This window comes from Bidens hawaiensis, unplaced genomic scaffold, assembly GCF_021521415.1.
Source record: "Bidens hawaiensis isolate Kalapana, Puna unplaced genomic scaffold, B.hawaiensis_p1.1 tig00032363_1, whole genome shotgun sequence".
NCBI classification, from domain to species: Eukaryota; Viridiplantae; Streptophyta; class Magnoliopsida; order Asterales; family Asteraceae; genus Bidens; species Bidens hawaiensis.
This window is the reverse complement of record NW_027495496.1, coordinates 156,268-227,652: the sequence shown is the minus strand read 5'-3', so window position 1 is coordinate 227,652 and position 71,385 is coordinate 156,268. Positions and strand designations below refer to the sequence as shown.

The following is a 71,385-nucleotide window of genomic DNA, read 5'->3' as shown; positions in this document are numbered from 1 at the left end:
CTTGACTTTTTTCTTCCAAAAACAGTGTTGTATAAATCGTGACTAGGTGTCGATTAATCCACTAACTGGAATTGGAGGGCTACCTATTCGATCTCAACTGAAAGGCCCCTATCATCGGTAGTCAGTACCAGTCAAAATTGGACAAACATTGGTCAAATTTCGGTCAAAAATGTTCAAAATCGATCAAAATCCTTGAAGTTTATGAAAATTTATATATAAAATTTTGTGTATATATATAATTTTAAAAAGTTACATATAATGAAATTCCGATCCGATTAATTTCGATTAATTGGTCAGTGGTACCTCCACCACCTCCACCGCCTGAGTAGCACCTAGGAAGTTCTACAACACTACACAAAAACGTCCACCCAAATACGAGCTGATCGGACAATATTGTCGGACGACGGTGTTCTAAACCACTTAAAGACCACCACGTGTCCAAATTTTAGTAATACCGTCGGAAGGGCGCAAACACAAGTGGAATTTAAACACATAAGCGGATCAGGATCCGCTCATGTGCACGTGGCAGCTTGTGACGTTTTTGGAAAGTAGTAAATGCATTAAAATTTCATTTAATTCCCCATAATTTTTCAGTTATAAACTTATAAAATCATTACTGAAATTTAACACAAATTTTCAGTTATGAATTTATAAAATCATTAGGGTTCCAGAAGTTCATACATTTGGATATAGCAGCAGCCGATTTCGTATCGAAACCGACGATTAAAGTAAGCATCGGAACAAATATCCCGCCACCACCAACGCCGCCCACCGTTCCAAACGCAGAGCCCAGAAATCCGATCAAAGTAGCCAACAATATCCTCCAATTAAACTCCAACTCCTGTATTATTAAACACAAATTCAACATAAAAAAAATTACTCAAAATGTGAAATTGAACTCCAATTGCTGAAATTAAGCACAAACCCATCATTAAAATTTACTAAAAATGAGAAATTGAACTTCAGTTACTGATATTAAACACATAACCACATCAAAAAATTACTAAAAAAACAGAAATTGAACTCTAATTAGTGAAACTAAACACAAACCCATCATCAAAATTTAGTAAAAACAAGAAATTGAACACCAATTACTGAAATTAAACACAACCCCATCACCAACTGAGCTTCAATTTCTAAAATCAAGATACAATTGAGCACCTTACCGGCCAGATTTTGTCATCGGAATTGAGTGTGACGGAATTGAGAGAATGAGAGTGAACAAGGAGATTGTTTTTGTGACGGTTGTGATTGGAGATAACGAAGGCCGATAAAACAGCGGCGGAGAAAGCTGTAATTAAGTATAGTATGAAGCTTCTGGTAGCCATTGATGGATGCTCTGTTTTGGGTGCTCTGTTTTTTATTATTAAAAGAAGGAGGAAGAAGAAGAAGATGACAAATGGGAGTGCAGGCTTAGAGACAAATAGTAGGCATGTTAGGCCTCACATGCACATGAATATATAGGATGGATGGTGGGAGTACTAGGCTACTAGCAGGTGTGTTTTCAGTTTTGAATTATTATTATTATTATTATTTTATTTAAAAAAATGAATATTTTTATTAAGCTATGGATCTATACTCTTTAATAAAAGCCTATAAGTTTTGTCATTTGTCACTCTTACATTAAACCTCACCCTTGGGAGGGACGGGGCACCACGTGATGGATCACCCATCACGCGTGGTGACTTTCTCCACACCGCCGCCGCCCCTTGTCACGCGAATTTGGGCATATTTGCGTGATGGGTGTCACGCTTGATGAGGGTTGCATTCCAATAAAAGGGTCATTATGGGGGGGGGGGGAATGTAGCCGTTGGAAGCCTTGGAAAAAAAAACATTATTTACCTATATAAATATATCTTCAAAACATACACAAATCCAACTCAAAATCTTCTATTACATACACCATTTTTAACATATCAAATGGAGGGTTCTAAGAAACGTGGGTCGGGTTCAAAGAAAACCCAAACCCGACCAAAGGTTCGACAAAATCTAGGCAAACCGACGAGATTTCGCTTACAAGACGAACCCGACACAAACCAACCTTCCCAACAACAACCTTTTATCCCCAACCTTTTCAACCGTCCCAAAACCAACAACAACGTTATTATCAACCGTCCCAAAACCAATCGTATCAAACCAACCTTTTATTCCTCTTTTTTCTACCCAAAATTACCCAAATAATGTTTTTCAAATGTTTGGATCTCAACCGTCTCAAATGTCCATCGATCCCTAGACAATAACGATGTTATATATCAATTTGCAAGTGCTTTTCGTCACGAAGTGCAAACTTTGGATGAAGATGAATCCGCGGATGAGGAACCGCATCAAAGAGGTGCTCGGCGTTGGTTGGCCGATGAGGAGGTCGCCTTGACCAAGGCTTATTTACATTGTCCGAATCAAAAAAACACTCAAACCAACAAAGAAAAGAAGCGTTTTGGAAACGTATTAAAGAACATTTCTGAAACTTCCTGGCGCAACCGAACGAAACAAGGATCAAATGATTGGCAAGTGGGGAGATTTGAATAAAAATGTCAAAATTTAATGTTTGTTACGTCCAAAAGGAACTATTTTAGTTTATTTATTTTATAATATATTAATTTAATTTTATAATTGATATATATATTTTTTTCTAAATGTTTTGTAGTCCGGAACTCCACAAAGCGGAGCGAGCGAGGCGACTATCATAAAGAACGCTTTGGTCCGAATATGTCCAGGCTTACAAATGTAGGGATTTTCCCCACTTGGAAGCGTGGGGAGATTGCGAGCATTACGCGAAGTGGGAACCGATTTCGTTGGTCGATTTGAACGACCAACGGCTCCAAGGAAGAAATGATCTTCTTCAAAAAGATCAAAAACTTCCGAGTCCGGGGACTACACAACGTCTACCGGCAGCTTGTCATGCAACATGCCAAGCATGAACTTGAACGAGGAACCCGAAGGCAATCCCGATGAAGACATACCCACACCCGCACAGCCGAATCGCAAGAAAAGACTTGGAAAGGAAGCGGTGGCCGAAAACTTCATCGAATACATGTCGGCTAAGATGGCGGAAATGGCCGAGACGAAAGAGCGAATGAAGAGGCTCATATTTTAAAAATGAAACGTGAGGAGACGTATATCAACCATTTGAATGAAAAACAAAAAACGCTGATCTAACTTTCATCCTACAACCGCACGAACATCTTGAGGAACCCTTTAAATCGCTCCTACTTCAACACAAACGCGCGATATGCGACAAGTGGGGTTGGGAAGGGCCGTAGGTTTTTTTTTGTCGGTTTTTTTAATTTAGTTGTCTTTATTTAATGTAATCTTGTTTTATTTTTTAGTTAATGTAATTTTTTTTTTATTTATTTTAGTATTTATTAAAAAAAACCATAACACACCCATCACACACCACACCACACCACACCACACCACCCCTGGTAAAAAACCATCACATATGATGGATTTGGGGTTGGTGATGTGGCACCATTTGATTGGGTGAGGTGTGTGATGAGTGATGCCATCACATCCACCACCCCTCCCCCCCCCCCCCTTTCTTATTAACAAATTTTTAATTGTAAAATAATAGTACCATTCTTAAAATTAATGCTTCAAAATTTGTTAATTTAATATTTACTTTTTATATTTTTTTCAAACATTTGATATTTATAATTATCTTTTACTTTAAAATTGTTAAAGACTATTGTACAACAACTATATTAATAGTGTTTAACAGGTTTATTGTAACATCCCGAAATTTCAAGATAATATTAATATATTACTTAATAATTGGGAAAGTTTACTCGGGTTATCAGGAAATAAATAATAGAATAGGAGTTGGTATGGGTCGGGCTAGTGTTGGGTAATGATGTGGGTTGTGGACTTGGATTAATTAGGATGGGTTAAATGAGAATGGGCCTTAGGTCCATGGGATCTCAGGGATATAAATACCCTAACACCTCAAAATATCTTCACTCTATCTTTATCCAAGCACACTCCACACACACATACACACCAAGCACACCCAAAACCGCCGCCGGCCGGGCCGAGAAAGAAGGAAGGATCGAGCGAGGTCCGGGTAAGAGAGAAAGATTAGTGGTGATACCAAGATAAACGAGATCCAAACAAGCTCAAAAGGTATGATTCTTGATCTTGGAAGTTTAAAGATCAAGCTTTTAGTGTTTAAGTGACCGAAAATGGTCGGGAAGCGTAGTGGGTGGTATTGAACCTTAACAAGGTGTTAAAATCGCCCGAAATGTTGATCAGAAACCGAAACAGCGGACATCTGGGCAACTTCGCCTTCATCTGGGCAACTTCGCCTTCATCTGGGCAACTTCGCCTTCAAGCGATGAACTTCGCCTGCAAGCTAAGTTCGCCTGATGACAAGTTCGCCTGAGGTTTAACTTCGCCTAAAGCTAAGTTCGCCTGAGGTTTAACTTCGCCTAAAGCTAAGTTCGCCTGAGGTTTAACTTCGCCTAAAGTTAAGTTCGCTTAGAAAATAAATTAAAAACCTAATGGAAAATGTGTTAAGACAGTTAATGGAAATAAAATTTTTCCAAGCTGACCTGGCAGCTCGACCCCAGCCAGGGGCTCTGCCCCTTGGACCCTGCTAGGGGCTGCCGCCCCTAGACCCCGCTGCCAGTGGCGCTACCCCCCGGACCCCCGTTCGTTGTGGGTAGTAGTTAAGACTGGAAAGATGATATGAGTATGATAGTTGTTTGATACGTGTAACTTGTACAGTCAGCCGAGCTCAGTTAAAGAAGGGATTTACAGCTATCAGAAGAAAGAAGCAGAGTTCAGGTGAGTTTCTAGCCCCATTCCTTGTTATGTTTTCGGGGCTGTGTGCATACTCGATGTGTTGTTAATACATTTATCCTAAGTGATAAGTGTATGTCATATGTGATATGTGTGATAGATATGAATGATTGTTTGTCGGTACGCGAACGATCTTCGGATATTGCGCGTACTGTCAGGTTAAAAATAAAGGTACGAATATTATATATCGTAGATGTATGAATATTTCAAATGAATACTTGTCGGGGCGTGAACGATCTTCGGATATTGCACGTAACGACAAGGGGTATGGTTGTTAAATGAATGAGGTAAAGAATGCCTAGAGTGTTCTTATGTTATAATGTAAGTATGTGTATTTAGGTACACGAATGGCATGTGAGTTCTACGTTCGACATAGTAAGTTAGGATGGCAAATCCTCTAGCTTCTGTCGGGCATAGACTCGGCTGGTGATGGCGTAGTTAAGGACTGCGAGCCTTATACGTGAAGTAGATGATATATGTAACGTAGATAAGGACTGCGAACCTTATACGTAATGTAGATAGGTGTCAGCATAGGAAAGGACTGTGAACCTTATACGTGCTGATTTTGTAGCATAGGGGAGGGAATGCGAACCTCGTACGTGCTACGAATTAGGTTGCAACATAGGGAAGGACTGCGAACCTTGTACGTGTTGTGGATGTATTTCAGTATAGGAAAGGACTGTGAACCTTATACGTGCTGATTTGTAGCATAGGGAGACTGCGAACCTCGTACGTGCTATGAATTAGGTTGCAACATAGGGAAGGACTGCGAACCTTGTACTTGTTGTGGATGTATTTCAGCATAGGAAAAGGACTGTGAACCTTATACGTGCTGATTTTGTAGCATAGGGGAGGACTGCGAACCTCGTACGTGCTACGAATTGGGTTGCAACATAGGGAAGGACTGCGAACCTTGTACGTGTTGTGGACGTATTTCAGCATAGGAAAGGACTGTGAACCTTATACGTGCTGATTTTGTAGCATAGGGGAGGACTGCGAACCTCGTACGTGCTATGAATTAGGTTGCAACATAGGGAAGGACTGCGAACCTTGTACGTGTTGTGGATGTACTATGGTATAGGGAATGACCGCGATCCTTGTACGTACCATAAATGGTGAACATAGGTAAGGACTGCGAACCTTGTACGTGTTCACGACCTTGAGTACAGGTATAGACGGTGAACTATGAACGTACTCTCGGTAGACTGAGGTTAGTGATTGTAGATATGAATGTATGTATGGTAGCAAGTATGTATGTAGAACAGAAGGGTAACTAGTGAAGTATGGATATGTATCTACGGATATGTATGTATGTGTATGTATTGTATGGCGTTCGATTAACTAGAACTCACTCAGCGTAGCTGACTTTTAGTATGCACGCAGGTGAGCTGATTATAGTGTTAGCATGAGGATGACACACGGCATGGATTGAACGGCTGGCATCTGAAGAAAGAAGTAAAGATGTTTTAAATATAAAGTTTTGTGTAATGGTATCAAAGAAAGATTTAATGTTTTGTAACAAATGATTGATGTTTTATATTCCGCGAAAAGTTTTAATAAACTCTGATTTGAAGAACTGTGTTTATGAGTAAATCCGATGCTAAATTAGGGCCACCGGGTTCGGGGCCTTACATTTATTGTTTCTTGTATACTGATTATTTATTAAATATTGTATTTTCAATAACTACTCGTGTAATACACGGGCCTCAAACTAGTATACTCTAATAGACTAACTAATATTAATTTCATATAACTTTCACATTACTTTTTTTCACTATCACTTCATACCATCTAAAGAAAATGATTTAACCCATTTAACTCATATTCACTCCTATTAATTATTAATTTAATATCAAACATTTAATTTAATTACAAAAGTAAATAATCATAATAATAATAATCTTTCATTAATTTCTTATTTATATAATAATAAAAGTGGGAGAAACATGCTTTATTCTTTTGTACATTGTGCATTGAAGTTTGTATAATGTAATATTCATTTTTATATTTCGTTTTTTTACTTTTGGTCCCTACACTTTTCATAGTTTACAAATAAGTCACAATATATATTTTCTCACTTCAACTTTGGTGCCATATACTTTTCAACTTTTACATTTTTTTTGTTTAACGTTTACGTTTGAATTTAACGAGTTAACGCGCTGCAACGCATGCGTATGGTTGAATGTTATGTCTATTTTCCTGTTTAACAGTTCCATCGTAACCCGCAGATGTTAAGTTAACTTAGTTATCTTTTTATATATTTTATGTTTCGGTCTAATTTTTGTGTATTAACACGATGCAATGAGAGTGTGTGGTTTAACGTTTTTACGTCTACTTTTTGTTGCCTTTTCTTAATGGTTAACGTTAGTTACTGACCGTGGGAGATGGTATGGCGAACGAAGACGGTGGTGGTGATAACTTCATGCTTTCGAGTGAAGTGGAAATGTAAATACAATGTTTTACACCTCCGCCGCAACGCGGGGGTGTAAATACTAGTTTAAAATAAATATTGATAAGATAATATAATAAAATAAAATAGAAATATAAGAAAACATAAAAAATAATAATAACTAACAAATCACACATTTGACTGCAGCTTTTCGGGTTCGTGGTAGCGCTTGTGGTTGTTGTAGTAAAGCTTGGCCGCAACTACAACTGTTTGAAAAAAACCTCATCCACGATGTCAGAGTCGTATGATGATGATGTTGATTATAAAAAAGACATCGTTTAAAAATTTTAGAGGGTATTTGATTGTTTGGTTATTTGGTTTGAAACCGTAATAAAATGTCAGTTTATATAGTACAAATTTTTGAATTAAGAAAAAGAAAAAAAATAAGAAGTCAAATGTGGCTCAATGGTATAGCACTCACTTTACTACTGAGATGTAAGAGTTCAAATCTCACTATCACCAATTTATATGAGAGATATGAGGGATGACCCTGGTTTGCCAGGGTTCGAACCCTGATCTCACCCGGTTTTATCGGCCCCTCGCTTGTCGTTTCGTTTGGTGGGCGTGGGGTCGGGTTTTATCCGGGGAATCCCCAATAGGTGGACTGCTAGGGGCTCCGTCCGCCAAAACTCGTGGCTGGCTCGGGCTACCTTTAGCAAATGGGGGCAACGTACAAAATACCCGATGTTACTTAGTTGGTTGTCCCAAAAAATAACGTTAAAGTAACAAATCAATTAGTAAATAATACATAATTAAAATAACAAATCAATTAATAATTAATATATATTATTTCTTTTCCCGTGAAAAACATATTTAAAGTGTTATGTCATTATTTATGTTGAGTAAGTTTAGATTTATGTTATTGTGGTTGGATTGAAATGTTTAAATTTTGTTAAATGATTTGATGGGTGCTTTTTTCTTTGTTATTTAAGGAAAATTCTAAAATTGTTTTGTTAAAATGTTTTGTTTGAATATATATATATATATTATATATATATGAGATCATTAATAGTGGTGGCTTTATTGTGACGTTATGAAGCTATAATGCCTGGGAACACCGCCCCTCAGGCATTATGGGTGGCGTTATGAATGGACATTGTGGGTGGCGTTATGTACATAACTTGCAAGGACCCATGTTTTGAGAAGAGTTGTGTGAGATAGAGAGATAGAGAGAGAGTGAAGGAATAAAATAATGATTGTAGGAGAGTTATGAGTATTTTCCCACTACACTTGTTTTTTGCAAAACTTTGAAATGTTGACTAAGCACCACATGGCGTAAAATGCCTAGGGGTGCCTAGTTTTGACTACGCATGGTCTGAGACGTTCCTCATAAATTACTAGGGATGACATTTTTGTCTCCAAATCAGATGTGAAGGCGTGTTTTCTCCACTCAAATAAGGGGGGGGGGGTTTAATCGCTAAATTAGGCGGGACAATGTATTTTGTTTTTAAATCAGACGGAACGACGTGTTTTGTTCCCAAATCAATTGTCGTTGACGTGTTTTGAGGGGACATAACTGGAATTTTGAGATTTTGAAAATAACGATGGAATCACTCTCGGCTAAAGTGACATTTTGGGGGAAAAAACTTTTAAAGATAAGTCTCTTAATTACATGTATTTGTTAATGATTATATAACTTAGTTTTAGTAAAGAGAATTCATTATCTAACATCTTACCAGCACCCGATCAAGAGGCCTCGGGTAAATGATAGGTATTTATTTTCTTTATATTGTTATATCGATTCTTAATGGAGAAGGTATTAAGGTTTTTTTTTCACAAAATATAAAACTGAAAGGAAAAAAAAAAAACATACACCCCTCCATGACCACCCCTTTCCATCGGTGGGTATATCAAAACCTTCCAACGGCCATTGTCTGTACAGTGTAGCATTCTTATATTTGTAAACTTATGATGATATATTTACTTATTTCGTTATACAATGTTAGTAAGTTTTTATTTTATATTTTGACATTACAATTGCTATCATAATTTAAAACTACTAATACCTTTTACACATCACAAAACCAACTATAGAAGGTAATGATCACACCAAACGTATGTGGAAGTTAACAAGTACGAATTGACGTTATTCATGTGGAAGATGACAACCAAAACAAAAGGTCAAAACATACAAGTAGAGACGGTTACTACTCAGTGTAACTCATAAAGTTGAGTAATCCACATTCCACCCTTTTCATAATTGTCAATATACATATTTTTTCAATAGTATTAATAAAATAATAATAATACCAACCTTTTAATCATCGAACACATACCCTTAAAATCTGTTTTAAAATTCACTTATTGTTTAATTTGTTGAACTCAAACCCACACATTGTCACTAGGCCAAGAGCTCATATACAAATAAATAGTTTATTTCTTATAACATGTATGATGTATAATGAAGCGCAAGTTTTATTGAGATTCTTGTTATTATTAATAAAGTCATTTATTATAATCTCACCATTTGATTAGACCATGTGCAACGATAAACTATAAGTTAACAAAAGAAAATTTGTCATGTCAATGTCATGTAGACATATTCATTAACAAAATCATCAAGCATGTTTTATGGTTTAACTAACACAAGTATTATCTTATCTTTTTTTAAGAGAAAATTACCTAAATAACCCTTTTTATGAGAGAGAAAATGTAAAATAGCCTGTGAGATTTCAATTTCCAAAAATAACCCACCAAATCCAACTTTCACGTGACATTGGGATTTTCCCCGTGAGTTTTCGTGGACCAATCAAGATCTGCCAAATGTTTTCCATTCCCACCTACCACGCTAGTTTGCATCCCAAATCTGTCTTAAACATTAATTTTTACATCAAATCTATCCTGATGAAAACCAATTTTAACGTGATGTTTCAAGCTGTTTTCGTCTCCAACGTGAGTTTTCAAATTTATGGTTTTTAAAGCTATTATGAAATTCATCTCCAAAGATGAATTTCAAATGAATTTCAACTTCGGAGACGAATTTTGATTAGAATTCAACTGCCAAGATTAATATTATTATTAAGAAAGGGTGTGTGTGGGTGTTGAGATTGAATTTTGGGTCGGAAGAGGTCGAGGCGGCGGGTGAAGGGAGCGGTGAACTCTTGAACCATCTGGCGGAAGTTGGTGGTGTTGGTAGTGAGGACGGTAGTGGGTGCACGGCGGGAAGCTTGGGTACGTTTCTTGGGGTTCTTGGTTACTCCAATCTGATGATCGGATCCACGAGTTTTAGTAGTAGGTTTTTGGTGGGTGAAGGTGGTTGGTATGGTTTGGGTCCAGCTAGAGTCTTGGATGGATGATGATGATGATAATAAGGATGTTGGTGTTGGGTGTAGAAGGTGGTGTTATATGATTGGAGGAGGTGGTGGTTAAAGTTGGTGGTGGGATTATTATTAATAAAGGTGATGAAGATAATATGAAGAAGAAGGTGAAGAAGATGATGAAGAAGATTATGAGGATGAATTTGATGAAGAAGATGATGAAGAAGATTATGAGGATGAATATGAAGAAGAAGATGATGAATATGATTGTCTTTTTCAAAAGACGAAATTCATTTGAAATTCATATTTGGAAATGAATTTCAAAAAAACTCAAAAATCATCTTATTTGAAAACTCACGTTGCTGATGAAACAACTTGAAACATCACGTTAAAGTTGGTTTTTGTCAAGATATATTTGATGTCAAAATTAACGTTTCAGACAGATTTGAGATGCAAAATAGCGTGATAGGTGGGAATGGAAAACACTTGGCAGATCTTGATTGGTCCACGAAAACTCACGGGAAAAATCCCAATGTCACGTGGAAGTTGAATTTGATGGGCTATTTTTGGAAACTGAAATCTCACGGGCTATTCTACATTTTCTCTCTCATAAAAAGGGTTATTTAGGTAATTTTCTCTTTTTAATGTAAATTATGAATTGGTTAGAATAAATGGGTTAATTTGATTGGTTAGATTTGTAGTTGGTCTCACACTTTGAGCCCATTAGACCATCCTCTATGGAGGGGCAACATAGCCCCTTCACGTCATCATTATGTAAAAAGAGGCTTCGAAGCCCCTCTCCATAACGTTCCAGTGTGGTTTGTCGCCCAATTACATACATACATACATATGTGAGAGAGAGAGAGAGAGAGAGACAAAGAGAGATAGAGAGAGAGAGAGAGAAGTTGGATGACCCACCTCCATCCCCATGTCGCTCTTCACCCCCCCCCCCCAATCGCCCCTCTACGTTATTCACTTCCCAAATCACTCCCTTTATTGCCCACAATGGACGGTCTTATTAGGCTATGTGTTGTGGGATTCTAACAAAAACTAGTTATCATGTCACGTCATTGTCATATAGGATGAGAATTTTAGCTTAACTATCGTGTTGTGGGTTTAACTAGTATTTATAACAAAAGAAAAAAAAAATAAAAAGTAAATAAATATTTGTGTGTTTAAATATGATTGTGAGTTTGAAGTGAACCTCATCAACTAAGAGGGTATAACACCGCCGCTGAAGGGCAAAGGTGTTGGGCGCTATCATGATAAATAGGTTGTTGTTGTTTGATGGTGCCATTCGTGAGTGACTAGGCCTATAGAGTTTTTTTACTCCCTAATAAAGAGTCTTATGTTACTGCATCTGTGCATAGAGTGACAATTTTTTATTTGACGCCCATTTAAAATTGATAATATGGTTTAACGCCAAAAAAAGGAGGTGAGTTGACCAACTGACCATGTAATTTTAACTTAATCATTTATTACATGATGATCCACTGATTAACATGCATATTCTAAACATACATTCTACATAACATGCATGTGAGATAATATTAATAACATTATGTCAAGAACATCAAGTCATCATTAGCACTAGAGTTACTGTGAACTTCACGACATAAATCATATACCCCATTTCCTATCTCATGTATAACATGTTCCCCAACGACACAAACATTCCATACTAAGTTTGTAATCTATTGGTACCTATCCATACTTTTGCATTGTCTGTGTGTTTAAGGAAATAGATGGAAGCACACGCAAGAAGTCGTTTTCTCAGAAAACCAGATCTATGAAATTCCTTCATTTGGCTCGGTCTTTTTATCAGTATTTCCCGTTCAGGTCGAGTCATATAATGATAGCTTGTTAATTACAAGCCAGTAAGCTTAAGACACAATGAGGTTTTTGAGGTAATCTTTATTTCTGTCTATTAACCGGGAAGTAGAAGGTAATAGTTAAGGAACAAAAAAGCTAAATAATAACGTTTCAAGTTTCATGATTGTTTATTGTTAGTCAAATTGAAAGAAGTAATTACTAAATACTAACTAGGATTTTTTTTTGAAAAGGCGGTATTTTATAAAAATAAATAAAAACAGTCCTAGCAAGTAGCTAGAACAAAAAAACATAAAACATTACAAATACAATAGAGGGTTCTTAAGCCACTCGATCCTAGAAATATTACATTTACGATTTCTGCTACTATACCATAAGAACGAGAAATTTAAAATTTCATCAAATATCGTTTATTTGTTATGCCGATTCTTCTCAAATACCAAGTCATTTCTGAATCTCCAAATAATCCACCAAGTGACAAATATAATCATCCCGATCATATCTTTCTTATGAGTTTGGACTCTTAAAGTGTCCCACCAAGACATCAGCTCAATCGGAGCCAAAGAGGAAGACAACGGTAGGCCAAGCCAAGAAGCAACAAGACCCCAAATCCGATTAGCCACCGAGCACATACCGAAAACATGGTCAATAGACTCCTCATGATCATTACAGATAGGACATAAAGAACTCGGAATGTCTATACCCTTACTCACCAGATTGACTCTCATAGGAAGTCTCTTAAGTAACACCCTCCAAGCACAAATATTAATTTTTCTAGGAAGAAATTTGAACCATATTGTCTTTCGAGCCCACGAAGGAAGAATAAATTCATCAATAACCTTCCTTACACCCTTAACCGTGAAGTCTGTCATATCCCCAAAACTCCAAATCCATCTATCTTGAGAATCCGTTAAACTTACATGTCCTAACTCCACCATCAAATTATCAAATTGTTCACTTTCTCTCCCCCCTCTAATCTCTCTTCTCCAATTCCAAGAACCACCGTCTGCCCTTTGATTAACAAAACATTGCTTGTCCATTTCCAACGCATAAAGGCGAGGATATTTGACCGCCAACGTACTACTTGTCCCCCAACAGTCTAACCAAAATCTAGTTTCTTGACCATTTCCTATCTTTTTTTGAACAGCCAAAAGAGGAATTACTTCTAAATCGTGTAGTTTATTAAATGAGTTACACATAGACGACCACACACCCGACCCTAACCCACTATTTTCACGATAGTTAGGATTCATTTCAACTCCATATATGGCTTTGATCAACTTAACCCACACACAATTGCTATCTGAAACAAACCTCCAACGCCACTTTTGTAAAAGAACCTCTAACTAGGATTTATATAGGTCATTTGTGATTTTGTGAAACTTGGTTACTAATTTCCGTTTGTTAATAATTAACATATAGTTTGTCGGCTAGTATTCTTTGCATTTGGTAAATGTCATATTCAACAATCCAAATGCATTGAAATTCCACTTTACCTACCATACACTAACGTTGAAAGTTCCTATTTATGGTGAGATCGTTAATTAACACCTAGGTTTAGATCTTCATGTTTCTTTGTTTGTCAACTTATCATGATAGCTGCTTAAACTGGTGATCAATTACTTCATGTATGGTTGATATTTTTGCACGTAAACGAGCTTTAGCAATCCGTGAGCAACTCGAGATCAACTTATGTGTTAAAAAGGTAAATAGCCCCGAGTTTAAAAAAGCATGGCCCCAAGCTTGAGCTAATACAAACTGTGTCTAGTTTGGTAAGCAGTTTTTCTAACTCATGTTCTATCATCATACAATTAGAATGTCAAATACTTTAAGAGATAAATTTTAATATTCTATGCCACCCATAATGCCACCTCCTTCGCCCTTCCAGCGTTAACCAAAACATCATGTTAACTCATCCAACATGGTGTTTGAAGAAACACTAGTTCGACCTGTAATGCCTCTTAGCATGCAAAATTGATGCCACGTCGATAATGAGGTGGGTTTAACACTCACAACGTTCATCCTAACCTTTAAAATTTATTATCATTACTGTAGGGGTATGGTACTAAACCCGGCTTACGACCTTAATTTATTATGTTTGGCTTATTTTATTTTATGGACTAATACAATGTTACTGGGCTGAGGGGGTTTTGTGGAGGTAACCCTAACTGGGCTAGGCCCATTAGGGTACCATGATGGTGGCCATGAGGCTCCCTATATAAGGAGGTCTCCACCTCCTTATTAAGGGTTGTTGTTCTTAATAAGAGCCACCACCATAACCATTTTTGTGTCTGTAAACAAGAGATCCTCGAGATTTCTTAGCAGTCACCTCCACACCCCCCAAAAGCCTTTGCAGATCTGAGCGGAGAAGACGATCCGAGATTTGGTTAGATCTCAAGCTACCGGAGAAGAAGATCGAGTCGTGGTTCGTTCATCTCGAAGACCGGGGAACATCGTCATGGATCAGGTCAGATTCATTTAATGTTTCTACATTGGCGCCATCCGTGGGACGGCAACGAGCTACCCTTCGATTTTCGTCTCGATTCTCAGATCTGTTCATCCAAGAAAAATCCAGATCTTGAAGTTTATAGAAAAATGCTTCAAGATTTGTTCTATTAAAGCTCAAAAATATCCATAGATCTAAAAGATGCTTCCAGATCTGTGCAAAAATGAAGCTGAAAAAGATTTGTAGATCCAAAAAAGAAACTACCTGATTCGGACGGTCAAGCCTCCGGATCTGTGATGGTTTATATTCTCTCCACTCCGAGCTTCAGATCTATCTAAATCTGGTTTACAGATCTAGATCTAGGTTATAGATCTAGCGAACAAGACTCCCGACGCCGTGCATGCGCGCCCGCGAGTCATTACTCCGCCGCCATGCATGCGCTCCCGCGGAAACCAACATGTGAGTTGGAAGACGACTCCATGCCTTTGGCGCAGAAGACTCCACCGCTATACATGCGCGTCCGCAAAAAGGTGGCCAATCAAGATTGGCTTATTCATGTGCAACGACTCACGAAGCTTCCTTATGTGGTGTCTTGTGACCTTGACCCTTTTGTACTTGTACAATGTTGTCTTTGTTTTTGGTTTTTTTTTAACCGAACACATAGCATGTGTTTACTGAAAACTTATGAAACCTGTCAATATCTAGCTGACCAACGATATCGATTATAATATGTCGCAACTTATGCAATGTATGTAGGCTTCAAATGGTTACGTGTGTTTACTCACATGTTGTCTGTTATAAAATAGAGATTTTTTCTTATCTAATCAAACGTGAATGTAATGTCGTATGCTAGAGACAAAGTAACTCTAACATTTAACCTATCTAAAGCCTTTTATTTTGTAATTTGTGTCATGTTTCAGTTGATAAGTCTTTTTTTTTTCAAAAACCATCAGTGAGCGTCGTTCGTTAATTTAAACTATAGGTTTGTTTTTATGTCTGAAAATTGTTTATTATGGTTGTTAATTCGATTTTGTTAGTCATTTTTACATAAAACATAGCGAATGGTTTATTATCATAAAAGTACTTTTAAAAAGATTACAAAGAGTCATCTTTTAAACCGAGTATGGATAATCCACATGTATTAATAATGTCAACAAGCTTTTTTTATTCTCCTTACTTTGTGCACGATTATGTTGATATCATCAGACAAATGTAACTTAACAAAATCTAAAACCATGTCTACCCGAAACAGCTGCATAAGACTACAACTCCACAAGCCAAAAACAAGAGTCCCAGCTTCATATACTCTATGGTCTTGGTTCATCATACAACCATCATAATTTGACACCATTATGAAATACTTGTTTGTGACATAATGTTAGAAAATTAAGTATAATTGATCAAACATAACCGACCTTAGCTCAGTTGGTAGAGCGGAGGACTGTAGTTGTTAACTTGCTGATATCCTTAGGTCGCTGGTTCGAATCCGGCAGGTCGGATATTTTTTATAAATTGTTTTATCATGAAGTATAAAAATTAAAATATATGGCTTCGCCCGGGTTCGAACCGGAGACCTTCAGTGTGTTAGACTGACGTGATAACCAACTACACCACGAAACCAATTAACGTTTACGTTTGAACACGTAATTATTTCATAGCTGAGAGAAAGTATCATGTAAAAATCTTGTGAAGGCTACAAATTGTTAGGACTATTTTTTGAATTAGAAATATCATGGTTTGCTTACTTATGAATTGTTTATTTTGAGGTTCAACTTAATATAAGCTCAGCCAAATCATCTGTCTAACATGTCATCTTTTTTAATCATTTTTTCCATTGACAACTTCAATGCAAGGGGCGGGTTTGTTTGTCGAATGGGAATAAGATCTAAAACATTTTCGGGTCGTGTAGTAACCGGTTTTGACTGGTTAGAGAAACGGTTTTGACCAGATTGACCAGACCGGTAAACCGGTTAAAAACCGGGAAAAACCCGATTTTTAATAAAATAATAATAATAAAAATCGGTTAACCGATTTATAAATGGTTTTGAAATCAATAATATAAACCGGTTACTAACCGGTGGTTAGGATCAGTTAGTAACCGGTTAGGATTGTACCGGTTACGAAATTGGGTACAAACATGTTAGAAACCGGTTAACCAGTTTCTGTGTGCACCTCTACTACCAATGGGTTGAACATGATAAACACTAAACTTTGTCCTACACTCCTACAATGTGTTTATCTTGTTAGTTGTCATTAACAATAAGCATTAGTTGATGAAAAAAATGTGAAAAGCTCTGCCATTATCCATCCAAATCTAAACATGCAACCTAGCTGACAATTTTTGGGTCATTTGGAACCCACTAAAGAACTGATAAGCTTAATAACAAAAATACAAAGTTACAAACAACTCCATTGCTTCGGCCCATAAGAAAAAGAAACCGCGAAGTTGCAATTTGTCAAACTAGCCGAGCTGCTCATGAGTTACTCGAGATCTGATTTATAAAATGTACGTAACGAGTTGAACTTTATTGAGGCCGTGTCTCAAATAAAGTTCGTTTAGTTATCGAGTTTGAACCTCACATGGGAAGATCTTTTAGGTTTGTTTGGCCGTAACGAGCCTTGTGTATTTTTACGTTTCAACTCTTTTGGGCTTATATGTAACGTAGTAGTTTCACATTTCATAGCCAAGCACGAGCCAAGCTTTGGCTTGTTTAAGGTATTGCATACGAGCTCAAGGCGAGGCTCGCTAATGTTCTTTTCGCAACATATGAATTAGTTAAAATTTCATATAACTTAATTAATTAATAAATAAATAATAACCAAGTCAGCCTAATCAGAGTTCGAGCTTGAAAACATAACTCATGAACCGCGCTCAAGCTTTAGATTAAAAATCTCGAAACGAGCCGAACTTGAACTCTCGTAAATCAAAACGAGTCGAGCTTTGGCTCGTTTAAGACACTACATACTACCTCGAGCCTAGATTAGGCTCGTTAATGTTTTTTCTCAACATACAAAGTGACAAAACCATTAAATATACATACAAATCAACTAATAAATAACAAACAAGTCGAAGCTTAAAAAAACAACTCACGTATAGAGCTCGAGGTTTCGAAACGTCCCCAATATCATAAGCCCGAACCCAATCCCATTAAAGCCCAAAGTCTCACACACACACACCACATACATAATTGTTTATTTTTTCCCGCCCTTTCTTACCCTAAACTCTAGGGTTTACAAAACTCAACACCAATCACTTCTTATTCTTGTAACTAATAATCAAAATTGAAGTGGATTCAGTGCACTACGTCACTCATACAATCGTGAATTGAGCATATTAGTTAGTAATTACATCTCGTAATCAATCAATCAACATGACGGAGGCTAGGGTTTCCAACGGATCAGCTTTGCGAGCAGGCATCGTGACCAAAATTAGAGTCGAAAACTTCATGTGTCATAGCCATATGGAGATTGACATGGGCGATCGGGTTAATTTCATCACCGGACAGAACGGAAGTAAGTCGGTTTCGAAATAATAACTAATGTAATTATGCTAACACTCGAGTAATTATTAATTATTGTCACTCGAACAGAACAGTTTTTGAACTAGAGTTTTATTAATATTATTATTAGAGTAGTTATGCTAATAGTTGGCATTGTTTTTTTGCTACACTTCCAATATAATGCATTGGTTGCTTTAGTATTTTGTAAAGCAAAAACTTTCTCGAACTTTAATCTTACTTGTCAAATCAAAATCAATTTTTATATATAGGTCGAAAATACAAAAATCTAAAATGCATTCCCATGTCGCCGAAACATTATCTTGAAATCTAGTTTCGATGAACACATTTTTTGTAAAGTTAGATCAAGGTTTACATGAGTCAACGAAAGGTGATGTACTTGTTGGCTGTGAGTTTGCACTTTAGAAAGTCATGAGTTTGATGGGATATCGGTCATTTTAATATCATACAGAATTTTTAAGTATAGCAATTTATTACTAACAATTCTATATACTCTTTTACCATTAACAAATTAACCTTTTGCAACTTACAAATCACTAACAATTGTAGCAAGTTGGAACCGATTAAGACTTAAAAGTTAAAACACTAACATTAAACACTAAAAATTGACAATTAAGACCATAAAATTTGATATCTGGAAAATCAGTGATATGTGGTCAATATCGCCGATATTATCGAGACCGATATTCTACTAGAGGTCCGATAATCACTATAGCATCGATATCGACTGCATAGCTGAGTAATCATTACTACTCTAGTTCATTTCTGTAGTCTATTAGTGTATAGTGATAATAGTTACTCTAATTATTTGTATGTTTAGTAGGTCAGTTTTATTTGTACCGGATTCCACCACATAATCTAATTGTGTTCAAAGTTTCATCTTATTTGTTTATGTTTTGTAGGTGGAAAGAGTGCAATACTTACGGCGTTGTGTATAGGGTTTGGATGTCGAGCAAAAAATACAGATAGGGCAACCACAATGAAGGAGTTTATAAAGACAGGTTGCAGGTCTGTATGATCTCTTGCGAAATATTGGTATTTAAGTTTTTAAAGTCGTGTAGTTTTGGTTATAAGTTGGGTTTGGTACTTCGATTTGGTTTTGTCATTTTGTTTAGAAATTTTTGGGCTGAAAAAAAGTTGCCAAAGAATAATTAATTTTGTCAGTTTATAGTTATGGGAGATGTTCAAATGAGATCTAAATAAATGTTGAGAACTGAAAGATCTGCTTAATACATTTCGACATGATGCTTTGATTGTGATACATAAGATGGTTACGCAAACGCCACATTTTATCAACCTGGATTTATTCTAATGCACTATGTACAGGTGCATTGTGCGGTTCTCACATTTTATCTCCATTATTATCATGATTTATTTTAATGCACTATGTACAACTGCATTATGCGATTCACACACATTTTATCACTAATATTATTATCTTGATTTATTTTAATGCATCATGTACACGTGAATTTTGCGGTTCTCGCAGTTCTCAACATTTTTTTGGTTCTGAAAGAATACATCCCTATAAGTTATTTGATTATTATACATTTGTCTAACCTATATGGGTCAAACTATATATTATATAAATTGCTCAAAATTTTTTTAAAAAATGAAAAATTTTAAGTTCTGTTTGGTTTTGTTACAAATTTACAGTTACACGCAAAACCGAAACTGAACCGAAAGTTTGTTTTTTACAAAAACATGAAACCAAACTGTTGGTTTTTGTTTTACTTCGGCTATATCTATTTGGATTTTTCAGTTTCTGGTTTGTTTATTTAGGTTTCATGCGCTCCCCTATTTATTTGTATTTGAAACGAGCGGTGATAGTTTTGTAATGGTTGATCATGTCGAATTGATTTATTTTGTTTTTTTTTTGCTGTTATCTATAGCATCTGTTATTAACTCTAGACACGGGGATAGTATTTTTTTCTGAATGATCTATGTTTTGATACTCTGTACTTGTTTGCAGCTACGCCCTTGTTCACCTGGAAATAAAAAATCAGGGGGAGGATGCTTTTAAGCATGATTTATATGGAGATCTCATAATTTTAGAGCGTAGAATCACCGAATCATCAAGCACTAGTGTTCTTAAAGATTATCAAGGTTCTTGATTTATTTTCTTTTTCTGTCATTGCATTTTATGTTTTTTGATTGGGACAACAAGTCTAGGATGAAGAGCTTGCCATTCTATTTATTATGTGCACCTTGTTAATTGTTATATGATCAATTGGGTAGGTATTTATTTGATTACAATTTTGAGATTAACTATAGGGTTTGGGGTAGTTTAGTCTAGTTAGATGGTTTATTAGTTTTTTTAGTGCACTTTGCTATTTCATACGTTTGCTATTAGTTGTCATCATCGCATTATTAATATAACATGTGTAACAGGAAAGAAGGTGGCAGGGCGAAGAGAAGACATCCGTGAGCTTGTGGAACATTTTAATGTGTGTATCTGACTAAATCTGACATTTACTGTAATCTTATATTGAACTTGCATAAACTATGTAACACATCATACACGTTCTAGACATTTGTGTAGTAATGGCGTTTTTATGTGCAGATTGATGTTGAGAATCCTTGTGTAGTAATGACTCAAGACAAGAGCAGAGAGTTTTTGCATTCAGGAAATGACAAAGATAAGTTCAAGGTCTGATGAAGTTTGAATTAAGTAGCTGCTTTTTATGTATAATTTTGAGTATAATGTTTGATAATGTACTTTTCTTTTCTGTTGTGATATTGCTTAGTTTTTTTTCAAGGCCACACTTCTAAGTCAAGTGGATGATTTACTAAAAAGTGTGAAGGACAATCTCGACAAGGCAAATGGTGAGGTTGTTGAGTTGGAAAGATCTATAGCACCTACAGAGAGAGAATTAAATGAGCTGCAAGGGAAAATTAGAAGCATGGAGCATATTGAAGAAATTTCTCAGCAGGTGCAATTATTAACCAAGAAATGTGCGTGGGCAGTTGTCTATGGTACAGACAAAAAAATCCAGGAAGAGTTTGCAAAGATTAAAAAACTGGAAGAACGAATACCTCGTTGTCAAGCCCGAATCGATCAGAAAATTGTAAGCGATGGTTTACATTTACTTTCAGTGTGATTTTTGATTTATTTATTACATTATTAAGCGATGCACTCTAGAATCTAGTATGCTAGCTAGTATGACTGAATCCATACGAGTTTGACTGGTTTGGCATTAGAATGTAAGCATGTTTATATTGATGAAAGTGCTATCAGAAAGACACAAGTAGAAAATACTTGCTATTTCTGTACTTCATTGAGGTTGTATCATGTATGCAGCTGTTCATAGATGTTTTACTTCATTTTGGTTGTTAGTGAAGGGGTACAAGTTTATTGCAAGAAGAATTACTATTAGTGACAAATGTTTCTTCATATCATGCTGATTTGCTGGTCTGGTATTTCTAAGTTGGTAATTTAGGTTGATTTATTGTTACTCTTGATTTATTTGGCAGGAAGAAGTGGCAGAATTGCAGGATTGTCTTGATAAGAAAAAAGCTCAAAGTGCTGTTTTGATGGAAAATACCTCAAAAGCAAGGCAAAGAAAGAATGAATTGGAGCAGAAACTTTCAAAGGCACGTTTTAAAGAATGACAATATCTGTAGAGTGCTCGCTTTATTTGGATTAGTCTTGTCTAAATGAAAAGCAATATCAACTGAATTTTGATTTTTGGTTGATGTGTTGGAAATTAGAAGCAACACATTCAAACAATGGATTGATGTTGAATAAGATTTGACACACTAAATACTGTATTTATTGATAACTGTATATACATACATACAAGAATCGATTGCTTTGCAAACTGTTCGACACCATACTTATAACATGAAGCGTTGTGTATGAGGGATGCGGTGCTTCAGATTAGCGGTGTTAAGATAACAGCTCAACAGTGTTAACCTAGTTGACAGATTCTAAGCACATTTACACTTCCAGAAACTATTTAATACATAATAATGACAGCTATACTTGATAAATACTAAACCAAAGTTCTTTTACGATTAAATTTCAACATTATGTACTTTGCTGTTTGTTTTGAATCCATAAGTTTGTTTTAATCTAACGCATTCAGTTGAAAACATTTTAGCTCTTTTACTGATAGAATTATTGATTTTAGGCTACAAAGGAGAGGCTCGAGCTGGAGCAAGAGTATGGTCGTAGAAGTAACAACATTGGTAAGATGGTCAAGAGGATCAAGTTACTTGAGCAACAAATCAGTGAAGTCAATGAGCAACGAATTAAGGACACACAGGTTTTACTTCTATCTAATCTTCTTGTATGAGTGCTTACTTGCTTTCTGTTTATATATAAATGTTCATTTGCCAGATATAATTTCTTTAATTGACTTGTTAACTTAAGAGATACATAGTTTTGGCCTATGCACGCTACCGTAGTTGATAGTTGTTGGTAAAGAATAAAGCTACTGCACAATATCTCTATTTTATGGTCATTTGCTTCAGCCAAATCATATTATTGGGCCTTTGATTTATTTAAGACACCCTATAAAGTTATCTGCTGTAACTTGATTAAATCACTGATTTATGTAGTTAATATTGTATGCGTGCTAGAAAATGTGGTTGCATGATTGATGGGTCAATTTGGGAGATTAAGTCTTGTTGCATACAAATGATCTTATATATATATGTATATGTATATGTATGTATAGGGGAAGTTAACGTACAAATTAAATTAGCGTGCTAACTGTGAAAATCAAGTAGTGTAATTATATATATAAGCAGTGTAATTATGTAATTATATCGTAGTGTAATTACAATAGGCTGTAATTACACTACACTATAATTACACTATGTTGTATATATAATTACACTACTTGATTCTCACAATTAGCACGTTAATTTAATTTGTATTTGATCCAAACCATATATATATATATATTAAACTTATGTGTTTGCCCTTTATGATCTTAGCCTGCAAACATAAAATAAGGTAAGCCTAATAGTCTAATAGAACTTGCACCTTGCATAGCACCATACTTGTTTTTATGCAGTGTTTGTTATTAATATGTGACTCTTACCTTTATATTAAATTTTGGTTACTACGTTGTGGTTGTTGGGGATTAGCAAAAGTTATAAGAATATGCACAAAGCCAATAACATGATGATTTTATGGTTTTGTTTAAGAATAGCACGTATGTATATATAGTTTCACTTTGGGTTTTTGTAGGCAGAAGAATCTGAGATGGAGAGAAAACTGAAGGCGCTTCAAGATGAGATAAATGCTGCTGAATCAGAGTTTGAAAGGTATCTTGTTTGTTTAATGGATCTTTTTTTCGTTAGGAGTGATTCACTCTTAACAAAATCTGCTTGTGCTAAAAAGCTTATTCTTTTTTGAACTTTGTTCTTTGTCAATCTTCAGGTTGAGTAGCATTGAGGACCAGGTATCTGAAAGTTTAAATATTGCAAGGGATGAACTTAGAACAATCAATTCTGAGGTATGGAATCCATTTTCTACTATAACAAACTTGATGGATGCGGTATCTTTTACTACATTGTTTTATTCAGTTGGTTCGATTTTTCGTACATAATGCTTGTCTGCTAGATATTTATTTTGATTGGAACTATGTTTGACAAATGAGCATAGTTATAGTAAAAACATATAATTTGATGTAAATCTAATTCTTCCTGATGTAAATAGTGTGCCAACCGGAGCTAATTTGGTGAAAACTTCTTCTTGAATTGTTAATGACACAAAAGAATTGGAGGATGCTTATGCATGCATTATGATTAGTTTTTCAACTGTTAATGACTACTGAAGCGTGCTAGATTTGAGCTTGGCTTTTTTATTTTAATTATAATATTAAACTGCTCTGATAAACTTGCAAGTATTATCAATGTATTATAAGCTGCATGAGTTTTTTTGTTATCTTACTTTGTATACTGGTAGACTTTGGCATAGAAATCTTTATAGTTCTTTTGAGTTTAATTGTTGAGATATATTATGTCTAGAACTGATTATTTCTATGCTGCTTTAGTTGCAATTCTGTGTTGATTTAGTTGCAAAGACGTTATACATCATTGCATATTTTTTTACTGAACCTTTTTTATTCCAGATTGGAGATTATGAGAAGAAGTTCAATGAGAGTCAGAATCGCATTCGTGAACTGCGACTTAATCAGACAAACAAGGTTTGACATATTTTTAGCATATATGAATATGATCATCACCTTGTTTATGTTTATCACAAATAAGATTGCAACTTGTAACCCAACCTGACTCTCATTAAAAAAGGCTTCTATTGGTCCTATAGGTTATATGTATTTTAGACTTTGGGTTTCTTTTTCCACAGGTGACAGCATTTGGAGGATCTAAAGTTACACATCTTCTTCAAGTTATTGAGAGAAATTTTCGCAGATTCAAAAAGCCTCCTATTGGTCCTATAGGTTCCCATGTGGTCAGTAGTTAGTAATTATTATGCTTATTCTCATTTTTACATATCTATGAATGAGGTCTTGTGAATTTGCATTAGTTGTTGGTATGCACCTTGAGAAATTCTGTTCTAACCTGGGGTTGCAAATAGAGTTATTGTGTAGTGGCTGTTGTATAGAAAGGTGTTAAGCTAACTATAAATGATTTACTAGGGTTTATTGTTGGTTCTTGTTTAAAAAAGTAGAGGCTACTCATAAAATTATGTGTATTTTGATTCTTATGAAATGGTTTGTGTGGTTCTGTTGTTGATCCTTTTTCAAGAAGTGCTTCTTTTGTCTCAAAAGTTCAGTTAATGTATGAAAACTATGAATACATTTATTGTTTTGATACGTAAATCTTGAAACTCTTATGTTATAAATGTGGAAATAAATAAAATTTGATAACCAACATCCTAAAAGTATGCTGTATGTATATTCTTGAAGCTAAAGAGCTAATGTGTGAAAATCAGCTCGAAAAGCACTCATTCTAAATGACACTAGGTTGCTTCATTGAAGTTGATGGTCTGTAGAATGTAGTTTAGAATCTGTTATATGTTTAATGAGTGTAAAACTAGAAACATATGTTACTTACATATGCTACTTTTTATAATCACAGGCATTAACTCATGGTGATAAATGGGCTATAGCTGTTGAAAATGCACTTGGCAAATTTCTTAATGCTTTTGTAGTGACAGATCATAAAGATTCTCTCGTATTGAGATCGTGCGCGAGAGAAGCGAATTATTCCTACCTTCAGATCATTATATATGATTTTTCTATTCCGAGGTATGTATGTTTTAATAATATCTGTTAAATAGTTTGTTCTTAAAGTGTTTGACTATTACACTTTTAATGTAGGTTACAAATTCCAAATCATATGCTTCCTCAGACAAATCACTCAACCACGATTTCAGTCATACAATCTGACAGGCCAACAGTTTTGAATGTTTTAATTGATATGGTAAACATTAACTTTTTTATTTGATGATTCAGTTTTTTTCATACCTGTTTTTTTTCTTTGTATGATTGTTAGTGAGTCTTCTTCCTGCATCTCACACAATTTTCGTTTTAGAGAAGTATAGTGCCTCAAATGTTATTACACAAATATATTATTTTAAATAAAATGATCTGGAGGGTTAGATACATTAAAGATGCATTTTTCGTTTTGTTATTTATTTTGGCTTTTCCAATGACCTCAGTACCTCACATTTTCATTCAGTCAGTGATCACTTTTGTGCAAAAATTCTGTAATGTACATTTGTAGTGCGGGGCTGAGAGACAGGTGCTTGTAACAGACTATGCTATGGGAACTAAGGTTGCTTTTGACCAAAGGGTTGCAAATATGAAGGAGGTTTACACGTTAGAGGGTCATAGAATGTAAGATTAAGATAATTACTATTTTTTCCGCTTCATCTTTTTCCTGTTGTTTTTGCTATTGACTTGTTTACGATTAACATATGCTGTTTAAATTTATACTATCAGTATATATATAGTTTAATACAGTACTCATTTTAATGAAGTATTGATGTTTTTGTAGGTTTTCACGCGGTTCGGGACAGACAATCCTACCTCCTAATAAGAACGCAAGGTCTGGGCGTCTCTGTAGTTCATATGATGATCAAATTAAAAGGTATGAAAGAGAGGCACTACAGATGCAAGAACAAGCAAAGCAAATTCGAGGGAAAAAAAGAAATTTTGAGGAACAATGTCAGAATTTTCAGCATGAACTGCAAGAGGCAAAAGTAAGATGCATATATGTCAGAAATACAAATATTATTTCTAGTTTACTACCACTAAATAATTATCTGCACAATCTTAATCACATGTTTAATTTAGTAGTTATTTATTGAGTCAAATTGTGTAATTCTTTTAATATGAGTCTAAATGGGTGGATTTGGGTCGTGCCAAAACTCAATATCCATCTCGTTACGTCCTTTATTTGGATTCGTTTGTAGTTAATGCAGTAAAGAAGATTATAAATACTTTTTTATTAAGTTAGAAATTAGTTTGCTTGAACAAACGGGTTTTGGTTGTTTCAAGCATTTCAATACACTATTGGTGAATTTTGACTCGTAAAACCGGTCAACCCAAGTTTTGAAGTTCCACTTTTAGTTATTTTGATGAGAGCAGTTAAATTAGATATGCCACAACGATGGATCCTTTGAGTTAGATATCCTGTAAAGAGGAATTCTACTTGATGATGCTGATATAGCTTCATTTCACTTATTTATCTCACTTATTTATTTGTTAATAAATACTGTTGTATTTTTGTCTCAACTTATTCCTTTTTCTCCATTTAGAGACAACGCACTGGTGCCGAGAGGTGGCTTATGTCTAAAAAATTAAGTCTACAAGATTTGAAGAAATCTTACAAAGCCGAAGCCATGAATTCATCTGTTTCTAATGTTGATGAGCTCCATCATGAAATTTCAGTTTGTTTTCTACACCCCTACTTATATTTTTATCTCCATCTCTCTCTCTCTCTTTTATTTTGTAAGTGTGGCAAAATCACTTAAGATACTTTTATATGAGTTGTACTTTTAATCAAAGGAATTAGCTAAACCGGCAACATATCAAACCGTTTGAAACATTTTATCCAAAAGATTAGTTATTTGTAAGAAATATAAACTTCAGCTGAGCCAAACTGGCCATATTTAACTCATACAAAAAATGACTAGTTTTAATCTAAATAATTTTTGACCCGTTATTCAACATATGTATGTTGCCACCTCTACTTTTTGACTGTGTCTCTAAACAATCATTTATGTGATTCCTTGAAATGAACTCAGCGGCGGAGCCACGTATAAGGTACCGGGTTCAAGCGAACCCATAGTTTTTCGTAGTTTATATGTAAATAAGCTATCAGAAATCAAGCAAACCCATAAGATATTTACATTATTAATAAAACAGCGAATAGTAATTACAAAATACCCTATTGGTATGGTGGTGAATCAGCCGTTCTTATTCCCACAGGTCGCGAGTTCTAATCTTCCGCTCCTACTTTTTCTTTTTTCCACCCGTTCATAAATTCACCAAATCATTAATTTTCATGAGTGCAATCAAAATCAAATTTGATAGTTGCTGTAAATAAGTATTGCAGCTTGTAAGCTGTAAGTCTTATTGGTTTTTAATTTAGTTTTTAACTAATAGAGTACCATTAATTATTTATCGTTAACTCTTTAATTAATTATTTAATTTTTATGTCTAATTTTGTTTATATGTTTCTTAATCAAGTCAAAAGTGATTATTAAACTAAGAGAAGTTAGTTGTTTGTTCAAACTATTAGTTCATGTGGTTACTTTATCTCTTCATTGACCTAACGCTCTAACTCATTTTTAAAGCGGCCATATTTTTGCATCTTACAAAATAAGGTTAACGGATTCGCTATCGCGTTGATGTAATTGTATGGTATTGTGTTTTATGACTCCACCAATCCCGGCCCAAACTAACCCTCTAAAATGGTGTTGGTTATTAGAACTCCGAGTAACAAAACCCATAGGAAAATTTTCCTGGCTCCGCCACTGTGAACTAATTTGTACTATATTCAGAAAATACAAGCCGATAAAAGCGAAAGCGAGATTTTGCTAGAGAAGATTCAAGAGAAATTGAATGAAGCTGATGCTAAAGTAAATGAATTTAAAGTCCTGTTTCAAGAGTTGGGTGGTAAGGTTTTTTCTTGTTTTTTTTAAAGTATGTGTGTGTTTTCCGTATTCTCTTTTATACTCTTTTAAAGCATAGCATATACCTTCTATGATAAAAATTATAATAATGATGGTGTCGCATTATTTTCCCAATACAGAATTGGCAAAAGCAGACATTAATGCTTTTGACAAAGCAACACATGAGTTAACTCGGATTGAAGAGGAGCTAAATAATGCAGAAGCGGTAACTTTTTTCTTGGGTTATCTTATATAATTCTATGACGTTTTCACTAACTTATCATAATTTGGTTGCTGCTAATTTTGTAACCATATTTATATGTAGACAAAGCACCATTTTGATGTGCAAATGAAGGAGAAGATTTATAATGGAATTGAAAGCTCAAAACAACAACTGAAGGAATATGAAAAAGAGCGAAGGGTGTGTGACCAGTTTTTTGAATATCAACACTTTATCTTATAAATGCCTATTTGCATTGAACTTTGATCAAGTTTATATTGTGCGCTGTTTCTTTTTCTTTGATACCAAATGCTTAATATTATACGTTTTATATATAATGCAACAACTTGGTGCGGCCTGTTCTATGCTAACTCTTTCTATATTTTTCTTAGTGTCTGTCTGAATTGATAAGATATGTTTGGATACGCGTTAAATGCTCAATTATTGTTTGTAACTTTCTGTCTGTGCCGATAGACAGTAAATTGCCATTTTAACCCTCTATTTGATTCCACAAATTCAGCCATATTACTAAATATAAGTTTTACTACATTTTGCTTGTTTTGTAGTACAATCTGGATCTGAAATGTTCATAGAAAATCATATTCATATTTTCATTTTATGCTTTGTATTATGAATGCAGATAAATTCCGAAAAAGCTTCTATTATATGTCCCGAGAGTGAGATTGAAGCCTTAGGAGGATGTGATGAGACTTCTTCTGAGCAACTTCAAGCAAACCTTAAAAGGCTAAAAATGAGACTTCAGCAAGAGAGTCAGAGGTAATAAACTAATAATGTAGGGGTAGAGTTGTAATTTTGACACATTTGCTTATAAGTGGCTTGATTTCGGTTGTGCTAATCACAGGTTGAAAAGTTGTCTAAAACCTGTGTTAAATGCATACAATCTTTCGACTCGTTTTACTTGAACATCTGGATAATTATTGCAAATAACATTTTTGTCATAAGTCATAACCAGTACATTAATTATTTATAAAAGAACATAGTTTTCGAAAAGGTTTTGTTTTGCAGATTCATGAAAATATTTTTATGCGCAGGCACCAGGAATCTATTGATGAACTTCGAATGCTGTATGATAAGATAGAGCGTAAGATTAAAAAACAACGCGAAACTTACAAAGCTTTCAGAGATAAACTTTCGGTAAGTTACTATTTTCCCTATATAATCTTTTATGTGTCATCATAATGTTACTTTGTTGTTCTCTTCATACAAACTTCAGGCTATTCATATGGCTCTTGACAAAAGATGGAGCAAGTTTCAGAGGAATGCAACTCTTTTAAAGCGTCAGCTGACATGGCAGTATGATCTTTCACCTTGTCTATCAATTTTTATAGACTATATTATCTATCTTTTTCGATTAACAATTTAACATGAATATTTGTGGTAGGTTCAATGGTCATCTTAGAAAAAAAGGGATCAGTGGTCAAATTAAAGTTAGTTATGAGGAGCAGAAGCTTTCAATAGAGGCAAGAAACAAAAGTTTTGCAAATTCTTTAATTTATTTTACTAAGTATTCAAATGATCATGAATATATGATTCCTATTTTTCTTATATTTCAGGTTAAGATGCCTCAAGATGCATCCAGTAGCAATGTTCGTGACACTAGAGGACTGTCAGGTTTTTTTTATATTTTATTAACATCTTTATACTTTTTTTTTGGTTAATTACATTTCTAACAAGTAACTTGTAAAATAATAAAATTATGGTCTTTATATTGGTTGAAGGTGGCGAACGATCATTCTCGACACTATGTTTTGCACTAGCTTTGCACGAAATGACAGAAGCCCCGTTTCGAGCTATGGATGAGTTTGACGTGTTTATGGTAACTAATTTTTAGCTCAAAGTGTTCATTTTCATTTCGAGAGGATTTTTCTGAAATGAAGTTAAATGATTATTTTATTTCTGTTTGATTTCCAGGATGCCGTAAGTCGTAAAATCAGCTTAGATACAGTTGTAGATTTTGCTCTGGCACAAGGTTCCCAATGGATTTTCATCACACCTCATGATATAAGGTAAGACTTATGAATGGGTCGGTTCAGGTTATGTTATATAACGGGTTAACCTGCACATCTTACAAATTGTTTATTATGTCCTTGCAGCATGGTAAAAAATAATGATAAGATAAAGAAGCAACAAATGGCCGCTCCACGGTCGTAAACTGTTGCATGTTTTCGGGTAATATTTACCGACATTTTGTTTATTTAAAATGCTGAGTTGTAAATTATGATGCAACTTCAAAACTTAAAACGTCTTCACTCAGCATGAAATTGCCAACATTTTGTTCCAGTAAATTACATGTGACCGAATTTTATTTATCCTTGTGGATCTTGACTTTGAATTATGAACTGTTGTACGTTTTCTCTTCGTTAACTGGTCAAAAACATATTCCGGTTGATACGCACAAGGTTGAAATTATATATATCTTAAAACAAAAACTCATTTCAATTATTATTGTTTTGAAACACCTCACCTGAAGTTACAAGTATAAATTATGGCATATTCGAACTTTTGATCTCTAAGGTTCTTCAGTGCATCAAAAGCTGGAATACTTCATTGTCCGCTTCGATTTCATAGTTGAATCCAAGATCGTTTGCACAACCACAAAAGTCGTTTAACTCTGTTAATAGAACTTGAATCCCGATCAGTACATTTGCACCAGTTCTTCCTATAAAGATGGATCCCAAGTATTAGAATCCCTAAAAGATATCCTTTGAACATATTAGTTTATCATAATCATATCGACAAAATGTTTTTTTTTGTTTGAGCTATATATAAGAGAAACTTTACAATAAATCCTAACTATTATATTCTAATAGTTACTGATATATGAGCACAGGGCCGGTTTAGAAAAGACGGAAAAATTTTTGGGTTAAAGGCGAAATTTTTTTTTGGCCTTAAGTAAAAGAAACATTTTGTTGGATTAACAATTTAATTATAAATGAGCTTATTTGATTATGATTTAAGTTGTGTAAAACACTTTTGTATAAAAATAAGCTTAAAATTGTTTCAAATAAGGCTAGAATCCACAACCTTTTGGTTAGATGCCATACCCCTTTACCATTAGACCAAGCTAGTGGTTATGTAATTGTGTTGAAACATTGATTATACACATGTTTTTGATAAAAATACATAGGATTGTTCAAAGGGTAAGACCTTACCCTTTTACCTAATAACCTACCCGGACCCTTTTCCCTTTTAGGAAGAAACGTGGACCCGAGACCCTACCCTCTAACCAATAAAAGGGTCGGGTATAAATAAGGGTTTCAAGGGTCCTACCCTTTACCTTTAAGGCAGTAATCGCATCTCCTTTTTCTGCAATTACTAGTTGCATATCTCATAAATGACTTTAATATATAAATCCTAAAACAATTATACTTTCATTTAATAACATAGTAAAGTCTACCTTCGAAAGTTTATCAATCATTTGAACTTATGCAAACAATATCCACATTCACAAATTACTTATAGAGAACAATTCAGTGATTTCCATATATATATGCTTCCATTCAGTAGTATAACCCTTTATTTTTATTTTTCTTAGTAGTTGGAAATTTCTAATGAATCATATATGAAATACAAGCCTCTCATAAATTTCATATTAATCGTGAATCTGATGTATATCTATCTAGTAAACGGGTCAAGGGTTTGAAAAAGGGTCGTACCCTTGAAACTAGAGGTGGCAAATGGGTTGGGTCAAACAAGTCATGGGTTGAAATGAGTCATGGGTCAAAACAAGTATGAGTCAGAATGAGTTTGGGTCAAAACGAGTCAATTAAAAAAAGAGTTGTTTTGGTTTGGGTCAAAATTTTTGACCCAAACCAAAACAACTCTTTTTTTAATTGACTCGTTTTGACCCAAACTCAAGGGTACGACCCTTTTGACTCAAAATAGGTTAGAGTAGAATCGAGTTTTTTTTTTTTTGTGAACGAGAATAACGGCGGAAACATTTTAATTTTTTTAGATTTTTCGTTTTTTATTTATATTTTAAGTTATGATTTTTTTTATTAGTTTTTTTGAATTTTTTTGAGGGGTTTTCTATTAAAATCAAAAACCCCTTAAAAATATTCAAAAATAATAATAAAAAAATTATAACTCAAAATATAAGTCATAAACAAAAAAAGTAAAAACACTAAAATGTTTCCTACGTTGTCCACGTTTCAATAAAAAAAACCCAGAATCGAACCGAAAACCGAAAGAATCGACGAAAATGAAACAAAGAAACAAAAAGCCAAAACCGGACCACGTCAATCGAAATCGAAAAAATCAATCAAAACGAAACTAAAAGAATTCAAACCGAACAAAAACAAAACTAAAAAAACGAACAAAAACGAGTCCGAAATCGACCAGAAAAAAACAAAAGAAACCAAAACCCAACACGTCACGGGTGAAAACTCGTGTTGGCTTAAAACCTGAACAGAACCCGTTCCAATCTGAAACTCGTTTCGTGCCGAAACCTGTCTTGTACGAAAACCCGTTACGATCTGAAACCTGTCACATTTCCTTAGAACACTAACCCACGTCGACCAATTTCTTTGAACTTGTCAACCCATTTTGACCCGAAAATAAAAGGATGAAATTTCAAATGACTCATTTTAACCCATTTAGTTAAAACATTTTACCCAAACCAACTCATTTAACTTTTGAAACAACTCAAATTGACTCATACACATGTTTAAGATGAAATTTAAATACCCCTACTTGAAACCCTTTTACCCTTTAAGATGAAATTTAAATACCCTTTACCCGACCCATATTATTTATTCGGGTCTAATTAAGGGTTTTAAGAGTCGGGTAACCGGGTTTCAAGGGTCCGAACCTTATCTTGCTCACCCCTGAAAATACATATAATTTTTTTTGAAAAAAAATAATTTTCAGGCCTAGCGGGATGTCAGGCCCGTTGACTACCCTGCCATACCTCAAAGACAGCCCTTTATGAGCATATGCTCATGAAAAACTTACTCGTGACCGGTAATGAAACAAGGTAAGATTCCAACGCGGACTAATAACGTCCAAGAATTTCACCAAAGCCCCAGGCCTCTCCGGAAATATAAATCGGCAAAGAAGCTCGTGTTCAACGTCTGATCTACCACCTGTCTGAAGATTCGTAATAGCTAGTCATATATAGATATGGAAGAGAATCATAAAGCATGCAACATAACATTGCACCAAAGAATGGTTAGTTACCATATGTCTTAAATGATCTTTCACCATGTTATTGTCTGTGAATTCAATAGTTTCTAGTTGAAATGACTTCATCCTCTCTATCATGGCTTGAAGCTCAATTTTAGTATGAACTCCAACACTGTTATCATCATAAGTTTTAATTAAGAAATCTAATAATTACAAGAACTTAGCTTGTTTAAGTTAAATAAATAAAAACTGAAAGAATTCAAAAGAACTGGAGAACTGTATTGGTAAACGACAATGATAATAACTATAATATATAATAAACTCGAACTATAAAGATTTGACTAGGGTACTTGTACCTGTACAAAACAAGAGCTCGATTTTTGTTAGAATCGTATCTATAGCTAAACTCTTCGATGCATATTCGTCCAATCTACCAAGAAATTATCGTTTGTCATCAAAGATGTAACTGTAAATACAAACAAAAAACGACAAGCATAACCGGAGGTGATTGTTAACTTACAAGATTGCAGAAGTGTCTAATGCTTCCGGGCTCCTCTGGCATGAAGGTAGCTAGAACGGCCTCATACCGCCTACCAATGTTTGCAAGCTGTGTTACCCGTCTCAGTCTATAAAAGTCCATGTTGGCTCCACTAGTTATGGCTATGACATTTGCATCCTTAAGGTTATAGAACCGACAGTATGCTTCCGCACCAGCAAGAGCAAGAGCACCCGCAGGTTCTAAAATGCTCCTATTCTCCTCATACATGTCCTTCACGACGAGAGACATATTTCTGGTTTAGGATTGATCAACTACGTATTTCTAGGCATTTTTTGAAAGTTCTTGTACTTCTAGGCAGTTCGCTATTCCTGCAAGTGAACTCCCGGTGAAAAAAATTTGAAAGCTTAAGAGTTAATTTTTGTAAGTTTGGATGTTTGGTGAATAACTCTTTAAAGTTCGCTTGCCACAACGAACTGCTTAGATATACCGAACTCTCAAAAAATACCTAAATGTCTTTAAAGTGATTGAATGAGTGGATCGAGCTAACTTTTATGGATGCGCATATGGCTTTGTGACCGACGAGAACTACTCCATCAATCAACTCGTTGCATAAGCGAAAAGTTTCGGCACCGACCTCTTTCACAGCCACACCGTCAGCAAAGCTCCCACTTGATCAAGCTTGACTCGTTGGCCATGATGCAATGACAAAGCCATTGCATTTGCATCAGCAGGCTCTACTCCAATAATCCGCACCTGTACATGTGTCGGATATAGTTAAAACTTAATTAAGGTAATGTTTCTTATATCCTACCAATAGTTTTGCTATGGCTATGGGTGGAATTTTACTAGGTACGCTTGTTTGTTAACTAGGGTAATATTAATGTTTCTCCTGACCCTACCAATAAGTTTTCAATATATGAGATTTTACTGGGTACGTTTGTTTGTTAACAAAGGTAATGTATATTGCAAACATAACACGCACCTCTGGTAAAACTCTCTTCACATAGGCCGCAATACCAGCTATCAAGCCACCACCACCAACCGGTACAAAAATGGCATGGATTCGGCATTTACATTGGCGCACTATCTCCATTCCTATAGTTCCTTGACCGGCAATTACATCTGGATAATCCGAACAAGGAATGAAGGTGCGATTCTCCCTTGCACCCCTTTTCTTGGCGTAAGCTTGTGCTTCGTCGTACGAGTCCCCCTTGAGCACAACCATTGCTCCCAATCTCTTTACTGATTCCCACTAAACATATCATTAAGAAACAAAGCAACTGGTATTTAACTATGTATAAAAGCATTATGGTCATATGTTTGTTGCAACGCATAAAATGAAACGAACATAAACCTTGAACCTAAGCGTAGTAACCGGCATAACAATCACTACATTGCAGCCTAAGGTTTTGGCTGCGAGTGTAACCCCTAGAGCGTGATTGCCGGTCGAAGAGCAGATAACACCTTGTGCAAGCTGTTTTTTGGAAAGTTTTGCCATCATGTTATACGCGCCTCGAAGTTTGAAAGAGAAAGTCTGAAAACCCCAACTCACACAACAAGAGACATGTCATAAACTCATACTCTAGCTTCATTTGGCAAGTGAAACCTTCTTTTCTTATGCATTTCATATATTGTGGGAATCAGACAATGGATAGTGTATTTGGGTTGCTTGTCAAGTTTAGCAAGCATTAGCTTAGACTTGAAGTCACAACAGTAAGAGCTAATTATATGAATATAACTTTTATTAAATTGTTTTTCCTAGTTACCTAATTATAGTTATTATTATTTGATTTACGTATCTTTTGAATTTGCCAATTAGTCATTATGTTATTTTTAGTTTAAATATCAGGTTAGTTATTGACTTTTTATCATTGTCATTAGTTGGTTAGTTTAATCCACAGGTTTTTTTTTCATTGTAATTTGTATATAAAAGAGATGATTTTCAGTTGTTTAATCTATAGAAAATATTATTTATCAATACAATTTTTCAGTTCTTTAGTTTTTTTTAGTATAGTGTTAGTATTAATAAGACTCAATGAAAAAAACTCTGAACGTCTTTAGACACAAATATATATTATTTTTTGAAACTAGATTATAACATCAAATTAACAAAAATCCGACCAGAAATACCCTAATTAAGAACAACCTCAATAAAGTTAACAAACCAGAAGTTAAAAAGGTATTTTCTCTAGTGACATATCCATATTTTAAATTTCATTAATGATCATTAACAAAACTAGACCATAAAATAAAATACAGTTACAGCAATTTATATATATATATATATATATATTTTTTTTTTGAATGTTCAAGCTTTCCTTCTACTATTTACATTATACCGCCAATTTATATATTACAAGTATGATTCTAATAAAGTATTTATTTTTCCATATTACATGTTAATTAACATACACAAACTTTTAACTATATACAAATTCTTGAATTTTTATAAAAGTGTATATAGAGTTAATTAATTTCGGTTTTAGTCTATGAGGTTACAAGTTTAACTACTTGATGAGTATCAAACCCATTTTTTTAAACTAGGACAGAGCCCGTGTGATACACAGATAGTTAAAAAAATATAACAAAAAAGTTAAATTTAATAATATACATAATAACATACATTATAGATTCATAATATATAAATACCTTTCTGAAATACATAGATTAGAAAGAATATTTTGTATTTGTATTTTAAAGAAATTAAAATGGAAGATTGTGAATCTATACCAATTAAGAAAAAGACATGGTTAACGTCAACTTATCCTAGTAGAGTTGGTAAGCCACACGCATTTTAAAATTAAAAGCAAGGTAATGAGTTCAATTCCAACTAATAATGTGGGAATGATTCATTACCATTCAATTGACATGTTTGGTTATCATGTAGGAATGAAATGTATTATTAGTTTTTTTTTTTATTTTTTGGTAAGATAGAAAAAACCGGAATAAAATAAAAATGTTAGTGAGTGGTGGTGGGATGGTGGTGGTGGGCGGCGAGCAGTAATGGGTTGTGGCAGATGGTGGCGGTGGTGGGCGGCGCTGATAGATGGTGGAGGGTGGTAGGTGGTGGCGGCGAAAGTGGGTGATGGTGGTGGCGGGTGGCGGAGGCGGGGTGGTGGTGGTTGGCGGCGGATGCGAGTGGTGGTGGTGGCGGGCGGTGGAGGTGGCGGTGGGTGGTGGAAGTTGTGAGAGGGCAATGGGTAGTGGTGATGGGAGGGTGGTGGAGGTGATATAGTGTGAAAGATGGATGAAATAAAAAAACAAGAGGTTGGAGAATGAATTTGGGGTGTTTTAGGGGGAATGGAATGAACATGGTAATGAGTGATTTCATTCCATCGAACAACCAAACACATCTTTTTCTAATTCTATCGTAATGATCCATTTCATTCCGCCTCTCATTTATGTATACTAAACGCTACCTTAAGGTTTTAGTCTCCGGCCACCAACATATTATTATCCAAATTTAAGGCCTAGATCAACAATTATTCATATCTGAGGTTTAACTACTTGAGTACAATTTATTCAAATTCAAGTCTTTCAGTTTCTTATTCTAGTTTTGATCTATTTGATGTATTTTAATTGTTAAAAAAAAAACAATTATACCTCACGTAACAGTTGATAATCTCATAGACCCCCGCATGTTGTATATATCAAAACAATGAAATAAATGTCACTTTACAAACGGAAATTTTAAATTTATCGTTCAAATTTTCTTGATTTAATGATTAATATTTCCTTAGAATGGTAAATATGTAAACATATATTCATAACTTATGACAAACAAGTTTACTTATTTTTTCTTAAACGCCAATTGTTATTTCTACAATACTTTACAATGCTAATAAATCCAAATTACTTCCCTTGTTCAGGTTTAAACCTTGGATCTCCTTCGAAGAGGCAAATAAGCTAGCCCGTCATTAAGGACAAACAAGTTTACCTAGGAGGGTGAATCCAAATGAAAACTACTACTTACCGGTTGTGTATCTTCCCTCTTCAACCATACACCAACACCTAGCCTCTCCGAAAACTTTGCCGTAAGCGTCTCCACCGCCACGTCATAAACCTTCGACGTTAAAATGCTCATCAAATAATCCATTGCACCAACCGATGACTCTGATACCACACCTTGTGGCACCGCTCCCACCTTACCTTCTTCATATTGTAACGTATGTGACGAAACCTCTAGAATTGGCTGAGGTGGAGGTGGAGGTGGAGCTGCAATAGAGACCACATTTGCATCCGACCTCAACCTAGCGACGGTGACAAAAAGAACATCATTAACTAGCCTTGTTTTCATTAGGGTTTTGGAGCGGCCAAGAGGCTGTGGAGATATGTTGCATGGATATGAGACAAATAGCATTTTAATCGGTATTGGTGTCCCCGTATATCCTAAAGGGTGCGGGTTCAATACCTACAAATCTACAATGAAATTTTAGGTGAATTTTGCTAGTATAGTTTAGAAGTCGTTAATAAATATTAGTGACTGTGGTTGTGGTGGTTGTGATGACGTGCAACGACGTTGAAGAGACTGAAGTTGAAGCATTGTAAGCTTTTATTAACGAAGGATCATTAATGATATTAGAGAATTCATCAAGTCCATTATATCCACATTTGCCTGCTACAGAAATTTAAAAAAAAAAGGTGATTGAATTCAAGCATGTGATGTGCTTCTAAGTTCTAACACCATCAATAGAACTTGCTACTAAATTGTGAATGTTTTTAGTTGAGTTTATCATATATCTATTATAGTAGTTATTATTTGATTAGTTAGTTAATTTGTTAACTTTGTGGTTATCCGTTTTCTATTGTAATATCTTGAAGGTTTTTTAAAAGAATATTTATTTTAATATATGCTTGCAAAAGTTGATGTAAATTCATTTTCTAGTTTTTACCTGTAACAAACTAAATATTGGTTGGAAAAAAAGAAACATGTTAGTCGATTCTAACAAAAGTAGATAAGTTAAAGTCGGTTTGAATTTGGTTAAATGCATCAACATGTCATCCCAATTCCCAACTATTAATTGTGGTATGTTAAGCCTTTATTCTCCAAATTGGAAAACTAGACTCTAATTATATAGTCTAGGTTGGATATACCTAATGGCAAGTTGCTAATGTGAGGTGCGTTGTGCTATTACAATCTAGAAGACATGATTCATGTTAGGGGGCCGCCAATAATAACCGAACCATTAACCAAAACCGAACTAAAATCAATAAAACCAAACTAAAATGAACCGAATATTGGTTATAGATCTTTTTTTATACCCTGGTTAACCACAATTAACTAAACCAAACCATTCATATATTCCTAGCAAATATGTCTCTATATCATGTATTTTATGTTTATACATTCATTTAATTTATTTATACCTCAAACTTATGTACTTCTAAGCAAAAATTTAAGCGTAAGTTTGGTTTTGGTTATTAGCCGAAATTAATTATATCAAACCGAAAACTGACTAACTAACTAGATAAACAGAACCGCCTAATCGAAAACCGTTTGATTAATAAAATAGATTAACCGATGAATTTGTTATCGGTTGAGGCTAATAACCAACCTGAACCTTGATTTTAAAAATCAAGGAATTAAGGTCGTTAAACTTCTTAAACTAATAACACGAGAATGATGTTTTTATAAATATATGAGAATCAAAGGCGGATCCTTTCATGGAACATCATCTACTTGGGTAGAACCATGAACCAAACCCGAGCATAAATTTCTAAAAAAATCAAAACAAAAAACAAACCTGAACATAAATTTCTAAAAAAACAAAACAAAAGACTGAATCAACATATGGTGGGGCCAGAACCGAGCGAAAATCTTTTATGCTAAGATGTTTTATATTTCGGTTTTTACCCAAACTAAACCCGAATTCACTCCAAAATGAAGACCAAGAGTCAAACCGAGTCGGTCCCAAGTTAGGTATTTAGTAACTCGGTCCAACCCGAATCCAACTCAACCTTAGCAATCACCAATAATCAATTTCAGCATATATAAGCTCAAAAGATTAAAACAAAACGAAAACGAAAACGAAAAAGATAAACCACACAACAAATCTAAAATCTTTAACTACATAAACTGCAACGACAATGTTCGGAGCAACAAGTGAAGCTCCAACGAAAACAAAACACAAACGGTGTACTAAGTTTAATTAAGTAAATGATTACTACTAAAATAAGTTGCTAACTGTGAGTTTCTAGTTCATGATCACTGTCTACTTTCTGTCTCTGTCTGTCTGTCTGTCTTCAGTTGACTGCAACACCAGCAGCCAAGATGCTCGGTTGCGATGACTCTTGAGCACTGGTGGATGACACCTTGGTCTTGGAAACCTTCACTAGTACCTCCACAGCTTCCTCCCCTTTCTTAGCCAAAGCCTCCGGTGATTCCAACAACAAAACCAGCTCGGTATTGTCCATCTCCAATAACATTCCAGTAATCTTTGCGGCATGATCAGACTAAAATCAAAACGTCAAAAACAAATACGTACCATTAATACATTTCAGACTAAAACAAAACTAATAACTTAATCAGATAATCTGTGTCACAAAACATAACGCAATTGGATACCTTGAGTTCGTTCACTAGGGGAAATAGACGTTCGCCTAGAATCTGCTTTTGAGTCTCGGGAGAAGCATCAGAAAGCATATTGCTACTCAACATCTCTGATCTCTCACCCACCGTTCCACCAGTGTTCGATGAAGCAATTCCTTTGTTACCAGCATTACGCGCACGCCCACTTGGCACATACTTAACCTCTGCTACCCACTGCAACATTTGCCCACGACATGAATATTAGCAAAACAAACCAAATAAAACTTGTAAATAATAAAAGCTTCAACATACGCATATAAGCAAGTAGTAATAACATTGGTAGTCAAAAGAGACATTTAACGAAAAATCTCAAAATTACCATAAAAATACGGTAATAATATATTATATATGCAGACAAGTTAACATATATTCTTTAAGATACTTCATCATATATCATGAAGTATATCATTCCATAAAATGGAAAGTTGTAAATAAAATATTCAAGATAATCATTACTCGTTAATAAATCATACTTAGTGAGATACTCATGCGATATCATTGAAAGATCAATATATTAATACGAGCACTTGGCACAAGAAAGGAAATCAGATTATTAACGAAAGATCAATAAATAGACTTAATCAAAGCTAGTATCAACTAATTAATAATCATATATGTTAGCAAGTGAATCTAAGTATCAAACCTGCGGGTTGTTAGTCCAGTCCTTTGATGATGACTGCGTAAATTGAGCATTTGACACATATGGAACAGCATGACCACCACCCTGTGCTGGCTGCATCCTTCCTCGATTTTGCCTAAACGGTCTTGGTGCATTGGAAACCTAAACGAAAGAATACAAATTGATCATATAACCTCCGAACGCAAATTAGTTCAATCTTTTAACAGAATCTAAGAACTTACAAAAGCAGGCATTGACGGCTGAAAACCGGGCCTCGCTGCAGGTGCAAAACCATTAGCCCTCCACGCGGGCCTCATGGCCATAGGCTGATACATTAACCTAGGCACTTGTGAGATGGCACCAGAAGGGGTGGTGTAGTAATAAGACGGATAAACTCCAGGAAAAACCGAAGACGGGCCTGCATATCCAGCCATATAATTTGCATAGTGAATCTGTAACTGCGCTTGCCTCTCTTCTTTCCTTTGAGCAATGGCTACTTACAAAGGCTTTCGATGGAACATGAATCCTGTAAAACAAAGTTAAAAGAAATATAGTAATAAACAAAATGTTTGCATCATTAAGAAATTAACTGACACATAATATCAAGAATGTAACTAACCATGTAAGGTATTCACGGCCTTGTTTGCCTCCTCTGGTGAGGAGAAGCACACAAACCCGAACCCCTTGCTTATTCCCTTATCGTCGCACATCAGCTTGGTGGATGTAATTGTCCCACATTGGCTGAAGTGTTGCTGCAGCTCAGTCTCAGTGACATCGTCGTCTATATTCTTCACATAGACATTAGAACCCTAAAATAAAAAGAAAAAACACATTCAAAACACCATTAGAATTAAGGTTTAGATATTTATGCCTGCTTGTCAAATGAGACACCGATTATGACAGCATGATAAACTTAAATGGGTCATGGATATCTATACAAAATATCTGTAAAAGATAGATACCTGGTATTTCATCATGTGTTCTTTCTTTATGTCCTCATACCGACGTCTCAAAATCTGTACTCTCTCGGCTTTTTTTTGAGCCCTTGCAACATATAGAACCTTTGAGCCTGCATTAAGACAGATTCAAGTAAAAAAACATGATAAAAAATGAAAACTTGATGATTAAATACATAAAAATCCTCACAAGATAACATAAGTAAATAACATACCAAGATTCAGTCCGTTCATTTCTTCTACTGCCTTGCGAGCATCATCCGGGCTTTCGTAGTTTACAAATCCAAATCCTTTTGAAACCCCGTTTTCGTCTCGTGCGATGACTAAACTAACAATCTTTCCAAACTTGGAAAAGCTGTTGTCAAGTATTTCTTCCATCAGATCTGATTCAAGATTCTTAATGTACAGATTTGTGAACTTGATATCAATATTGGGCGATGTGCGGTCACTCTTCTTCATGAATTTGCCAACATATCTGTCAGAAAATAATAAGATATAAAGTAAAATTAAATAACAATTCATGCACCATATGATTAATAATAGACTTAATATATAATATAAGGATTTATAATATATGACATACATCTGCTTTTCGCCAACGTCAGTCCCATTGAGCTTCTCAATAGCAGCATTCGCACATTGTTCAGATTCAAACTGAACAAAACCGTAGCCTTTGCTCTTTCCATCTTCATGCGTGACCACTTTGGAAGACAGTATGTTGCCAAATGGTTTGAATAGTTCTTGTAGTTGCACATTGTCTACTGACTGACTCATTCAAATTCTGCAACCAAATACATATATAGAAAACTAATTAGAATTGATCAAAACACCAAACACTGGATACTTATTCATGGTCATATGCTAGTAATTGACACGGTTATGAATTACCTTTACAAACACATTTCCAATGCCACTTTTTCTTGCATGAGGGTCGCGATGAGACCATGTTACCCTTATCATTTTCCCATAGAACAAGGTGTTGTTCTTGGACTCAATAGCATGGATGGCTGCACAAAGATGCAAAATTAAAGCAAGTCAAATCTCAAAGTCAATATATACAGAGAGTATTAAGAGATTAACTTTAGATAGGAATTAAAACAAAAGATAAAGTAAAAGTTCTATAATTTAAATACTTAACACCCCAAACAATGCATTCCTTGTAACCATGATATAAAAAATATGAGTACAGTATATTCGTTAGGATATATATATTGACGACTCAAAAGAAACGACATATATAAGGATTGCGATGTTCTTTATATAATATATTCAACTTCAACACGATATGTCAAGGTGTTCACTCTCACAACACTCTTAACACGACCTATCGTGTTGAACTGAACATCGCGAGGATCACAATCCTGTATATAGTATTTGTTCTCCCTTCCTTAAAAGTCTTTCTTTGAGATTTCTTTCTAGTAGCTAACAACACCAAGAACTATGCAGTTAATATGCAAATCATCACATTAAATTCGATTTTGTGTGCGCACGCGTCGTTAAAAATCACAAAGATTTCCATATAAAGTTAATTAAAAACATCAACAAAAAAAAACACAATTGAAAACCATCAAACTATATTACCATGAGCCCTAATCTCCATTGAACACATATCAACATTCTAAAATCATAGAAACTTGTAATAAAATTATCAGATGCATAATTCACACACAAAATAAACTAAAAGTTTGAACTTATTAATAAGAGGAGCAACAAACATGTTAGGGTTTCCAATTGCGTGGGCACCATTGGAAATCACAACAATTTCCATATAAACATAATATGATAATCCATTATATATGCATATATCATTATAGATTATATCAAACAAATAACATCAAAGAGAAAAACACGATTGAAAACCATCAAACTATCACCATGAATTCGAACCCTAATCTCTATTTAACATAATAGATCGACATTCTGAAATCATACCGACTTACAACAACATTATCAGATGCATAATTCACAAATAAAATAAATGTTCATTCAAAAATTTAACTTTTTTTGAAAAAGAAGCAACATATATACATGTTAGGGTTTCTAATTGGATTGGATCATCCAAACGCTTTCCAATAATCTATTATTAGCATTCTATAACATAGAACACGCACAAACTAATACCGGCATAAATTAACATTGATCAGATGCATAATTTGAATCAGATTCTCAAAAATTCAGCATCAAATCAAACCAAAACACTACAAAATCCATCAACAAACCCTAATCACCATAGATCAACATTCATCATACAAATTATAACAACATTATAATATATATATTCAGATGCATAATTCACAAAATACATATATTTTCATTAAACTTTTTAAACTTTTCTTAATAACATAAATCATGTTAGGGTTTCCAATTGCACCAAATCATAAACCAAACAAATCAACCCTAAAAACAACAAAATCCACCAAAATAAACATTGTCATATGCATAATTTGAATCAAATTTTCATAGTTATATCAAATCAAACCAAACTACCACAAAATCCATCAAAACCCCTAATTTCCATTGATCAACATTCTAAAATCATACAAACTTATAATTACATTAGTAGAAGCATAATTCATAAAAAAAATATATAATATTAATTCATAAATTTTAACTCTTTTTATAGCATAAAAACATGTTAGGGTTTACAAATCATAATCCAAATCAAATCAACCCTAAAAACCCTAAATTACACCAAAATCAACATTTGTCATATGCATAATTTGAATCAAATTTCATAGTTATATCAAATTAACCAAACAACCACAAAATCCATCAAAAACCCTAATCTCCATTGATCAACATTCTAAAATCATACAAACTTATAACAACCTTATCAGATGCATAATTCACAAAATATATACACATTCATCTAAAAAACATGTTAGGGTTATGTTAGGGTTTCAAATTACATCAAATCATAACCCAAACGTTTCCGATCATCAACTAGCATTCTATATAACTTACAAAACACATAAAATCAACATGCATTCTAAACATTCACGACCAAATCAACCTTAAAAACCACAAAAACAAAATCAATAACAATTTTGACATATCAAGACAACAAAAAAGGATGAGGGAGCGTGTATATATACCATCTTGAGGCGAAAGAAAGTTGACATATCCGTAACAAAGCGATCGACCGGTAGCCGAGTCTCGACAAACCCGAACCGATGCAAGGGTCTTGTAGTCTGAGAAAACGGTGCTGAGTTGCAGATCGTCGATCAACGGATGCAAGTCACCCACGTACAATGACGCCGGTGGCTGCGTCATGGACGACGGTGGTGGTGGCGGTGGTGTTGCCATTGTTGTTGTTAAATATTATTATTATTATTATTCCGGCAGTATAAATATATATATGTTTTTTTTCCGGTGAGAATGTTATAGAGAGTTGGCGTTTGGATTGTTGGGGGTGAATATATATATAGAGAGAAAAAGTTTTAAGTTTCTTTGGGAATGATATCTTAATATATTAATATTTTGTTTTCTTTTGAAAGTAATAATATATTATATGTTATATGTTATATTATTATTATTATTATTATTGTTATAAGATTTTTGCATGAGATATTGGGTGGTTGGGTTGGAAGTAAAGTTTCACGCTCCAGAAACCAGCGAGTGGCTAACACCTTCCTCATATGTATTGTTGGTTTCACACATGAACAAGACTACAATATAAAAAAAGGAGAAAAAGGAAAAAACACATTGAAAAGTAATTAATATAAAAAAAGGAGGTACAGAAATATTTAATGAATACTCTTTTTATTAAGTCAGTTTTAAATATATTTTGTTTCAAATAAGGTTGTAAAAGTTATTAAGTGGGCCCTACACGGTCGACTAGGTAATTGGGTGTATTCGGAGAGTATTCGAACATGGTAGATATAAAGAAAATTAATTTTTAGATATTATATAGATGTCAGATATCATAAGCTTACTAATATTTATAACAAAATAGGTAAATATCAATATAAATAAAAGAAATACATTATTAAATAATAAAATATTCTAAAAATTACTAATCATTAATTAAAAAATGATATTTATTCTTTAATAGTATTGAAATACGAATTATATTTTATTTTTTTGAGTCAAAACCGGCTCAAGTTCACTGATAAGATGTGATTCTAGCTGAGGTTGACCACATTTGACCGATTCTTAGTAACTAGGTGGATCTATAGAAACTCGCATCGGTGACATACCTTGTAACGAGTACTCGGCTTTGTAATCCTAAGGTAAGCTATATCTAAAAAATTATTTTTTTAACTAAAAGTACTAAAACACATATAGAAAATAAAGTTGTTTTAATTAAAGAAACGTTCTTTTTTACATAAACAATTATTTTGGTTATTATTAAAAACTAAAAAAAATTTGTTTTACAATCTGCGAATAAAAATAAAATAAAAAAACTTTAAAGTATAAAAAAACTAAATTTTAAATGATGATGATAATCAAAAAAAACAAAATGACAAAAGAAAAACAAAAATTATTAAATCGTATTAATGTAATACTTTAGAGAGGGTGTACGTTTAATAAAACTGAAGGGGATGGGGGTACGTTTAGCAACACCATTGGGTTAGGCTAAACGTACCCTCTCGTGTACTTGTCATACCACATCTCCTAGACTTTCAATTTATTTTACAATTTTATTTGACATATTACCACCTTTTAATATATTTTGTCATTTCAAGTGCTCATTTAAATATCAAATAAAAAATCTTACAGTTTCTTTTATCTTTTTTCATTTTCTTACCTTTTTTGTTTATTGTTCTTTATCATAATAATAATATTATATTAAATGTATTATAAAATGTATTTAAAGAATAATGATGTCTAAAATGTCTTTATAATAAAAATAAGGCGTTGAGCATATTTTTATCTTATCATATGTCTCCCACGGACAAAAAAAATAATCATTTGAATATTTTTTGTTAGTTTCGGGGGTGTAAGATTAATGCCATATGACATGAGAAAAAAACTAACTTGTTAATCAATTCGTATGATGTTTAATCTCTTTTATTGATTAAAAAGTGTCATTATATATGTGTGTGTATATATATATATATATATATATATAGGATCAGGATCATGAGAGAACCTTTTTGAAATTGAGAACTATGAGAACCATTTTGTACCACAAAAAACCCAAAAATAAAAAAAAATCATAAAATATAAAAAAAACACAAAAATAAAAAAAATATAAAAACCAAAATTCTTATTTTATCATCCCGGTTTCATAAAAAAAACAAAAAAAAACTCGGTTTAGCTAAATTATATACACATATGTATAATATATACATATATGTATATTTACATGTTTTTTTTTGTACTCATGTGTATAATTTAAGGTAAATGATACTGTACACATGTGTATATTACGTAACCAAAGATTATATAAAATTATACATATGTGTATAATACGACGTTTTTTTTGTATTTTTTTAATGAAACCGGAATGAAATATAAGAATTTTGGTTTTTTTACCTTTTTAAAATTTTTATTATTTTTTGTTTTATGATATTTTTAAATATTTTTTTAAAGGTGTTTATTGGTTCAAAATGATTCTCAAAGTTCTCAATTTGTAAAGGGTTCTCTTAGAATCCTTACCCTATATATATATATATATATATAAAGGTAAGTTATCTCTAATTTTTTTAAAGACTCTAAAAGTACTAAAACACATAGAGGAAAAAAAAACTTTTGAATTAAAGAAACGTTCTTTTTTGCGTAAACAATTATTTTGGTTATTTTTAGAAACTAAAAATTTTGTTTTATAATATGCGAAAAAAAAAAGAAAAACACTCTAAAGTATAAAAAACTATTTTTAAATAATGATGATAATAAAAGATAATAAAATGACAAAGAAAAATAAAAATATTTAAATCCTATTAATGTAAAATTTCAGGGAGAGTGTACGTTTAGCAACACCCTTAAAATTTGATGGCATTTTGGTCATAAAAATTAAACTCTTATCACCTTTTGTTTTCTCAAAATACAACATAAAAATAAACAAAAACATACATAAAAAAAACACACCCCACGATTATCCTACACAAAAAGATAACAAAAATAATTAAATCACAAGCATACAACACAACATTTATTTTTTCTTAATTGTTATTTTTTATATAGCAACTAGCTTTTAGCCCGCGTGTTACGCGGGTTACCTTTAGTTTTTTTTTTAATTATTGTTTGTGTATATTTTGCATGTTGGATGTGTTTAGGTATTAAACTTAAATGTTACATGAAGTTATAAAATATGTTATATTTATTAGTTGTAGTTAAAGTATAGTTTATTTTGTTTTTTGTTTATGTCTCAAATGGGTCTCATTGGTCTAGTAGTTAACGCGACCCAACATTTTGTTATTTAAGATGCAAATTTTCGTCTTAATATATATGAATGCATAAAGAAATTTATATGGTTTGTGTTATTTTCGTTTGTATTGAGTTGTTACGGTTCGTTGGTGATGTAGAACGTATATGTTGTTTAATGGGTCACCAAAAATGGGCTCTCATGTGTCTGTCAATTAATATTGCCCAACATTTAGTTTTTTGTTGTTTAAAATATGTATTCTTTGTTTGATAGTGAATTGAGCTTTTAATAAATTGATCTATTTGAATTTCTATAGGCCAATTCCGGTTTCACGTTTATCTGAAATGGGTACGTCATGTGTTATCATTTCAGTTTTGGGTAAATTATTAGTTTATTATATTTTTTCTAGTATGATGTTTAGTTTGTGATTTTCTTATTATATTGTATGTATTTGTTGCATTTATAAATTGTGTAGTTTAGTTATTGTCGTGTATTAAAAGAACATTTAAGTTGTTAATTACTTTTTATTCTTATCAAATATAATAGAAGTTATATTAGTTTATGAAATATATTAACGAAATTTTATGATCATATGTAAAAACTAAGTTTTCAAAAATTTATTTTTATTAATAATGTATACATTTTTAATATTTTATACATAAATTTTTATATTATGAAGTTTTGAAGATTTATTTCTTTTTTATATTTTAGAATGGGTAATAATTGGAAGCCGTTATTTGAAAGTGACTCTATAATGATAATAAACCGTCTTGAGAAACTCTTTTCTCGCCTTCTTTATCAAATCCTTCGTTTCATCTAATAATTATAAACCCTAAATTAATATTCTACTTAATTAGGACGAATTTTGTTTTTAAGTGGAAGTTTTGTAGGTTGTTGAAGGGATTTATGTTTGTTCTTAGTTTATTTAATCATACATTGTGTCAATAACAATTTACAACCACTTTTAAAATAATATATTGGTTTTAAATAATCTCAAGTATCACCTTTTGGCCACTGCCAATCATAATTAACGAAATGACTAATGACAGCCCCACCTTTTATCATTTATTTTCTACCAATGAACCCCGACTAACGAAATTCTAACGTCGTTAGTTTTCATGACGTGATATTCTTATTTGGCATGTGTGTGGCAAGCTTATGTGACATATTTCACTGCCACCACCACCATGGCAGTCACCACCACCACGACCGCCACCACCACCAGTTTCCTAAAAATATTAAAATATTTTATATATGTTTTATTGGGTGAATTTTGACTTTTGAAGTCAAGCCAACAAGTTTAAAAAGAAGATAAACTATTAATATGAATCATGTCACTTAACCTCTAGAGTTCACATGGTGCTTCAATGAAGCATATGATAATACAAGCTTTAACCTTCATGGCTCCTCCTACCAAATATGAAGTTGATATTGTGACTCATTTATAAACAGTCCATTACAAAGCATGATCACAAAGAAATTGTGTATACATGTTGTATCTTTTTTATCAATAGAATTATATCTTAAGGATACAATGGAGCTAAAATAACATTCATCTTCTGTCAAGGTATTCATAAAATTCTGCCAAGGTTAGGTCGGACTGCGCAAGCCTGTTAGCATGATTACAAAAACACAATGCAATAAATTTCAGACGACTTTTAACCCGTGTGACCCATATGACCCTTATAGGATTATGTTTTATTCTTTGTTCTAGTATTGTTAATTATGTCACACTCTCAATTTCCACATGCGGGGTTTTACCGCGAGGCGCGTGACGAACCAGGATCTCAAACATTAGTTACAACAAACATCTAAATATTTTAAATAACTTTATTATCCCACATTTGGGAAAACCATTCAGAGTTAATGTCTTAATGTTTTAATATGCGGAAGCGTAACATAACGGGAAAACATCCCTGAGCAAAACCAAAGAGTCTAAGGCGCCCAAAACATGCGCAAGCCATAACATTATTAAGTAAAAAGGTTCCAACTTATGATGCAATGTCTATTAGTGATCATGAATGCAACTCCTATCCTTGCACTATCAACGACCTGAGAAAGACATGCTAAAACTGGTCAACACAACGGTTGGTGAGTTCACAGTTTGAGTTTAAAAACAAGTTTGATAAACAAACCATTAGTAAGTAAACGTTGTAAATAGTAAAGCATGAATAATGTACGCATTAATAATACCGCTAGTTAATTAGGCTAGCAATCATGTTACATTAGTGTGTGTTCTATTGTGACCGAGGCTGACTTGTTAGTTTGTTTGCCACCCACGAAGTCTAATATAAGACTAGTGTGTTTCTAGTAAATGAGACGCACGACGACTCCCTCAACCGAGAGCCCTGAGGGGGTTCGTCAAACCAAGTAGTACTACCTTTCATTACCGAGCCAATGACAATTGTTAACGGTCCAATGTGCATGGGGGACTTCAGTATAAGTTCACAATGTACACATGAGGTATTAAAAAGTTTACAATTATCCAAAAAGTTTGTATGTTGCATGCTTTACCCCCAAAAGGAGTAAGTAAAAAGTGGGGTAGTGAAACTCACCTCGAATGCGGTTCAAATTGAAAGTCAACTTCCTAAGTCAAGTTGTTCTAGTGCCTAAATCATACAAGCACTATAAGTATTGGCTAAGCGATTCCTAGAATCCTTAGTATCCAAACAATTCCCTTGTTTATTTGAAGTTTGACAAAAGTTTGACTTTCTGTTGACTTTGACCAAAGTTTGACTTTTGACCAAAAGGTCCAAGTTGTTGATCGTTGACTAAAAAGTCCAAGTATCGATGACCGAAGACTAAAATTTGAGTTATGTTGACCGTTAACCTAAATGTTGACATTTGACCAAAATGTTGACCGACGGTCCAAAATTTTGACCGACGGTCCGTTGATGACTTTTGACTAATTCGTTAGAATTAGAATGTTTACATTATGTTCCTAGTCACAACTTTAACAACTATCCAAGTAATGTGCACTTAGCCACTTTTCATGCAATTCTATGACTAAGTCCAACTCCTATTACTTTCAACACTTCACAAATAAGACTAGCCACTTAGTCAAATAGTTCCAAGTTGACTCACAAAGTAAAATTCAAATTAGCATAGTTAATACATTACAATTTACAACTATTTTAACTAATAATATATTGATCATCCATAACCAAATTTCAATCATCCAAAACCGATTTTTCTCAACAACCAAAACTTGAAATTAAATTACCAAATAATTCACACATATTCCCACAAGTATTAGGTACAACATATATTTTTATCATAATTTTATAAATCACAAAAACATGCAGATTATTCACACACTACATCAACCTAATTTTCATCTCTATTTTGACACAGCAGTACACAAATATTTGTCAAAAATTCTCTATTTGTCCAATTGATGCAAGACCAATTGGATTAGATTCCTATTTCAATTTACAACATTCCAGAAGTGGAATCATATCCATATCTATTTTCAACATCAAGTTATGCAATTTATAACACAACTCAGAAACTTTACCTCTAAATCAGATTTTCTACCCGATTTTATAAATTAATAAAAAGTGTTCAAACAAAGTTCAAAAATTATGATTCTCAACTTTATGAAAATTAGATTCAAACTACTTGTTCATAGAATCAAAAGTAGACCATAAACACAAACGTATAATCAATTTATTCACCATACAATCCAAGACACAAATTCTGCCAGCAAGCAGATTCAAACCACAATTCACAAAAGTCATGATCTCTACATCTTTATGACTCTATATCATCAAAGATCATTATTACACAATTAAATTTCATGTCTTTCTATTATCCATTTGATTCCATAAGAAAAGTAAAAAAAAAAACAATTATATTTGTAAAAGATTCAAACTTCTAGACTAAAACTCATACAAATTCATTTTGACTCATCAAACTTTGATCATCCCCTTTTATGATCCAAATCATTTGGATACAAGGTTCATATGTATACAATAAAACACAAATACCTACCCTCTTGATTGATCCAAATGTTTACTCTCCTTGCTTCCCAATAATCACCAAATCTTGTGTGTATGAGATTGAAAGAGAGTGTTTGCAAAACAAAGTGAGGGTGTGTGTGGTTGGGTGTGGTTCACGGACAAACAAGAGAGAAAAGGGAAAGAGAAAGGCTTTGGAAAATCAATAGTTCATAACCTCTTTTGTATTAATAAACCTTTATTATGGATTTAATGAAATAATACTTTAGGTTAACTTTATTAATCCATATGTGACATGTTACATAATTCATAAAACATATTCTATGTATTATAATCTAAGGTTCCATATAAATCACCAACATGTACCATGACATACAATGTAACTTGTTTAATCACCTAGCTTACTTACAAATCACATAGTCATGTAACAACTATAGTATAACATATTGATCACATAACACATTATACTTATCATATTCACTTATTCTTGTTTAAGTCATCAACGACACATTAACTTAAATGTACGCATACATGACACTACATGTATAAGAGTTCATTAATATAGTTCACAGAACTAACTGATTTTACAGACACAGTCAACAAGATTTAACTGTGTTTAGTTAACGGAGTTAACCTGAAATTTGGCAGTTGTCACATCATCCCCTTGTTAAAAGAACTTTCGTCCTGGAAATTGTAAAATGTCGCTCAAAGGCTGGAAAGGAAAGAAAGGAAATAAAGAAAAAAAAATTTCAGACTGTCACATCATCCCCTTGTTAAAATAAATTTCGTCTCGAAATTTAGATCGTACCTAAGGTTTATCATTGGGTTTGAATAAGTGAGGATACTTTTCTTTCATCTGATCCTCGCGCTCCCATGTGAACTCCGGTCCACGTCTCGAGTTCCAACGAACACGAACAATAGGGGTTTTGTTGTGTCTTCAGGATTTTACCTCCCTATCCATAATCTCAACAGGTTCCTCCACGAAATGTAAATTTTTATCAATTTCTAATTCCTCTAAAGGAACTATAAGAGTTTCGTCTATCAAACACTTCTTAAGGTTCGACACATGGAAAACGTTGTGTACTCCACTGAGTTGTTCTGGTAATTCCAATTTGTATGCCACAGGGCCAATTCGTTTAATAATCTCGAATGGTCCTACATAGTGCGGGTTTAGTTTTCCACGTTTCCCAAAACGTATAACACCTTTCCAAGGTGACACTTTCAAAAGCGCTTTGTCTCTAACTTCAAATTCTAGAGGTTTCCTACGTTTATCAGCGTAGCTCTGATGTGTGCGTGCTAGTGGTATAAAATATGAAAGAGATGGAATGATTTGCTTTTGCACAAGATCGTGTTTTAAATTTATAAAAGTGATTTCTACAAAGACTAAACACACACAAAATAGGCAAGTGTACCTATCGTATATGTAGAATAGTATTGGTAAGAACCAAGTATCGATCCGTGGACACAAATGTTTCTATTAATAAATCGTTGTTTTACTTTAATCGGAGGTTTTAATCATTTTGGGGTTAATTTTCTTCAAACTTCTTATAAAATATAAATACTTATATATAATATATAGGTGACCAAGATAAGAGATTCTAAACGAGTTTTCAATTATGCGAAGGTTACCATCTAAGATCAAGAATCCACTTCATTTTGGCATTGATAAATAATATTTGAACATGTGGTAAACTTGCCATAATAATATATGATAACTAGCTCCTTAAACCTTAACTGAGCATCTTTGGAACTAAGGAGATAACATGCGCATTTTAAAGTCCACCCTTTCCTAATGTCATGCCATCTCAATGATGTCAATTTAAGTTGGCAAGTAGTTTCGTAAAGTAGAAGACTAGGATTGACTTCAATTTCTCAAATACCAATTCTAACAACTTCGGGTGGTTGTAGTTTAGTCACACAACCTCCCGTGGTTGATTTATGTAGGTTATAATTACACATTCCATTAACATATGATTTCTTTAACTAGCATGATATCCTAAGCAAAGCCATTTTCGGATTACCAAGACTTAGAGAAATACATCATAACTTATATCTCATCATTTCTAAGTACAATATAAGGATCCGTGTTTCGATAATGTATCAAAGTATTTCTATCTTTCAAGAACATGAATCGATCATGAATGATTGCCAATAGAATTGACAACCACCAACTTTGAATTAGTGATTTAAGATGGTGAAACATTTCTCATAAAAAGATAATTGTAATATGACCATGTACTTTACTAGACTAACCCACATGTTTTATATAATCATCAAGTAAAACAAAGCTTCTTCATAGATTTTAGATGGTGAAAGGAGTTTAGCTCATAATGAGCATGATGATAAACATTAAGATGAATGATAATAAAAAATACATGATTAAACTTGGAACAATCTAACCAAATGTAGATGAATCTTCCTTCTTAAAGATGATGATGATGGATGATGATGATGATGGTTTATGGTGATGACCTCCAAGCCTTCAAACTCTTCACTAAATCTTCTATGTGAGTGTTAGTTTGTGTTTTTATAAGTGAAAACCGGATAGAACTCTTTTCAAGGCACACTCTTCAAATAGCACAAGAGCCACTATTTATAGGCAATCTGGAGTGTGAAGCACGGCCCCGTGCTTGATGAGCACACCCCCGTGCATTTTTAAGACATGTGCCAGATTTGTTTTGTCTTTTCTGTGACGTGGCCACGGCCCCGTGCTTTTTAGTGACATGTGCTAATTCTTTTTGTCTTTTCTGGAAGGTAAGCACGGCTCCGTGCTTCCTGAGGCACGCCCCCGTGCTTCCTGAGGCACGCCCCCGTGCTTTTTCATGACATGTGCTAATTCTTTTTGTCATTTCTAAAAGGTGAGCACGGCCCCGTGCTTCCAAAAGCATGGCCCCGTGTTTCCTGAAAGCACAACCCCGTGTTTCCAAAAGCACAGCCCCATGTTTCCTGAAAGCACAACCCCATGTTTCCTGAAGCACAACCCCATGTTTTGCTGTTTTCTTTGGTTTTTCTTTGGCTTTTTATTCGTTTCTTCATTTGAGGCTTGGATTCACCTGAAAATACATTTTAACATGATAAGTAGTTATTTTAACTATATTATACGATAGAAGTTGCAGTTTTTAGAGATTATTTGATGCAAAAAAGATATATATTTTTATGTACATCAAACATCCCCACACTTGAACCTTGCTTGTCCTCAAGCAAGCTACTTATAAATATTCTCTAAAAATAGCAAGTTAGGTCTAGGACCATAGCTTAAACATCCCCAAAAGAGTTCCAAGAAAATGGGAACAAAATAACCAACCTTAAATCATAGGAATATATGTAGTGATACATAAAAATGTGATTTTGTTTTTATGAGTTTCCGTTTATGCAAAACGTCACGTTCTCACAATGTTCACTCACACTCGGTTTTATATCTGATCATACCTGTGATGTATGTATGTGAACACTCTTAGTCAAAATGCAACCTGTGAAAAATAAGCTTGTAGCAATTTCAAATCTCCACCTTTGTGAAGGGTTGCATAGATTAGAAGGTAATATGGGTTGGTTTTGAGTAGGGATTTGGTATTTTGTGGTGGTTCAAGGGTTTAGGTTAATGAGGATGAGGACGGTAAATACAACTTCTGCTGATTGTCGGGAGTCTTAAGATGTCTTCAACGATTAGTTCCTTTCTCCTCATTGCTATTTTTTTTTGTATTTATTTTTTTAAACAGTGACTCTTTTAAGGTCAGATCGTCAAGACCAGTTTTGTCGAGGATGTGGATTAGTTCTTCCTCAATCCTGTTCTAAACATAACTCCCAACTCTAATGGATCGTTCGGCTTTGAGCCTAATAGCCCCCACCCTCATTAGTTCGGTATATTCATGCTAAGACTGAGTTTGACTTTTTCTACATCTTCCTTTGTGGGACCAGTTGTCGCAACCTAAGCATCGTTCGTATCTTTTCGCTCTTCTCTTCATTGCGTTTTTGGAAATTCCATAAAATGGTGGCATTTGTTCGTCTTGGCGCCACTTTTTCCTCACCTCATTGCTAAAGTGAAATATTCTCTCCCAAAATCTGGAGGCAACCTAGGTTTTGTGAAGTGATGTAGCAAAGGAAATTGAAATCGAAATAATGCATTTCCAGTTCTTTAGGGTCTGCCGGTAAAAGACCAGTGTTGTATTTTACCGGTGAGAGGGATAAAGTGGAAAGGTTTTGGTTTAGGATTTTGGGTTTTGTAATTGGGGAATGGTTTGAGAGGATTGTGACAATATTACCTTTTTCCTTATACAACGCTTCGTGCGGTCTTAAAATGAATAATTGCAACAAGTTCTAAATCACACGAAACATATGACTCACTCAATGCTTCCGAAAAAATATTTATATGGCATGAGGTTTATCTCACAGTAACGGAGGGATTAGGTATAAACGCCATATTTTGCATAAATTTGTTCTCACTATTACAAAACTTCTTTTTACTTTTTCACTTTTTTTTGGTTATTTGCAATTAGTTATCTGCAAAAAAATTCTCTTGGATTTTCTTTTGGTTTTGTTAAAAATAGTCTTTGTTTTCTACAAAAAAATTTGTTATTAGAGAATCTTATAATTAGTTGAGCAAGCAATTGGTCAAGTAATTCCCCTCCCCACACTTGAATCTCACATTGTCCTCAATGTGAAAAGTTTCATAAAAAGATTAGTAATAAGATTCATATGAAGTATGGAGGGTAAAATGGAAAGGAACTTCCCTACGGGCCAACGAAATTTCGACAGAGCGTCCCCTGTTTTTCGTCCGTTTTCATGTAGTGTACTGATGTACATAGAAATATACATCTTTTCGGCATCAAATAATCTTTAAAAACTGCAATTTCTATCTAATAACATGGCATAAAAGACTACTTATCATAATAAAACATAATTTCAGGTGAAACCAATCCTCAAACGAAGAAAAAAGCAAAAAGACGAAGAAAAACAGAAGAAGACAAAGAAACACGCCCCCATGCTTCTGACACAAGAAAAAGACAAAATCTGAGAACAAAAGCACGGGGCCGTGCTTAGCATGCACGGGGCCGTGGATGGGAATGCAGAAAAGACAAAGAAGAATTGAGCAGATGTCACTAAACAACACGGGGCCGTGCCTGCTAACCACGGGGCCGTTGCCACCTCACACAAAAGACAAAACAAATCTGGCACATGTCATAAAAATACACGGGGCCGTGCTCATCATGCACGGGGCCGTGCCTCATCGTCCAGATTGCCTATAAATAGTGGCTCATGTTGCATTCATCAAGTGTGCCTTGAAAAGAGTTCTCTCTGGTTTTCACTTATAAAAACACACACTAACACTCACTTTGAAGATCTAGTGAGGAGTTTGAAGGCTTGGAGGTCATCACCACTAATTATCATCATCAACCATCATTACCATCATTAAGAAGAAGGATTCATCTACACTTGGTTAGATTGTTCTAAGTTTAATCATGTATTTATTGTTATCAATCATCTTAATGTTTATCACTATGCTCATTATGAGCTAAACTCCTTTTACCATCTAAAATCTATGAAGAAACTTTGTTCTACTTGATAATTAATCAAGACATGTAATGTAGTCTAGTAAAGTACATGGTTATATTACAATTATCTTTTGATGATAAATGTTTCACCATCTTAAATCACTAAATCAAAGTTGGTGGTTGTCAAGATCATTGGCAATCGTTCATGATCGATTCATGTTCTTGAAAGACAGAAATACTTTGATACATTATCGAAACACGGATCCTTATATTGTACTTAGAAATGATGAGATATAAGTTATGGTGAATTTTTCTAAACCTTGGTAATCCGAAAATGGCTTTGCTTAGGATATCAAATTAGTCAAGGAAACCATATGTTAAAGGAATGTGTAATTATAACCTACATAAATCAACCAAGGGGAGGTTTTGTGATGAACTACAAACATCCGAAGTTGTTAGAATTGGTATTTGAGAAATCGAAGTCAATCCTAATCTTTCTACTTTACGAAACTACTTGTCAACTCAAATCGACATCATTGAGATGGTATGACATTAGGAAAGGGTGGACTTTAAAATGCGCATACCATCTACTTAGTGCCGAAGATGCTCACTTAAGGTTTAAGGAGCTATCTATCATATATTGCTACGGCAAGTCTATCACATGTCTACATATTAATTATCAACGCTAAAAATGGAGTGGATTCTTGATCTTAGATGGTAACCTTCGCATAATTGAACAACCCGTTTAGAATCTCTTGTCTCGGTCACCTATATATATATATATATATATATATATAAGCATTTATATTTTATAAAAAGTTCAAAAAAAATTATTAACCCCAAAATGATTAAAACCTCCGATTAAAGTAAAACAATGATTTATTATTAGAAACCTTTGTGTCCACGGATCGATACTTGGTTCTTACCAATACTATTCTACATATACGATAGGTACACTTGCCTATTTTGTGTGTGTTTAGTCTTTGTAGAAATCACTTTTATAAATTTAAAACATGATCTTGTGCAAAAGTTAAATATCCAATCCATCATATTTTTACAAGCTGCGCACACACGCATCATGTACCTATACAAAAACTGCATACAACCAACAAGCATAATAATACTTAAAATTATTATTATTATTTTATTTATTTATTATATATTTTTAATCTTATTTCAATGCCTAGTTTAATCAGGGTCTTGGCCAGACCCTACTTCCAAAATGTTCATTGATCTGGGTGGAGGATTAGTACCTCCGAGACGGTCTCGAATGGTCCATCGATGTATGGTTTCAATCGATGTCCATTAACTTTGAACCTTTGGCCTTCAGAATTTGAAATCTCGACTGCCCCATAGTCAAAAACTGATTCAACTATGTGTGGACCTGTCCAACGAGATTTCAACTTTCCTGGGAAAAGACGTAAACGTGTGTTATATAATAGTACACGGTCGCCAACTTGAAATTTCTTGTTTCCTTTTAAATGGGCATCGTGTAAACGTTTAGTCTTTTCTTTGTAAGACCAGGAATTTTCATATGCCAGTGCTCTTAGTTCTTCGAGCTCGTGAATTTGATCTTCTCGGTTTTTACTGGCGGACATTAGATCAAAATTCAATGCTCTCAGAGCCCAATACGCTTTATGTTCTAGTTCTACGGGTATATGACATGCCTTCCCATAAACAAGTTTGAATGGTGTTGTTCCCATGGGGGTTTTGTATGCCGTCCTGAGGGCCCACAAAGTGTCATCTAACTTTTGTGCCCAATTCTTGCGATTCATTCCTATAGTTCTTTCTAAAATCCTTTTAATTCCTCGATTCGAGACCTCTACCTGCCCACTAGTCTGAGGGTGATATGGCGTTGCCAGTCGGTGGTGAACCCCATATCGTGCTAAGACTTTGTCCATCAGAGCATTACAGAAATGGGTACCTCTGTCGCTGATTAAAGCTTTCGGAGTACCGAATCGTGAAAATAACTTTTTCAGAAATCGAACTGTTGGACTCGGTCTGCCCAAGAGACATATTAAATTGATGTGGCTAGTACGTTATGATCCAAGTCGGGTCATACCCAATAACAAGCTAGACAAACACCGATAATATTCGTTCATATATGATGTGATCATAACAAATGAATATTAACACTTGAGTTATTTGGAAAGGGGTTTCTAAATAAAATGTACTTGTGTAATAAACAAATCATATGGATGATTTATGTTTTTATGAAAGAACATTACATAGTGTTATTTAAGTTGGTTAAATAACAATATGTGAATAATAATAACCAATCATGTCTCTTAACATATAATAGGTTTTATAAGTTATAAGTTATAAACTTACAAAAGTATATATGTATGGATATATATATATATATATATATATATATATATATATGTTTAAAGTTTTATAAAAGAAAAAGATAATAACTCTTTCAAATGTAATATTATTATATGTTTGAGTGGAGACATGCAAGGTGAGTGGAGACATGCAATGGTTATTATTGGTGGAGAGAAAGATGTCTTTAAATAAAACCAAGTCTTTCTCTTTCATTCTTTCATAACACACATAATTTCCAAGTAAACTTTTCTCTCTTCCTCTCTTGGGTATTTTCATCCAACATAAGAAAAGAAGAAGAAAATTTCAAGTGCAAATCCTAGCTAGAAGTGGTGTGTTGTTGAAGCTTGGGGTATGCTAGCTTGAGGAGCTTCCATATTCAAGTTCTTACCTTTCAATCATTATCTCTTTCACCCGGTTTTGTCATATTGAAAGGTAGTAGTAACATGCATGGACTTATAGTGACATGCATGTATTTGATAGTGTGTAATTCGTATTTGGATCCGGGTTTGGGTTTTGCATGTTTAAAATTGGTTTTATACATATCATATTAACAAGATTTAAAACTTTTATATCCCCTGCGTTTTTGGTAAAATAGGGATTTTATCACTTTGATAATCTTGTTAAAACCCAACAATGGCATCAAGAGCCGCTTATACGAATGCATGCTTCTTTAGACCCAAAATTTTTCGGGTTTATGGTGAGTTTCACCATTTGGCCGAAACTTTTTGGGGTTTTGGTTACCCCATGGTTTTTCAAGGTTATACTTTACATGCATGTGGTAATCTTGAAAAACCAAGTCATTTGGATGATTGTTTAGTTTGTTTGGACAAAACCCGAAACTTTCGGTTTGCTTAAGCTTTGGCCGAAAGTTTTGAGGCAAAAAGGGGAACCATTTTGGTCTTGTATTATTGCATATTTGGATGTGTAATAGATGTTCATAACCTAGCCATGGCCTTGTGTTTGGTTGAATGATTGTGTTGGTTGTTTGTTCATTCGATTTGGTTGTAATATTTATATGGGTTTGTAATCTATTTATTCATTCATATGGCTTGTAATAATAAGTAGATTAGATGTATTTCTTTTACTAGAAAAATGTATTAGGATATATTTTGTAAAAGAAGATGCATGGATGGAAGCCCAAATAAAATGATGAAGACCACAACACCGGGAGTAAACACTTGGAGCATATGGATGTGGAATCAAGTGGGAGTTCACCGACACAAGTGCATGTTCTTTTGGGTCCCTTAGGAGAGACTTTTTGACACACTTGTCTTCGGTCAACAAGTGTGGTCAATATTAGGAGGCTATGGTTATGAACTTGTGGTTGTGTATATTTTATGCTTGCATGGTTGATTTACTTATTATTTGCAATATGGTTTGCTTAACAACTTAAAATCAACTAGCATAAAATTGGTTCCTTAGAAATCGTTAGGTAATAAAAATTGGTTTTATTAATAACTAATGATTTCATAATAAAAATGGGTTTTATTAATTGGAACTTTGAAAATGGGTTTTTCAACTAAGTACCATACATTTGAATGCATGCAAATGAAAGGTACAATAAATAGTTTTCCAATCTAGAATTTAGAAAACTAAAATCCCTTTTTAAAAACAAGTTAAACACCATCCTTTTATACGACACTTAAGTCACTTGTAGACTTGAAAGTGATTTAGGATCACCTAAGCACTTTTAAGAAAACTTGTGATCTTAAGGTGATTTTACAAGTACTTTTGGCATTAGGATCACCAAACCACTTGTATGAGTAAACTCACACGTGTGTATAAGTAGGACGACTTGATTTGAAACCATGACTATAGGATCACCTTAACATGGCGTTCAAAGGTGTTGATGGGATTTAACATACCAACTAAACATATGATGTTTAACCGATCCCATAAAACTAGAAGTTGCAAAGGGTTGCAATTGTCAAACGTTGACTACCTTGTTAATTCGAATAGTAGGATAAAGGTCACCTAACTACTATTTGAATGAAACGTTGGGTTCTAGATTTTAATCAATAATTGTCTTGGAGACATTTAAAGGGTATTAAAGATTAAAATTTTATTAATATCGAAAATACTAATTTGAACTTTGTTAAAATTCTTTTAGATGGCCGCAAACAACGCACCGAACGCAATTATCCCACACGTGCGTAATCTATCACTAAGGTCCATTCTGGATAAGGATCGTCTAAACTTTAACAACTTCATGGATTGGTATCGAAACTTGAGAATTGTTCTCAAGCAAGAAAAGAAGTCTTATATTTTAGACGATCCTATTCCCGATGAACCCGATGTCAATAACTTGGATGCCTATGCGGATTGGTTAAAATACACCGAGGATTCGGTGCAAGTTTCTTGCCTCATGTTGGGAACAATGATTCCCGAGATCCAAAAGGATTTCGAGAATCATGGGGCGTATGACATGATAACCCAACTTAAGGAAATGTTCCTTACTCAAGCTCGGGTTGAGCGATTCGAAACGGTTCGAGCGCTTCATGCATGTCATATGGAAGAAACCCAATCTGTTTCATCTTATGTACTTAAGATGAAGAGCCACATTGATCGGCTTGAACGGCTTAACTGTCCCGTCTCAAAAGAGTTAGCCACGGATTTAATCCAAAATGGCTTAACTAAAAGGTTTGAGACATTCTTCATGAACTACAACATCAATGGATGGGACAAAAGCATTGGTGAGCTTCACGCAATGCTTAAGACAGCCAAGGCCGGCATGGGTAAAAAGGTTTTACCCGTTCTTGCGATCAATGAGGGTGGCTCAAAGAAAAGGCATCACCCGGAACCAAAAGCAAAGGTTGCCGTTGGTAAGGGGCAAGTCAAGAAGGGGTTCAAGGGAAAGGCAAAGGCGGAGCCAAAGCCAAAGAAGCTAAAGGTTAGCGCTGAGGATCCGTGCTTTGGTTGTGGTGAGATAGGTCATTGGATGAGAAACTGTCCGACCTATCTCAAGGAGTTGAAAGCTAAGAGGGATGCGGGGCAAACCTCAGGTACAACTTTCATGATTCACATTGATCTTAATATTATTTCTTCTAACACATGGGTATTGGATACCGGATGTGGAACTCACATATGCAATTCATTGCAGGGGTTCAAAAGAAGAAATGAGGTGAAGAAAGGAGATATAAGTCTCTTCATGGGCAATGGAGCAAAGGTTGACGTCCAAGCCCGAGGGGATTATGTTTTAAAGCTTCCAAATGGTTTGGAAATTGTTTTGAAAAACATTTTATATTCCCCTAGTTTGACTAGGAATATTATCTCTGTTTCTGTATTAAGACAATCTGGTTATGACTTTAAGTTTGTTGATAATGGTATTTATGTTTTCATGGATAATGTCTTTTATTTTAAAGCGATGCCGTTTTATGGCATTTATGAATTAATTCATGATGACTCATACATTGATAACTCGTTGTACCAAGCTAACACCAAAAGACTCAAAATGGATTTGAGTAATACTTTTCTTTGGCATTGTCGTCTTGGTCACATAAACAAGAATCGTATTCATACACTTCGAAAGAATGGCCTTTTGAAATCAAATGTTGATTCATTTGATGAATGTGAATCTTGTTTATTGGGAAAGATGACCAAAGAACCCTTTAATGGAACAAATGAAAGGGCGAAAGACTTATTAGGTATCATACATTCGGATGTATGTGGACCTTTTAGGACAATGACAAGAAATGGTGAAAGATACTTCATTACCTTTACCGACGATTATAGTCGCTATGGGTATGTGTTCTTATTAAGACACAAAAATGAGGCCTTTGAAATTTTCAAAGTCTTCCAAAATGAAGTACAAAATCAACTCAACAAAACAATCAAAGTACTACGTTCCGATAGAGGAGGTGAATACCTCAATGATGCGTTTCTAGAACATCTTAGGAGTTGTGTGATTGTCTCACAACTTACTCCACCTGGAACACCACAACATAATGGTGTGTCCGAAAGGAGGAATCAAACTTTATTGGACATGGTTCGATCCATGATGGCTAGAAGCTCATTACCTCTATCATTTTGGGGTTTCGCTGTGATCTCTGCTGCCCGTATTTTAAATATGGCACCAACCAAGAAAGTGGAAAGGACACCTTTTGAAATATGGCATGGAAAGGCTCCAAAATTTTCATATTTTAAGGTATGGGGTTGTGAGGCTTATGTTAAGATCTACACCCCTGACAAACTTGAATGTCGATCCACTAAGTGTATATTTGTAGGATATCCCACGGATTCGATGGGATATTATTTCTACAATCCAAGCGAGCATAAAGTGTTTATAGCTCGAAAGGCTAAGTTCTTGGAAAGAAGGTTCCTTATGGAAGGAACTGATAGAACTGTAGAACTCGAAGAGGATCGAGAACTACAAGCCGATACACGTTTGGTTGACACTAGCAATCAACAAGAGGTTGTTGAGGATGATCAAATGGTTGATCAAAACATACAAAACATTCGCAAATCTGGTAGAGTTAGCACCTCACCTGAGAGATATGGATTTTTCATGGATGGATGCTACGTGGTTGATTCGGATGAACCCACCACATACCGAGATGCAATGTCGCAATCTGATTGTGACAAATGGCTAGAAGCCATGAATGTTGAGATGCAATCCATGCATGACAATCAAGTATGGGACTTGGTTGCTCCACCTCTAAATTCCAAGCTGGTTGGAAGTAAGTGGGTTTTCAAGAAGAAAATTGATATGCATGGAAACTTGGATACTTATAAAACTAGACTTGTAGCAAAGGGTTTCACTCAAACTCAAGGGGTTGATTATGATGAAACTTTCTCGCCCGTGGCGATGCTAAAGTCTATAAGGATATTGTTTGACATAGCCGCATATTATGACTATGAGATATGGCAAATGGATGTCAAAAATGCTTTTCTAAATGGGCATCTTAATGAAGATGTTTATATGGTTCAGCCTGAAGGTTTTGTCGATCCACAACATCCTAAGAAAGTATGCAAGTTGAAGAAATCAATCTATGGATTGAAACAAGCATCCAGAAGTTGGAATCACTGTTTTGATGATGAAGTTAAGAAATTTGGATTCATCAAAAACACTGATGAAGCTTGAGTGTATAAGAAAGCTAGTGGGAGCATCATAACATTTATAGTATTATATGTCGATGACATATTACTGTTTGGAAATGACATTCCAACCTTGGAAGGTGTGAAAGCCTGGCTTGGAAGCTGTTTTTCCATAAAGGATCTTGGTGAATCCGCCTATATTCTGGGAATAAGAATCTATAGGTATAGATCAAGGCGGTTGATAGGTTTGAATCAAAGTGCATACATTGACAAGATCTTGAAAAGGTTCAAGATGGAAAACTCTAAGAAAGGTTTGGTACCTATTCAAAGAGAACGATGTTGAGTGCTTCTCAATGTCCAAGCTCAAAGGATGAGCAAGACAAAATTAGTGGTATCCCATATGCATCTGCTATAGGATCCATCATGTATGCCATGATTTGCACTAGACCGGATGTGTCATGCGCCTTGAGCATGACAAGTCGATACCAACAAAATCCGGGAACTAGCCATTGGATGGCTGTTAAGAGCATATTGAAATACCTTAGAAGGACTAAGGATATGTTTCTAATATATGGCTCTGGTGAGGAGGAACTCGTTGTAAAGGGTTACACTGATGCGAGTTTCCAAACTGATCAAGATGATTCTCGATCACAATTGGGATACGTTTTCGTTCTCAATGGTGGTGCTGTCTCATGGAAGAGTGCAAAACAAGACGTGGTAGCTTTATCCACCACTGAATCTGAATACATCGCCGCCTCCCTGGCAGCTCAAGAAGCTGCATGGATTAGAAAGTTCATTGCCGATCTAGGAGTGGTTCGTACCATTCAGGACCCTCTAGAGATCTTTGGTGACAACGAGGGTGCGATTGCTCAAATCAAGGAACCCCGCGCACATCAAAAGACTAGGCACATTGAGCGGAGATTCAACTACATAAGGGATGAAGTTGAAAAGGGAAAGATATGTATTCGCAAAGTTCACACTGATCAAAACATTGCGGACCCACTCACGAAACTCCTTGAAAGGCCGAAGCATGAGAGTCATACTTGCGCCTTAGGACTTCGATATTCTAGTGATTGGATTTGATCAAAATTTGTATTTGGATATTGGAACAATTTTATTTTAACTCAATCATATGGTTTTGGTTATGGTCATGTTCTTGAGTTATGTTCCATTTTAGTATGTTTAAATCCGTGAATAATTTGAATTATTCTAAACGTCCATAGTCGTTCATATTTGTGGGAACAAATGTGAAAGTAAGACTATTATGAACTTGGATTGGTAGATATTCATGAGGTATGAATATAGCAAAGGGTTGCTGCCAAGGTTCATAGATATTTATGGGATAAATATTGGACTGACCCGCTCTCAATTTTACTGCATGGAATCCTTGGGATTTGTGATCATAAGTAAATTTGAGTAAAGGCGAACTTCATAGTATCCTCTGACCTGAGATACATATTGGGTCTTGATATTCATCGACTATTATGCTTTGACTTAGTTCTTCGCTGCTATGAAATATGTCAGTACATAAGGCTAAGCTCAAGTATAGTACAAGGTGATAGTGAGAGACGTATGTAGTCAATATGGGATTTGTCCCTATTATTCGTTGAGAGTTAAATGTCTAAGGCCTGACAAGTTAAATCACCAGAGAATGATCACTCTGTGTCTCTGGATTTAACATGACATTTGTGGCAAAAGGATAAATGATAGTTTCACCTAAATCATTTTCAAGTATGGGACTTGAAAGGGATGATGTTATTGAATGGCACTTCGTCATACGTATTAGGGGTAGTAAACCGTAGTTAGGCGGTATTTGCTACTTGCATCAATCTTCTATGTATCTTGTGCAAGTGGGAGATTGTTGGACTCGGTCTGCCCAAGAGACATATTAAATTGATGTGGCTAGTACGTTATGATCCAAGTCGGGTCATACCCAATAACAAGCTAGACAAACACCGATAATATTCGTTCATATATGATGTGATCATAACAAATGAATATTAACACTTGAGTTATTTGGAAAGGGGTTTCTAAATAAAATGTACTTGTGTAATAAACAAATCATATGGATGATTTATGTTTTATGAAAGAACATTACATAGTGTTATTTAAGTTGGTTAAATAACAATATGTGAATAATAATAACCAAGCATGTCTCTTAACATATAATAGGTTTTATAAGTTATAAGTTATAAACTTATAAAAGTATATATGTATGGATATATATATATATGTTTAAAGTTTTATAAAAGAAAAAGATAATAACTCTTTCAAATGTAATATTATTATATGTTTGAGTGGAGACATGCAAGGTGAGTGGAGACATGCAATGGTTATTATTGGTGGAGAGAAAGATGCCTTTAAATAAAACCAAGTCTTTCTCTTTCATTCTTTCTTAACACACATAATTTCCAAGTAAACTTTTCTCTCTTCCTCTCTTGGGTATTTTCATCCAACATAAGAAAAGAAGAAGAAAATTTCAAGTGCAAATCCTAGCTAGAAGTGGTGTGTTGTTGAAGCTTGGAGTATACTAGCTTCAGGAGCTTCCATATTCAAGTTCTTACCTTTCAATCATCATCTCTTTCACCCGGTTTTGTCATATTGAAAGGTAGTAGTAACATGCATGGACTTATAGTGACATGCATGTATTTGATAGTGTGTAATTCGTATTTGGATCCGGGTTTGGGTTTTGCATGTTTAAAATTGGTTTTATACATATCATATTAACAAGATTTAAAACTTTTATATCCGCTGCGTTTTTGGTAAAATAGGGATTTTATCACTTTGATAATCTTGTTAAAACCCAACACGTACAACTACTCGAGCATCGTTAGTGGGAAGAGCTTGTGCTTCTACCCATTTAGACACGTAGTCGACTGCTACAAGGATGTACTTATTTCCGAATGAGTTAGGAAATGGGCCCATGAAATCTATTCCCCATACATCAAAGACCTCACAAAATTGAATGCCTTTTTGAGCCATCTCATTTTTGGCCGAGATGTTTCCGGCTCTTTGACAAGCATCGCATGCTTGGATCAAAGCATGTGTGTCTTTATATATGGTGGGCCAGAAAAATCCTGCATCAAACACTTTTCTGACCGTAGTGGCGGTACCGTGGTGCCCACCAGTAGGTCCTTCATGACAGTGTTTGAGAATATCTAAGGCCTCATTTCCCGCTACACACCTACGAACAACCTGATCGGCCCCTATCCTAAATAAGTATGGATCTTCCCAGAAGTAGAACTTAAGGTCGGAGAAGAATTTCTTCCGTTGTTGATGAGTTAGCCCTTTTCTTAGGATTCTACAAGCCAGATAGTTTGCGAAGTCGGCAAACCAAGGGCTTTCATCTTTTTTCTGCATGACTGCTTGGATTTGCATGAGAATTTCGTGCGGAAAATTATCATCGATAATTTCTTTGTGAAGTTCTTTTGAAGCTGGGCATTCTAAGCGTGAAAGATGGTCTGCGGCTACATTCTCTGCTCCCTTTTTGTCTTTGACTTCTATGTCGAATTCTTGGAGTAGTAGAATCCATCTGATAAGTCTGGGTTTGGCATCCTGCTTGTTGAAGAGGTAACGTATGGCGGCATGGTCGGTGTAAACTATGATTTTGGAAAGAACTAGGTAGGATCTAAACTTTTCAAAGGCGAAAACTACTGCTAATAACTCTTTTTCTGTTGTGGTGTAGTTTTCTTGTGCATCATTAAGAGTTTTACTAGCATAGTAAATTGGGTGAAAATGTTTTTCTTTGCGTTGTCTGAGTACGGCTCCAACTGCAAAGTCACTCGCATCGCACATGATTTCGAATGGAAGGGTCCAATCGGGTGTAGTCATGATTGGTGCATTGACGAGTTTGTCTTTTAATATGTTGAATGATTCAACACATTCTTTGGAGAAGACTAAGGGTGCGTCTTTCTCCAGAAGTTTGGTCATAGGTCTAGAAATTTTGGAAAAGTCTTTTATGAAACGACGGTAGAATCCTGCGTGACCTAGAAAACTTCTAATGGCTCTGACTGAAGTTGGTGGTGGAAGTTTGGATATGGTTTCTATTTTGGCCCTATCAACTTCTAGTCCTGCTTGGGATATCTTGTGACCTAGAACGATGCCTTCTTTGACCATAAAGTGGCATTTTTCCCAGTTGAGTACTAAATTCACTTCTTCACACCTAGTCAACATTTTGTCTAGGTTTTTTAGACAATGATCGAAGGAGTCTCCAAAGACTGAGAAGTCGTCCATGAAAACTTCCATAGAGTGCTCAATCATTTCATGAAAGATGGCTACCATGCAACGTTGGAAGGTGGCCGGAGCATTACATAGTCCAAATGGCATTCTTCGATAGGCGAAAGTTCCATAGAAACATGTAAAGGTTGTTTTCTCCTGATCCTCAGGAGCAATGGGAATTTGGAAATATCCGGAAAATCCGTCAAGAAAACAGTAGAACATTTTTCCAGATAGTCGCTCAAGCATTTGATCGATGAAAGGAAGTGAAAAATGATCTTTTCTTGTGGCGTCATTAAGCTTCCGGTAGTCAATGCAAACTCGCCAGCCTGTGATGGTCCTCATTGGTATTAGCTCATCCTTCTCGTTCATTACAACTGTCATTCCTCCCTTCTTGGGTACTACTTGAACTGGACTGACCCAAGGTGAATATGAGATTGGATAGATTAATCCTGCATCAAGTATTTTGATTACTTCCTTCATCACCACATCTTGCAAGTTGGGATTGAGACGTCTTTGATGTTGGACCACGGGTTTGTATTCTTCCTCCATGAGAATCTTGTGAGTACAAAAGGAGGGACTGATGCCCTTGATATCCATGATCTTCCATGCGATAGCCTTCTTATGGTTTTTGAGAACCTTAAGAAGTTCGTCTTTCTCTTTTTTAGAAAGGTGAGATGAAATAATTACTGGGAGTTGAGAGTCTTTTTCTAGAAAGGCGTATTCGAGATGGGTCGGTAGTTCTTTTAACTCTAAGGCTGGTGGCTCTTCAATTGATGGTTTTGATTTTTCAGTACACTCGGTGATCTCACATATTATTTCTGATGTTTCTTAATTGTTGTTGATAACATTGAGATTTTCATTTTCTAAGATAGGTTTGGTGATGGTTTCGGTTAAGATTTGTGTTTCCAGCCTGCTAGCGATGGAGGAATCTCGCACATAGCAACTCACGATAGAATCGATGATGTCGATACAATATAATGCGTCATCGTGATGTTGCGGATATTGCATAGATTTTCCTATGTCAAAAGTGATTGCCTCGTCATTGACCTTAAGAGTGAGTTTGCCGGTGCAAACATCAATAATAGCCTTTGCAGTGGCTAAGAAGGGTCTTCCTAAAATCAGAGGTACACTTTTTGTAACACCCCGTAACCGCAGCGGAAACATACACGGGATGCAACAGACACATCTGATATCAACAGCATTGCTTATAAAGAAAACACCACTACATTAATTTAAACGTATTACATTGTTCCATTACCGTCTAGGTGTTAACACATGTGTTTTACCAACATTACATTAACATATATAATACAAAATGATCCCTATGCTTCCACAAAACACGCATCAACAAGCATATAGCACTTACTCCAGTTTGGGGGTACCTAGAAAGCATGTAAAGAAACGGGTCAACTACGAATAGTTGGTGAGTTTCACTAGTTTAAATAAACCATGTCAAATCAGTATAAAAATCATATATTAACGATGAAATTATGCTGAGCTCACAAATGAAACCCCTATTAACCCAGAAACTCCTCTAATAACTTTTGGGAACACTGTTAACCCAGCAACACATTTAATAACCTCTGGGGACACAGTTAACCCAGAAACACATTTAATAACCTC

General features: G+C 34.6%; 3 protein-coding genes, 2 non-coding genes and 1 pseudogene across 6 annotated transcripts; 2 read left to right on the top strand and 4 right to left on the bottom strand.

Annotated features, from left to right (window-relative positions):
- The first annotated feature begins 16,189 nt into the window (after positions 1–16,189).
- On the top strand, positions 16,190–16,278 carry TRNAY-GUA (transfer RNA tyrosine (anticodon GUA)). The gene is given in 2 exon segments: positions 16,190–16,226; positions 16,243–16,278. It is a non-coding gene; the product is annotated as a tRNA-Tyr (tRNA).
- Positions 16,279–16,325: 47 nt separating this feature from the next.
- Positions 16,326–16,399, bottom strand: TRNAV-AAC (transfer RNA valine (anticodon AAC)). Its single transcript has one exon. It is a non-coding gene; the product is annotated as a tRNA-Val (tRNA).
- A 1,584-nt stretch (positions 16,400–17,983) lies between these two features.
- On the top strand, positions 17,984–31,059 carry LOC143583346 (structural maintenance of chromosomes protein 6B-like). Its single transcript, XM_077065673.1, has 28 exons — positions 17,984–18,292; positions 19,200–19,305; positions 20,270–20,403; positions 20,689–20,744; positions 20,861–20,947; positions 21,045–21,365; positions 21,772–21,891; positions 22,431–22,565; positions 23,498–23,574; positions 23,690–23,765; positions 24,384–24,458; positions 24,620–24,724; positions 25,354–25,523; positions 25,596–25,698; positions 26,002–26,114; positions 26,275–26,479; positions 27,038–27,169; positions 28,286–28,400; positions 28,537–28,622; positions 28,722–28,817; positions 29,257–29,393; positions 29,669–29,771; positions 29,851–29,930; positions 30,019–30,097; positions 30,191–30,248; positions 30,356–30,453; positions 30,549–30,643; positions 30,731–31,059. Exons 1-28 carry the CDS (start codon positions 18,151–18,153, stop codon positions 30,786–30,788), a joined length of 3,162 nt encoding a protein of 1,053 aa, XP_076921788.1. The 5' UTR covers positions 17,984–18,150; the 3' UTR covers positions 30,789–31,059.
- A 2,460-nt stretch (positions 31,060–33,519) lies between these two features.
- Positions 33,520–34,548, bottom strand: LOC143583344 (threonine dehydratase 1 biosynthetic, chloroplastic-like). The gene is made up of 5 exons (XM_077065671.1): positions 34,282–34,548; positions 34,118–34,191; positions 33,816–33,933; positions 33,591–33,725; positions 33,520–33,537 (listed from the first exon to the last, which is right to left on the bottom strand). Exons 1-5 carry the CDS (start codon positions 34,546–34,548, stop codon positions 33,520–33,522), a joined length of 612 nt encoding a protein of 203 aa, XP_076921786.1.
- Positions 34,549–34,899: 351 nt separating this feature from the next.
- Positions 34,900–38,620, bottom strand: LOC143583342 (threonine dehydratase biosynthetic, chloroplastic-like). The gene is made up of 4 exons (XM_077065670.1): positions 38,234–38,620; positions 35,615–35,794; positions 35,243–35,512; positions 34,900–35,013 (listed from the first exon to the last, which is right to left on the bottom strand). The coding sequence occupies exons 1-4, from the start codon at positions 38,618–38,620 to the stop codon at positions 34,900–34,902; spliced, it is 951 nt and encodes a 316-aa protein (XP_076921785.1).
- A 1,720-nt stretch (positions 38,621–40,340) lies between these two features.
- On the bottom strand, positions 40,341–45,756 carry LOC143583345 (polyadenylate-binding protein 7-like; annotated as a pseudogene). Its single transcript, XR_013144151.1, has 10 exons — positions 45,520–45,756; positions 43,298–43,431; positions 43,008–43,189; positions 42,640–42,899; positions 42,431–42,537; positions 42,088–42,277; positions 41,711–41,994; positions 41,493–41,630; positions 40,826–41,023; positions 40,341–40,713 (listed from the first exon to the last, which is right to left on the bottom strand). The product of XR_013144151.1 is annotated as a polyadenylate-binding protein 7-like (transcript).
- Between the last annotated feature and the right edge of the window lie 25,629 nt (positions 45,757–71,385).

What these genes read in the sequence shown, in the direction of transcription:
- LOC143583346 (XM_077065673.1), top strand. Translation starts at nt 18,151, where the DNA reads ATGACGGAGGCTAGGGTTTCCAACGGATCAGCTTTGCGAGCAGGCATC. An exon ending in CCCGAATCGATCAGAAAATT is followed by an intron (nt 21,366 to 21,771) that starts GTAAGCGATGGT and finishes TTTATTTGGCAG; the next exon opens with GAAGAAGTGGCAGAATTGCA. An exon ending in ATCACACCTCATGATATAAG is followed by an intron (nt 30,644 to 30,730) that starts GTAAGACTTATG and finishes ATGTCCTTGCAG; the next exon opens with CATGGTAAAAAATAATGATA.
- LOC143583344 (XM_077065671.1), bottom strand. Translation starts at nt 34,548, where the DNA reads ATGTCTCTCGTCGTGAAGGACATGTATGAGGAGAATAGGAGCATTTTA. An exon ending in TTAGACACTTCTGCAATCTT is followed by an intron (nt 34,192 to 34,281) that starts GTAAGTTAACAA and finishes ATTTCTTGGTAG; the next exon opens with ATTGGACGAATATGCATCGA. An exon ending in AAGATCATTTAAGACATATG is followed by an intron (nt 33,726 to 33,815) that starts GTAACTAACCAT and finishes ACGAATCTTCAG; the next exon opens with ACAGGTGGTAGATCAGACGT.
- LOC143583342 (XM_077065670.1), bottom strand. Translation starts at nt 38,620, where the DNA reads ATGCTATTTGTCTCATATCCATGCAACATATCTCCACAGCCTCTTGGC. An exon ending in AGAGGGAAGATACACAACCG is followed by an intron (nt 35,795 to 38,233) that starts GTAAGTAGTAGT and finishes TGGGGTTTTCAG; the next exon opens with ACTTTCTCTTTCAAACTTCG. An exon ending in TGAAGAGAGTTTTACCAGAG is followed by an intron (nt 35,014 to 35,242) that starts GTGCGTGTTATG and finishes ACACATGTACAG; the next exon opens with GTGCGGATTATTGGAGTAGA.